At 49.6% G+C, this 71,512-nt stretch overlaps 2 protein-coding genes and 1 long non-coding RNA gene across 3 annotated transcripts in view; 2 read left to right on the top strand and 1 right to left on the bottom strand.

Moving 5' to 3' along the window:
• The window catches only part of LOC144105475 (uncharacterized), an 18,744-nt gene extending 8,014 nt beyond the window's left edge, over positions 1-10,730 (top strand). Inside the window, exon 3 of the long non-coding RNA XR_013308802.1 lies at positions 10,670-10,730. This is a non-coding gene — a long non-coding RNA (uncharacterized LOC144105475). The remainder of the gene's footprint in view (positions 1-10,669) is intronic.
• LOC144105472 (uncharacterized) overlaps positions 1-10,898 on the bottom strand; it is an 11,690-nt gene extending 792 nt beyond the window's left edge. Inside the window, exons 1-2 of the mRNA XM_077638595.1 lie at positions 10,644-10,898; positions 1-810 (exon numbers count right to left, since the gene is read on the bottom strand). The exon at positions 1-810 is cut by the window's left edge and continues 792 nt beyond it. Of these exons, the coding sequence (XP_077494721.1) occupies positions 1-810; positions 10,644-10,781 (948 nt within the window). The 5' untranslated portion in view covers positions 10,782-10,898. The remainder of the gene's footprint in view (positions 811-10,643) is intronic.
• Positions 10,899-37,782: 26,884 nt separating this feature from the next.
• LOC144103453 (putative cytochrome P450 cyp-13B1) lies at positions 37,783-44,489 on the top strand. Its single transcript, XM_077636166.1, has 5 exons — positions 37,783-38,156; positions 41,389-41,485; positions 42,089-42,141; positions 43,396-43,492; positions 44,445-44,489. Exons 1-5 carry the CDS (start codon positions 38,098-38,100, stop codon positions 44,487-44,489), a joined length of 351 nt encoding a protein of 116 aa, XP_077492292.1. The 5' UTR covers positions 37,783-38,097.
• The last annotated feature ends 27,023 nt before the right edge of the window (positions 44,490-71,512 follow it).

Raw genomic sequence — 71,512 nt, 5'->3', positions numbered from 1 at the left:
GTGTACACCTATGACAAAAAATGTGCAGTGGTCCGCGTGCAGCGCAGTCATCCGGAGCAGCTGTTTGGTCCAATGCAATATGTCCTCACTCTTTTCTTTTGATTCAGCAGCCGAGGTCCCCACGATGTCTGCGATCTGTGCCAACTTCTCAGTATTCCGCTTCGTCGGATTGACAACCTCTTCCTTCAGTGTGTTGCTTATTATGTTCATAGTGCTGGCAAGATTTTCTGTTTGATCTTCTCTGGCTATCAGACATTCTTTTATCCGCTCATTACAGGCCAATATTTCGTTCACACTTGTCGTGAAACACTTTTGATTCTCTACTATTACTTCCGGCAGTCTTCTCAAACTTTCGCTCAAAGCGCCGGTTCCTTCCCTCATTGTTCTATCTGCCAGTTCACCTCTCAAACTGTCCTTGAAAGCGGTCAGTTCTTTTCTTAGCGTTTCTTTGAAGGCGTTCATGTTGTGGCAGATTTCGTTGAGTCTGTCGTCACGTGATCGCCTGTCAGCAGGCAACTGCTCGAGAAATGCTTTCATTTCGCATGCCTGCTGTTCCAATGCTCTCCTGAAAGATGAGAAAATCGCCGTGTCGTCCCTGAAACTGGACTGCCCTTCGCACTGGGAAGCGAGTGGCGTCACCGAGGCACGACAGTCGGATTTGAGATGCGCGCAAACGTCACTGCGCGCAACACTGGCCGAACACTTGGGGCAGAAAACATGGTGGTGTTTACAGTCGCGCTGGAAATTGCGAGAGATCTCCGAAGCGGCCACAAAGTCCGCGCAGCCATTTTCTTGGTTCCAGCAGTTTACCTGAAATAAAAAAGATAAGATTAGGTTTATGAGCCGCCCCTGAGAAGTACAACTCAGGTCGTAACATCTCGATTAAATACAAAGCCTGTGAGGACAACTAGAGTTTCTTTCTTACAAAGTTGTCACGTGACCAGACTCCGAGGACTAACGCGAAGAGAAGTAATTTCGACAAATTTCTGTATTTAATTCAAATTATGTCGGAATCGAGAAATTTATAAAGAGCAAGGCATGATCATTTCAGAAACGTTTTCAGCTCAGCGCTTGCATGGTAGTTATACAGTTATATCGAAAATTCTTAATTCTGTGTTAATCGTGTTAACGTGCGGACGGACGGACAGATAGACAAGACAGAAAGACAGACAACGCCCAAATGCGGGTAATGGCCACCATATGTGCTAGCGCACTGAAACTTTCCGACGCCTTCAATTTGCACTTCAGCAGCGTGGCACTTGGGGCTTATGAGGGTGGATACCTCGACAACATTCGGTGGAATGAATTTTCTACCTTTATTAAACTTAACAATGAAACAGCTTACTTCTGTAATTAAGAAAAATCTTACGCCCAGTAATGCCGAGGTAATGAAGGAACCCGCATAAACCCAATGAAGTACGTGCCTGAATTTCTGGTGCCATGTAGTACGTATACATACATTTTACATTTTTAACCTTTGCTTTGGCAAGGTTTATTTTCCTTCTAATTGCAGGTCCACCCGCCGCGGTGGCTCAGTGGTTAGGGCGCTCGACTACTGATCCGGAGTTCCCGGGTTCGAACCCGACCGCGGCGGCTGCGTTTTTATGGAGGCAAAATGCTAAGGCGCCCGTGTGCTGTGCGATGTCAGTGCACGTTAAAGATCCCCAGGTGGTCGAAATTATTCCGGAGCCCTCCACTACGGCACCTTTCTTCCTTTCTTCTTTCACTCCCTCCCTTATCCCTTCCCTAACAGCGCGGTTCAGGTGTCCAACGATATATGAGACAGATACTGCGCCATTTCCTTTCACCAAAAAACCAATTATTAATTATTAATTGCAGGTTGCGAGTTACTCGCCGCGGTGGCTCAGTGGTTAGGGCGCTCGACTACTGATCCGGAGTTCCCGGGTTCGAACCCGACCGCGGCGGCTGCGTTTTTGTGGAGGAAAAACGCTAAGCCGCCCGTGTGCTGTGCGATGTCAGTGCACGTTAAAGATCCCCAGGTGGTCGAAATTATGCCGGAGCCCTCCACTACGGCACCTATTTCTCTTTCTTCTTTCACTCCCTCCCTCATCTCTTCCCTTACGGCGCGGTTCAGGTGTCCAACGATATATGAGACAGATACTGCGCCATTTCCTTTCCCCAGAAAACCAATTATTATTATTAGGTTGCGAGCATTACTTTCCTCCCCCATATTATAGCGCCTCATAATACGGAGAGCATATTATAGAGAGCAGTCAGCATATCTTAAATGCTGACTGCTCAGTTCGGCTCTGCCCCGCCGCGGTGGCTCAGTGGTTAGGGCGCTCGACTACTGATCCGGAGTTCCCGGGTTCGAACCCGACCGCGGCGGCTGTGTTTTTATGGAGGAAAAACGCTAAGGCGCCCGTGTGCTGTGCGATGTCAGTGCACGTTAAAGATCCCCAGGTGGTCGAAATTATCCCGGAGCCCTCCACTACGGCACCTATTCTTCCTTTCTTCTTTCACTCCCTCCTTTATCCCTTCCCTTACGGCGCGGTTCAGGTGTCCAAAGGTATATGAGACAGATACTGCGCCATTTCCTTTCCCCCCAACACCAATTATTATTATTATATTCGGCTCTGGAAAGGGGCTTGGAACGGAGCTTGCTCTTCTTGCTCCGAAGGAATTAATCCTTTACGTATTGGAAGGTCAAGCACCGGTTTTAGAACATCTGTCGATTTCATGAAAATCTTCGACTACATAAACTAGACAATTCTTAGAAAGAAAGTAGACTATTACAGTTTTCGAAACAAATCTGGTTCATAATAAAAACAGCCCAAAAGATGACGGACCAGAGAAAGGAGAACACGAGGCAAGCGCTGACTCGAAACTGGCATCTTTATTCTTTAAACCTTCTTTAAACATTTTATTCTGTGTTTTTAGGTTCTTTTGGTTTCATGCCTTTCTGTGTTCTTATATAAGAACCTTTAAGAAAATAAACCGTGACTATTACGGTTTTCAATGCAAAGCTGGTTGTATCGTACAGTCCTGTTTGCAGTACAGAATTCAAATCGGAAATATTGATAATTAATTTTTGGATCTGTTGCCAACTTCTTTCGAGGTAGCGCAGGTTAGCATTCTGAGATCTTTCCTGTTTAATATGTATGTTAACGTCTACGTCTATCGTTTCTCAAGATGTTATTGACCTTGTAACAATAGCACCCGCATTTACATTATTTATTTGCGCTGATGCCAGCATTTTTTTATTGGATAAAGTACTTGCGAATTAGTAACCGATGCCAAGAAAATGTTAAAATGACAGGATTTTCGATCGCTACAAAAGGGTTTAAAATACATGTATCTGGCACAATAGCCACGCTCTTTCGAAGAAAAAACAGAAGCCTTATTCCGGAACCATCAGCTACGTTTAAATTCACTTTTATTAAAGACGTAACGAGTTTTAGAACACTTGTTGTTACATTCCAAATAACTTTCTAGAGATGTACATATAACTGGCATGACAGCCAAGCTATCTCAAGTCATCGGTGCCATGAAATATTAACGCGACAGTGTTAAGGGCCCCGTTTCGCAGAAAAGCCGGTGTCGTCGGCACCGTTGGCCGTGAGCGAAAAATGGCGCATCTCGGTGAACTCTTGAACCGCGCCGTAAGTGAAGGGATTTTCCTTCCCTTACGGCGCGGTACGGGGGTACAGCGAGAATTGAGACACTGGCGTCATTTCCTTTCCCTACAACCAATTTTCATTTCGTTTTCCTTCCCTGACGGCCCGGTTCGGGTGTCCACCGAGATATGTAAGACAGGCGTCCTTCCCTTAAATTGTCCAACGGGCCACGCGTCGCGCCGAACGGGCGTAGATGTCCCGTTGGACTCCTTGGCAGCGCTGCAACACGCTGCCGCGTCTCACTCTTAAAGACGAAGCTTAAGCGTCCTCCAATTTTTAAGGTGCTTTTATCTCACCACTCAGCAGAGCACAAAGAATACATGCCCTAAAAGAAATACCTAGGAATGGTTGAAAATGTTCCGAACAATTCGTACACTATACATATTCCGGAAGTACAATGTGTTGCAAAATAATGCACTGCTACTACCGACAGTGCAAAGCCTTTAAGCGGGAGATAAAAAATGAAGCACTTTCTGAAGGAAGTGGGAAATTTAGAAAGTGCCACTCAAGTCTATAAAAGACGCAAAAGACGGTCAGGACAATAAGTAAAAATATATAGGACGACATACGGGCGAGAAATGCGGGTAAACAGATTACCCACATTGTTAAACTGATTTGCCTGCCACAATACTGACTAATAACATTACCTTCAAACTCTGCGCAGCTTCTTTTAACGTAATTCCATAGGAATTTAAGGAAAATTTCAGGCTAAGCACAAACTGCTTTATCCGATGTTCCAGATATCTGTGTGAACTCATTAGTTTTAATTTCGTATACTTATTTAATGAATCCGATACTGCCCTGTGCGATTGTGATGTCACGTTCAATTTGAATTGAATTGGCTGTTGTGGAAAGGAAATGGCGCAGTATCTGTCTCATATATCGTTGGACACCTGAACCGCGCCGTAAGGGAAGGGACAAAGGACGGACTGAGGGAAGAAAGGACGAAAGAGGTCTGCTGTGTAGTGCAGGGCTCCGGATTAATTTCGACCACCTGCGGATATTTAACGTGCACTGACATCGCACAGCACACGGGAGCCTTGCCATTTGCGCCCTAAAATTCGTGGTGGTCATGTTGCTATTACTTTGTGCTTCCATATGCGATTATTTGTTTAATATATGCCCGGTTTTTATATTACTTTTTATTTTTGTTCGCTTTTAATTTTTAAAGGTGCATGTAAACGCTGATGTAATGTGAACTTATGCTTCACACACATAAAATTGGTGCTTGTGCTGCACAAATAACAGGCCAGTGGCGTGAGGTTCTTTCAAGCATGCCCTTCGCGCTAGCTTCGCGGCGCCAGAATGCGGATTGGATTGGAAAACATTTAATTCGTCAGAAAAGGCAGAATGCAGACGATGCGTGCTAGGTGGCTATCAGTCCATGGCTGACAGCGACCTGGGTAGCCCATTCAATGACCCGGGTTTGAACTCCCAAGTCTGAGCTGACCAACACGGCCTCCCACTGCTCGAGAGTAGGAACCTGTATTAGAGATTTCGGGGGCGGCTCCTCTTTACAATTCCACAATAGGTGATCATAAGTGGCTAAATCACCACATAATGTACATGCAGGGTCGTATTCACCGGGGTAGAATTTTGACAACAGGTAAGGCGTCATGAAGGATCGCGTCTGGAGTCGCCTCCAAGTGGTCTCCTTCTCCTTATTAAAGGCTTTGTCTGGAGGAGGGAATATCCTCCTTTCAAGTTTAAAATGATTAGTATTATCGTGAAAAGATGATAGGCCGTCCTTCGAAAAACTCTCAGCAACGACAGCGTCCCCTGCTCGGCTGACGAATCCTCGAGCTGTTATGTGTGCCGCTTCGTTACCAGGGCTCCCCGAGTGAGCCGGGACCCATATCAATTCAATAATTCTGTCCAAGTCTTTGGTTTGATCCAATATGCTCATTGCTGCCTGAGAAATTCTGCCCCTCGCATAATTGCGTACGGCAAATTTAGAGTCGCTGAGTATGGTAGTAGCTTGTCAAGCCAGAATGCGGATTGATTGTAAAACATTTTATTCGCCGGGAACAGCTTGGCAAGAGGTCGCGTTAAGTGGTCGAGAGTACATAGCCCTCGACAACTTTGTCAGCCCACTCCACCGCCAAAACTTGCGTTCTGGGGTCAGAGCTAGCCAGTACGGTCTCCCACCGCTCGAGAGAAGGAGCTGTAACTAGATCACCCGGAGGTGGCTCTATTTTGCAGTCCCACAGGATGTGATCGTAGGTAGCACGTTGGCCACAGTGTTTGCAGTTTGGGTTGTAAAGATCTGGATAAATGTGCGCGAGGAGTGATGGGGTGCGTATCGATCTAGTCTGTAGACGACGCCACGTAACCTCTTGTTCTTTAGTAAGTCTTTTGTCTGGAGGGGGGAAAATTCTCCTCTCTAGTTTAAAATGATTGGTGAGATCATGATATGTGATCATTGAGTCCTTCGTGAAATTCAGGGAGCCAGACTCATCCACTGCCCGGTCGACGAAACCTCGGGCTTTATTGTGGGCTGCCTCGTTCCCCGGATTCCCCGAATGGGCTGGGACCCATATCAATTCGGAATAATTTGGTGAGAATTTGGTTGCGTTAAGGATTCTAATGGAGGTGTTTGTAATTCGCCCTTTAGCGAAATTATTGATACCCATTTTGGAATCGCTGAGGATGATGCTCCCTTGGGTATGTGCTAGGGCGAGGGCTATAGCCGCCTCTTCTGCCGTTTCAGAGGATTTCGTTTTGATTGTCGCCGAGACGATGTGGTCACCATTCTCGTTCACAACCACAACTGCAAAGGCATTGGTGTTTTTGTATTCAGCCGCATCTACATAAAGTGTTGCAGCGCACTGTCTGTATTCCTTATGTAAGGCTTTGGCTCGTGCTTGTCTTCTACCCTCATGGTGTAAGGGGTGCATGTTTTTGGGGAGTGGTTTGATTAGTAGGGCCGTCCTATAGGCGCGGGGTAAGGCTACTTTAGCATCGTTATTCGTAGGTTGAAAGTTAATTCCGAGCCTGGTAAGAATACTCCTGCCAGTTCTGGAATTGGCTAATCGCGCTGTTTGAGCCATTAAATGGGCTTCTTTCAGTTCATTGTAGGTGTTATGTATTCCTAACCTCATAAGCCTTTCGGTTGAGGCATTTAGTGGGAGTCCTAACGCAGCTTATAGGCCTGCCGTATCATGCTATCCAATTTGTCCTTTTCTGCTTTCGAAAATTTCAGATAAGGGGTGGCATAGAGTATCCTGCTCAGCGCAAAGGCCTGCACTAGGCGGCATAAATCTCTTTCCCTCACCCCTTGTCTGCGGTTAGCTATGCGGCGGAGTAATCGCGCCGTCGCTTCTACCGTGCGTTTTAGCTTAGTGAGTGTGTCAGTATTTTTTCCATTTGTTTGTAAATACAACCCCAATATTCTCATGGTCTGTACCTCTTTGATATCGTCCATTAACATAGACGTTTATTTGCGGGGGGGATGTCGTGGTACGCCTACCTCTTTGTTTACGACGGATCACGAAGAGTTCAGATTTTTGCTCAGAACAAGTGAGGCCGGAATCCCATGCGCATGCCTCGATGATGTCCACTGCTGCTTGGAGTGTGTCTTCTATGTAGCCTTCGCATCCTTTGGTTACCCAAAGTGTGATGTCATCTGCATAGAACGTGTGATGTAGGTCTGGTATTTGTGCCAGTTTGGGGGGAATTTTGATGAGGGAGAGGTTAAAAAGGAAAAGGGACAGGACGGAGCCCTGTGGCGTTCCTTTACTTCCTAGTTTGATTGGGGCAGACTCTATTGTTCCGACCGTTATCACTGCTGTTCTGTTAGTGAGGAAGGATCGGATGTAGTACGTCCTTTCTCCGGGGTTGATTTCTGACAAGTTTGTCAAGATGGCTTTGTGGGTGACGTTGTCGAAAGCTTTAACAAGGTCTAAACCCAATATTGCTTTCGTTCCTGTTCCCTCGTCAGCTTCAATTATGTCCTTGTTAAGCTCCAAGAGAATGTCCTGGGTAGATAGTTGGGCCCTGAATCCTAACATTGTTTCAGGTAGGAGGTTCATGTCCTCCGCATATAGTTTTGGAGCCTATTGAGGATGACATGCTCCATGAGTTTGCCTAGGCATGATGTTAATGAAATTGGGCGTAGATTCTCAGTGCTGCGTTTCTTACCCGCTTTAGGAATAAAAGTGATTTTCGCGTGTTTCCACTCTGGTGGTATGTTGCCTGCATGCCAGTATTTGTTCATGAGGTCTGTAACCGCCGCGATCGACGTTGCGTCTATGTTCCTGAGAGTCTTATTTGTTACTTTGTCTGGTCCTGCCGCAGATGTTGTCCGCAGTTTTCCAATTACGTACCACACCTCTGCGTCTGTGATGTCTGCGTCTAAATTTAGATTAGGAGTCCCCCGGTAGTCTGGTTGTGTGGTACTATCATCCGTGTTTAGATAACGTTCTGCTAGCTCTTTGATTAGGTCTTCAGTTGTACCCTCATATTTATGTATGAGTCTGTACAGTTGACTTTGTTGCACGGGACGTGTTTGTTCTGGATCGAGCAGGTGTCTTAGAAGATGCCATGTCTTCTTATTTCCGAGCTGTCCATTGACGCTTTCACACATTTGGTTCCATTGTTGTTTTTGGAGAGTAAGTGTATGTTCCTCGATTCGCCTCTCGATTTCAGCGATCTTTTTGCGTAGTCGCTTGTTGTGTTTTTGCTGCTTCCAGCGTTTTTGGAGACCTTTTTGTGCCTGCCTTCCGAAGCCTTGGCGAACCGCTTCGGGCGAGTCTCCCGCGTAGGCGTTGTAAATGACCCCTTTTACCGAGTCTTCGGGCGCCGCCACGTACGACGTTACGTTGTAGGTTTGACCTTGGAGGTTCAGTTTTTCAATATTGGCGTATGCAGTCACCCGTTGACGATCGGGCGTGCATAGCGTAAAGGTGTTGTTGGCCGTATTGACTCTGATAATGTCTTCATTCTTCACCGTATCATACGGCAGCCTGGCCACCTCGCAGGCGCAGAAGAGTAGTAGTCCGGGCGCAAAGTCCCTCAGATTCCAACCTTGTGGTCGGCAGACGATTTTGTAGTCGTCGGTCGGTAAGCGCGGGAGAAGGGCTTTCTTGCTGAGTGCAAGTAGCTTCTTCCCGTTCTTTCGCGATGGAAAATTGGAATTAGACTTGCCTTGGCCGTGCCCTTGCGCAGGCTCGTCGTCGGTTGATGCGGGCCCTTTATTCTTCAGGCCTCGTTGTCGGTCGCGGTAACGAAGAATGGTTTCCCATTTTCCGGCCTTGAGCTCCGACGGTGATATTTTCTCGCCTTCCACGGCGTACTCCATCTGTGCGGGTCCCTGGGCGCTCAGTTCCCGGCGGAGAGGTGACGAGCTAGGTCGAGCTCGATGGCTAGGCCGGCAGTCAGCCGGCAATATGCCTAGGTGTCCGTAGATTGGCAAAATCCGGCTGCAGCAGGCACTGGACAATGGCCCGGATGTCGTCCAAAATATTCGAGCCCGAAGGCTGACTCTTTCTGCCGAAAAGTGGCTTCGAGGCGGGAGCCCATGCGAGACACGTCAGCACAGCTCCGTGGCTTGGCTTGCGGAGCCCCGGAGAATGCGGAGCCCCGGGGTAGCACATAGCATTCAAACTGCGCGCGCTTAAAACCGACACTGGAGGTAGCGCCCTAGCATCCCCTCGAAATGCTTGGTGCGCTGCAGTCAACTGGGCCGCTCCTCTCTTCAGCAATATCTTTTTAAGACGAAAGCCTTTATAGGCTCATGACTCGCCAGCGGGCATGTTCGCAGAAAAGCGTCAAACTATAGCTGCCAATCAAACTGATGACGCCATCGTAACAAAGCATAATAAAGAGCAAAAAACACGTTAAAATTAATGGGAATGAAAAATGGCAGAAGAAATTAATAAATATTAAAAATTTGAATAATAAAAATTGTATTTAGAAAAATAAAAATAGAGCATAAAAATTCAAAATTTCTGAGGGCAAATCAGTGACACGAGCAGCAACGCCAAGCTAAAGACTTTCGCCTTATCGCACTTTAGGTCAACAAAGTGCCCCCCTGAATTTTTTCTTTGTTGTATTTTACCAGGAGCTCGCTGTCTCGGCCTGCTGAAGCATTGCTCTGCGTATCAAGCGGAAGGATTGATACGCCGTTGCCGGTAGCGCATTCTCGGGCGACCGCCCCTTTTGCCAGGAATGAACATGGCGATAAAAATTTATCCCCGTTAGCGGTGCACTTTTGCGCGCTCTCGCCCGTCCTGTGCACGTCAGTCTCCGACAGTTTATCAAATGGCGGCTACGAAACAAACTTGCGTTTTGACCGCACGTTTTTATACAGCGGCATACCTACTGTCGCGGCGACATAACTGCTGGCGCAGCTTGTATTGCGAACGGTTCGTGCACCATTGTATAACAACAAGTTATGTTCTACTGAAACACTTCTTCCTATCGCCTTCAACTTACATAACGCATGCCGCCGCAGTGGCTCAGTGGTTATGGCGCTCGGCTGCTGACCCGAAATACGCGGGTTCGATCCCGGTCGCGGCGGTCGAATTTCATTGGAGGCGAAATTCCAGAAGCCCGTGTACTGTGTGATGTCAGTGCACGTTAAAAAACCCCAGGTGGTCGAAATTTCCGATGCCCTTCACTACGGCGTCCCGCATAGCCCGAGTCACTTTGGGACGTTAAGCCCCATAAAACAACTCCCATAACTCACATTTACCTCTAAAAAATTAGTTTTGAGGAAAGGAAATGGCACAATATCTGTCCCACATACCGGCGGACACCTGAACCGCGCCGGAAGGGAAGGGTTAAAGGAGGGACTGAAGGAAGAAAAAGGTGCCGTAGTGGAGGGCTCCGAATAACATCGACCACCTGGGGACCTTTAACGTTCACTGCACAGCACACGGGCGCCTTTGCGTTTCGCCTCCATCGAAACGCAGCCGCCGCGGTGGGGTTCGAGCCCGGGAACTCCGGATCAGTAGCCCAGCGCGCTAACCACTGAGCCACCGCGGCGGGTCAACGCACATTTACCTCTCGTTTCAATATCTCGTCGGCAGGGGTGTCCTTCCAGTCGACGTCTCCGTCCAGGCAGCGCTTATGGTCCAAAGGGCAGGCGAGTCCGCCGTCCTCGGCGCACTGTTCGTAGCAGGACTCGCACAAGAGGTGCATGCAGGGAAGAAGGGCAATCGTCCTGCACACCACACCGCAGGCACGGCATATCCTGTTCGGCGGAATCGGTTTAACGAAGCGCAGGGGCCTCCAGTCCAGCTCCGCGTCGAAACCAACCAATGTGTACCGCAGGCCTGCCGACGACTTCGTCCGCAGCTCTCGATAGGCGCTCTGTGAAATACAAGCGGTGGCTTTTCCGCCCCCGCGAAGTCTTATAATGTCTACCTTTTTTTTTTGCGCTGGTCGCCAAGGTTACAACTGGGATGCTATCTGTTCCCTCTTTCTTGTCGCTTGTTGAATTACAGCCACAACGGAAAAAAGATTAGCACAATGACGTCAGCGGAGCGACAGAAATCGCACTGTGTGGCTGGTGCAGCTCTGTGCTTCGCGAACACGCCAGGAACTTGGGCTATCGTCATGTTCCTAACCACAGCGTGGAGCGTTGCTATCTGCCGCTGCGGTGACACGTCGAGTGCGAATCTTTTAACGCGATAACGTTAGGGGCCCCGTGTCGCAGAAAAGCCGGTGTCGTCGTAGGTGGCGTTGGCCGTGAGCGATAAACTGCAGCAGAATTAATAAAACCGAGTAGGAAATTGTTCGAGTTAGCGAATCGAACTAGGGCCTCCGGAGTGCGAGACGAGCACGCTAACCAGTCCGCCTTGTGAGCTTTTTTTATCTTTATTGCCTGTTTCGACTGTTTACACAGATCACAAACATATGTTTTGCGCCGCACTCTCTAACAACAGGAGCGGACATGTGCTTCAGTCACGTGAGAAAATAAGAACTGTTTCAAGGAACACAACTCTCCCATCAACTCGATAACTTCATCTCCAAAACATAACTCATTGTACACTTCACGCTGCTTAGGTATGGTTTCTTTGACCTAACTTCGAACCGACCGCGCATCTTCATCGCAGTGTCGTACAGCCATCCTGCTTCGCCAAATGCTGTGCAGGGTGGTGGTGGTAGTGGTTTTATTAAAAATAATAGTAAAAAGGAAGGAAAAGATTTTTGCTAGCCCCGGCATCTGCCATCGATACTGAAGCACCTGAGCTGGGGCAGCGGAAATAAAGGACAGCAGGCAGAATGGAGAAATGAAATGAAAGAGGTGAGGGGACAGGAATAGAGGACAGGGGGAGAAGTAATATGTACAAACTATTTACACAATAAGTAATGTGTCCAGGTTGTGCGCGTGATTAGTTCAGTTTAGAGGAATTAAATCACACAAGCGCACAGCACTGTGTAGGTTACAACTGGAGTGGGGCGTCCAGTTATTAATCGTTCAAGGTAGAACTCGCGGAGCGTTCGGTCACTGCGTGTAACTACCTGACGGAGAACAGACGGGACGTCAAGCCCGTGTGTTCGAGGAATGCACAGAGGCTCACCAAAGTTCGCTCACGAGTGCGCGCACTGCCCTGCGGCCACAATAGCGTCTTGATGGAGTCTTGTAGTATGCCCTGCGCCCTATAGGCCGCGAGCATATCGCGACGAGCATCGGCGAACGCGGAGCAGCGAAGGAGCAGATGTTCTAGTGTTTCCAGTGCACCGCATCCGTCACACACATCACTCATCGCGATTCCGTGCCGCACCCGTCGTTCCCCGGGCCACACGCAGCCAATGCGCGCGCGGAGGATCATTGCACGTTGCGACCGTGTAAGTGCGCGACAGCCGGTGACACTGTCGATGTGCTCACCTCCCGCGATGTGTGGGTCGGGGTGCTGCTTTCGGAGATGGTCGTGAATGGCCGCACGCACGTCCTCCAGCGCAAGGGGCAGATCGCTGGCAGGTAGTTGGTGTGCAGCGGTCGCGAGGTCGTCAGCTTCTTCGTTGCCGGCGATGCCGCAGTGACCGGGCACCCACTGTGCACGCACGGCACAACCTCTCTGCGCGAGGCGCTCGATGCACGAGCGAATTTCCCGCACTAGTGGGGTACCGCGGCCGTTAGATTGCAGGCGGCTGAGGGCGGCGCGGGAGTCGCACAGCAGAGCACTCCTGGGCCGCGGAGGGCCGAGGGTGAGCAGCAGGTCCAGCCCGAGCCGGATCCCCATCAACTCCGCCGTGGTGGAGGAGCCCAGGAAGGTTGCGTGTTGCTGGCTGTGCAGTCGCAGGGCGGGGATGGTGGCCGCCGCAGCAAGGGAGCAGCTGTCGCGGGCCACTGAGCCGTCGGTGTACACGAGGAGATGGTCCTGGAGCTCCTCGTGTATGACGGCTCTGGCCAGCTGCTGCACAGCGCAGAGGGGTGTGCTCCGCTTTCCCGCGATGCCGACGATCTCTCGCTGTACCTCCGCGGCAGCAGGCCAGGGCGCGCAGGAGCCGTAGGGGGGTGGGCCTTGGGTCAATTGCTCATACTCGAGCAGCGCCGCGCCCATTCGTGAGCGCGGGTGCGAGCGCATACGCTGCAGCAGCGAGCCGCCGCCCGGTGCGCGGTGAAGCCGGTCGTTGTGATTCAGTGCCCTGCGCGCTGCTTGGAGCTCAAGGGGCCACGCTCCTGCCTCGGCCAACGTTGCGGCGCATTGCGAGTTTTTGGGCAGGCCTAGGCACACGCGCAGGGACTTGCGGTGCTGAAGCTCGAGCTTCTTCCAGCACGGCTTGCGCACCGTGACGAGCGGCAGCGCATAGAGCACCGCCCCCAAAGCTGCGGCATTGTATAGACGCAGCGCGGCTTGCTGGGAGATGCCCTGGCCTCGAGCGGTGAGCTTGTGCACGGCGGCGGTGATCCTCTTCATCTGCAGACAGGCCTTGGTCGCCGCGGGGCGGAAGGAAAGGCGCCAGTCGATGTCCAGGCCAAGGTACCGCACCGATTTACGCCAAGGAATCGGAGTCCCGTCCAGTGACAGTGGCGCAAGGTGCGCGCGCGAGCGCGAAACGCAGGCCATGGCCACCGATTTGTCCGCGCTCAGTGACAGACCAAGGCCGCGCAATCTGGCATCGATTGCGGTCAGGGCTCCCTGAATGCACCCCCGCACGCGGAACGCCTCGCCCGGTGGTCCCCGGCACCACAGAGCTATGTCGTCTGCATATATGGACATGTACACATGGTGTCGCCCGATTGTGGGGAGGGAGGCCGGCACCACCGACATGGCCACATTAAACAGAAATGGTGATAGGACAGAGCCCTGCGGCACGCCCATGTCGACCGGGCGAGGCTTGGAGAGCTTACCCCCTACTCGTACGCGCATGGTGCGCCCGCTCAGGAAGCCATGAACGTATCGCAAAAGGCGCCCGCTCACACCGGCCCCCTCAAGCACCGCGAGAATTGGTGCGCGGTGAACGTTGTCAAAAGCGCCCGAGACGTCCAGCAGGAGCAGCAGCGCAATCTGGCCTGCAGCCCTGGCATGCTCCAGCGCTGTAACAACGTCCGATATAGAATCAGCCGTGCACCGCATCCCACGGAAACCCGTCTGCCGCTCGTCAAGCAAATCAGCCTCCGCAGCCCGCTCGTTCAGACGCTGCAACGCCATATGCTCCATGAGCTTACCTGCCGCCGATGTTAATGCCACTGGCCGGTATCCGCTCAGCTCCGTAGGTGGGCGCCCTGCCTTTCGGATGGGACAAACGACCGCGGTTCGCCAATCCTCCGGAAGCTCCCCGCGTTCCCACACCAGGTTGATCTGCTGCAGGAGGATCTGTCGTTGCTGCGCATCCAGGTTTCGCAGCATTTGGTATGTCACCCCGTCCGGTCCGGGCGCCGAGCGGCGGCGGCAGCGCTGCAGCGCATTGTTCAATTCCGCCGCGGTGAACGGCGCATCACATGGACCTTCCGAGGCGACGGGCGAGGGACTGGCGTCGCTTCTGGGGCTCTCAAGAGCAGCTATGTTAGCGGCGTTTGCGGGGCTGGGCGGCGCGAACCGATCGGCAAACCGCTCTGCCAATTCTACAAAGCTGAGCCCGCTGGAGATTGCGAGGGCGGCCAGCGGTTGACGGTTTGCCTGTGGTTCGGTGATGCGCCGCAGGGTGTCAAACAGCCTCCGCGAGCTGACATCTTCCTCCATCCTTTGGCATAGTGAAGCCCACTGCCGGCGGTATAACTTGTTGGCGTGGCGGCGCGCTGCTGCGTCCAAGCGGTTGTAGACAGTCCAGTCGGCGGCTCTGTCAGTCCGTCGCGCCCGTCGCTCTGCGCGATCTCTCTTCTCGCGCAGATTGAGCAGCTTCATATCAGGTGTGGGCTGCCCTGCCCTTACCTCAGCTCGTTGGGTGGCTGCGAGAGCGCTTCGGACTAGACTTGAAAAGAAATCTGCGCCAGTGGCCGCCGCCTCGTCGACCGCCCGCCTGAACGCACTCCAGTTGGTAATGGAGTAGGCACGTTTGAGGCGTGCTGCCATCGCAGTGGGTTCAATTAGGATGGAGTAATGATCCGAGCCCCAGAGAGATGGTGATCGGCGCCATGTCGCCTCGATGCCTCTGGATGCGAAGGCAACGTCGATGCAGGAGCCGGTTGTTCCGCGTCGTCGAAAGGTGGGCTCGCCGGTGTTCAAGGGGGTGAGTCCCAGCTGCGTTGCTGCGTCGTGCAGGTCGTCTCCCCGCGCGGAGTGGCGCGCACTGCCCCACGCACTATGGTGGGCGTTAAAATCACCACAGATGATTTGGCGCGGGGCACAGCACGAAGACACAGCACGAAAACACAGCGCGTTCCACGCGACAGCTGGACGCACATAAACACTGGCCACCGACGTGTCAACACCACCGACGCGCACTGTCACCACCACGCACTCCTGGGCATCAGATGTCGCCGCCGCCGAGCCGACGAGGGTGTGCTGGACGTCCTGCCGCACGTATATCGCGCACCTTGATTTCCCGGGGCGATGAGATGTGACACAACAGGGCACTGCGGCACAGGTGGGTTCCTCGCACGTGGTGACTGAGTGGTAGCCAATGTAGCCAGGTAGCCGCATCTGGGGCTCCCCGTCATGTGAACGTACGTACGTCTCCTGCAGCGCGATAACTTCCGGCGAATCCTGTGCGATGCGAACTCGCATTTCGGCGTACCGCGCCGCAAGTGAGCGCACGTTCCACTGCAGGATGGATGGTATGCGGGAGGGAGTCCGGCGGCTAGCCATCATGCTGGCTTATCTGTGCGGGAGCACCCGCTGCTTCTAAGCAAGCCCGGTGTCCATCGGTGCCCTCCGGGAAAAGTGCGCTGAGGGCGCGCAACGCCAGCTTTAGGCGCGCGATCTCCGCGTCCCGTGCGTCAGGGGGCTAAGAAGGAAAATTACATCGTATTTATAAAGATCCGGCCAGGAATCGTATCCCATGTAACACTTGTTGCTGGGCTAGTTGGTGCATAGTTCTATGTACAAACGTCAGCGCAAAATAAGACACATTCACAAGAAAGGTAGACAAGACAACGCGCAACTGAGAGCTGATTTTTATTGAAAGTATTGTGTTTCTTTCAATAAAAATCGTATCCCATATACGGCGTCAAGGGTAAGTCTTTATTGTACGCTGGCGCATGTCCCAAAAAAGTAGCGCATCCCAGCAATCAATAAAGACGTGTTCTATTGACTCTAGTTTGTGACATAACAAGCAGTCAGCACCCCATGGTAAAAACAATCCCTTCTCCCCCGTCCATGTTTTAACCGGCAACGTACCAGTGCGCAACTTGAAGAAAACGTCTTCACACCCGCTGGCACCACCATTTTCCATACTATTTTTAAAACGTTTCCTGCTTGGCCTCCACTATACAGAGATCGATATATTGGCTCGGGGAAGACACAGTCAAGCAAATCTTTTAGAAATTTCTTACGCGCGACATTTGAAAGGTATTCCAAACTGAACCGAGCATTGAGAAACCGGAAAGCAAAGACCACTTTAAAAAATCTACTTGCACTGTATCGCATCCAGTCTACAGTAGAAATAACAGTTTGGCGATTTGGCGAAACCGAAGAAAGCCTCACTTGAAAAAAATTTCGCAGGAAATGGTCGCGTTGATCTCGAAGAAACATAAATCTTGACACCACCTGTCTCAGGTACAAGTGTGGCAAAGAAGGACCCCCTTTTCTCACACGCATAACTAAATTATCACAATTAGTCCTCTTCCATGAGGACTGCCAAGCAAAAACGGCGAAGAGACGATGAAACTTTTGAATTTTAAGTCGAGAGCACGAAAGGACCTGCAAAAAATAGCACAGTTTTGAAACCAGGTATACGCTACATATGTTTGCGGGCGCGAATATAGACAGCTTCTTTTCCGACCAATTCTGTGTACGCGTGGACAGTTGAATTTTCTCCTTCCAAAAGTCATCGTTGTCTCGATACTTGTAAACAGTAACACCTAGGTACTTGTAAGGGACATGTGACCATTTTACACTTGCATGAAACAAAGGCGCTGATGTACAGTTCCCATAACAAAGGCCCGCACATTTGTCCAGATTAACAACGCTATTGGTTACATCACAAAACCTGCGAGCAACCGACATCGCATGTTCTATGCTGCTGTGATCGCTACGAAAAATTGCCAAACCATCGGCATAAGCCAAGACTTTCATTTCACATGCTTCTACTTCAAAGCCACGAATAGAGCTGCAATTCACTACATTCCGGCAAAGTGGCTCTAGGTACAGAGCGAAGAGTAACGGTGACAAAGGGCAGACTTGCCGCAAGGATGCTCTCACAGCAATAATGTCAGTGAGCTCTGGGTTAACAACCAAATTCGTGGAACAGTTACTTCAAGCCATTTTAACCCCTTTTAAATTTAGTTCAACACAGACGTGTTCGATGATTTTAAAAAAGAATGTCATGACATACACGGTGAAAGGCCTTCTATATATCAATTTGCAACATTGCGACTCGCTTAAATTCAGCCCCACAGCATTCCAGTATGCTCCGAGTGATATGAACATTCGTGAAGATGGTCCGCGCTTGAATTCCACACGTCTGGTGGGGGGCAACCAAGATGTTCCTAACTGACTGTAAACTTTAGGCTAATGTTTTCATAAGAATTTTATAATTAACATTACTAAGCATTATCGGCCGATAAGCAGTAACTTGCTTAAGCTTAGCAGGATTGTCAGTTTTCGGTAGAAGTACCGTATGCGCACGGGAAACGACGGTGGTAAAACGCCCATTCTAAATGACTCTTCATAAACACGTTGTAAAATGATAGAAGTTTCGCGTTTGAACGCCTTCTAAAATTCTGCTGTTATCCCATCAGTACCTGGCGATGTCCCCAAGTGGAGCTCATCAATGGCGTATTCAAATTGCGCTGCTGATAAGTCGGCAGATAGGCTGTCAGAGTCATCACCGGTGAGTCGGGGTAATACTTAAAAATTCAGCCTGAAAGGCCTGCACATCCGCCGATTTGGAAGCGAACAAATCACGGTAGTACTGACTGAAAAGACTCCCTTATCACCTTCGGATCGGCCGTCAGAGAAACTTTGTTTTAATATTCTACGGTATCTTTCCTTCTAGCGTATCTTTTTTCTGTCGTCAAATTCCGCCTACTGGGCATATCATCTGCCAGCAAGCGATCGGCTCGTGCACAGATTGCAGCTCTTGAAACCCTGTCACATCGATAGCCTCAAGCTTGGCTTTAACTTCGCTGATAAGATCAGGGTATACTCCCGGAGCTTTATTTTCCTCTATAATTCTTTCAACATCTGTCGTAGGTCCTTTGGTTAGCTTTTTCAGCATGTTTGATTTCTACGGACCTTTCAATAGCCCACATTTTGACATCAACTTTAAAATTCCTCCCATTTTACTGCCCAACTTTTCTCATAACTTGAACAAACTTTTTCTAACACGTTATTTCTTTCTAAAAGAAACGTATCGTTCTTTAATAATTTTGCATTGAGCTTTCACAAGTCCCAGCTGAATTTCGCTTGAGGTGTCGGGTTCCTTCCCATGGTGAATATGACACAACAGTGATCGTTAAATGTAACCGGTTCGACGATGTAGTTATCGCAAATCGCTGCTAGCTCAAGGGAAACGTAAGCTCTATCAAGCCTAGCATGACTACGCCCTTGGAAATGTGCATAATGACGTCTTATTCCTCCATTTGCGAACTGGGCAACGTCTTGAAGTGAATACTTTTTAATGTTTTCTTTCAAGAAAATAGCACTTTTGCTTTCGGTAACCGCTGAGCCTGATCGGTCATCTGCACTGAGAACACATTTTAAATCCCCCAAAACAATGACAGGCCTATTGCATTCGATGTACACACATAGATCTTGGAAGAGCAAAAGACGTTCACGCGGTTTTGTAGGAGCATACACACAGATTACTCTCAAATTTTCCTCCCCGTACAACAAATCACCGAGCTCAAACCTTCCCCTCCAGCAACACACCACTGCTTGCTCCTAGATAGCAAGACAGGTCTTAAGAGAACACAGCCCAATGACGTCCCCACTGCATGACTAGCACGCACGTTATAACGCGACTTGAACTGCGCAACGATAGCGTCTGTCGCGCTCTCACTCTCTATCTTTGTTTCTTGTAATGCAAGAATGTCAAGGTCTTTCTCATTAAACAGACGCCTTAGCTGACATTGTCTGCGCCTAGCTGCTAGTCCGCGCACGTTTAACGTGCCACATGTTAAATTTGATAGAAGACAAGCCATGCTGAGAATCCTGCACGAACAAGATCCAGGTAGCTTACCAGGCTTGCGCCTTATCCCATAAAAAGGGGCGATTAATCAGCGCGCCTAGCGCTGCGTACAGAAGACGCGGACGAAGACCGAGACTGAGGTGGTGGTGGTAGTGGTTTTATTAAAAATAATAGTAAAAAGGAAGGAAAAGATTTTTGCTAGCCCCGGCATCTGCCATTGATACTGAAGCACCTGAGCTGGGGCAGCGGAAATAAAGGACAGCAGGCAGAATGGAGAAATGAAATTAAAGAGGTGAGGGGACAGGAAGAGAGGATAGGGGGAGAAGTAATATGTACAAACTATTTACACAATAAGAAATGTGTCCAGGTTGTGCGCGTGATTAGTTCATTTTAGAGGTATTAAATCACACACGCGCACAGCACTGTGTTGGTTACAACTGGAGTGGGGCGTCCAGTTATCAATCGTTCAAGGTAGAACTCGCGGAGCGTTCGGTCACTGCGTGTAACTACCTGACGGAGAACAGACGGGACGTCAAGCCCGTGTGTTCGAGGAATGCAGAGAGGCTCACCAAAGTTCGCTCACGAGTGCGCGCACTGCCCTGCGGCCACAATAGCGTCTTGATGGAGTCTGGTAGTATGCCCTGCGCCCTATAGGCCGCGAGCATATCGCGACGAGCATCGGCGAACGCGGAGCAGCGAAGGAGCAGGTGTTCTAGAGTTTCTACTGCACCGCATCCGTCACACATATCACTCGTCGCGATTCCGTGACGCACCCGTCGTTCCCCGGGCCACACGCAGCCAATGCGCGCGCGGAGGATCATTGCACGTTGTGACCGTGTAAGTGCGCGACAGCCGGTGACACTGTCGATGCGCTCACCTCCCGCGATGCGTGGGTCGGGGTGCTGCTTTCGGAGATGGTCTTGGATGGCCGCACGCACGTCCTCCAGCGCAAGGGGCAGATCGCTGGCAGGTAGTTGGTGTGCAGCGGTCGCGAGGTCGTCAGCTTCTTCGTTGCCGGCGATGCCGCAGTGACCGGGCACCCACTGTGCACGCACGGCACAACCTCGCTGCGCGAGGCGCTCGATGCGCGAGCGAATCTCCCGCACTAGTGGGGTACCGTGGCCGTTAGATTGCAGGCGGCTGAGGGCGGCGCGGGAGTCGCACAGCAGAGCACTCCTGGGCGGCGGAGGGCCGAGGGAGAGCAGCAGGTCCAGCCCGAGCCGGATCCCCATCAACTCCGCCGTGGTGGAGGAGCCCAGGAAGGTTGCGTGTTGCTGGCTGTGCAGTCGCAGGGCGGGGATGGTGGCCGCCGCAGCAAGGGAGCAGCTGTCGCGGGCCACTGAGCCGTCGGTGTACACGAGGAGATGGTCCTGGAGCTCCTCGTGTATGACGGCTCTGGCCAGCTGCTGCACAGCACAGAGGGGTGTGCTCCGCTTTCCCGCGATGCCGACGATCTCTCGCTGTACCTCCGAGGCAGCAGGCCAGGGCGCGCAGGAGCCGTAGGGGGGTGGGCCTTGGGTCAATTGCTCATACTCGAGCAGCGCCGCGCCCATTCGTGAGCGCGGGTGCGAGCGCATACGCTGCAGCAGCCAACCGCCGTCCGGTGCGCGGCGAAGCCGGTCGATGTGATTCAGTGCCCTGCGCGCTGCTTGGAGCTCAAGGGGCCACGCTCCTGCCTCGGCCAACGTTGCGGCGCACTGCGAGTTTTTGGGCAGGCCTAGGCACACGCGCAGGGACTTGCGGTGCTGAAGCTCGAGCTTCTTCCAGCACGGCTTGCGCACCGTGACGAGCGGCAGCGCATAGAGCACCGCCCCCAAAGCTGCGGCATTGTATAGACGCAGCGCGGCTTGCTGGGAGATGCCCTGGCCTCGAGCGGTGAGCTTGTGCACGGCGGCGGTGATCCTCTTCATCTGCAGACAAGCCTTGGTCGCCGCGGGGCGGAAGGAAAGGCGCCAGTCGATGTCCAGGCCAAGGTACCGCACCGATTTACGCCAATGAATCGGAGTCCCGTCCAGTGACAAGGGCGCAAGGTGCGCGCGCGAGCGCGAAACGCAGGCCATAGCCACCGATTTGTCCGCGCTCAGCGACAGACCAAGGCCGCGCAAGCTGGCATCGACTGCGGTCAGGGCTCCCTGAAGGCACCCCCACACGCGGAACGCCTCGCCCGGTGGTCCCCGGCACCACAGAGCTATGTCGTCTGCATATATGGACATGTACACATGGTGTCGCCCGCTCGTGGGGAGGGAGGCCGGTACCACCGACATGGCCACATTAAACAGAAATGGTGATAGGACAGAGCCCTGCGGCACGCCCATGTCGACCGGGCGAGGCTTGGAGAGCTTACCCCCTACTCGTACGCGCATGGTGCGCCCGCTCAGGAAGCCATGAACGAATCGCAAAAGGCGCCCGCTCACACCAGCCCCCTCAAGCACCGCGAGAATTGGTGCACGGTGAACGTTGTGTTATCGCCTGAGACGTCCAGTAGCAGCAGCAGCGCAACCTGGCCTGCTGCCCTGGCATGCTCCAGCGCTGTAACAACGTCCGATATAGAATCAGCCGTGCACCGCATCCCACGGAAACCCGTCTGCCGCTCGTCAAACAAATCAGCCTCCGCAGCCCGCTCGTTCAGACGCTGCAACGCCATATGATCCATGAGCTTACCTGCCGCCGATGTTAATGCCACTGGCCGGTATCCGCTCAGCTCCGTAGGTGGGCGCCCTGCCTTTCGGATGGGACAAACGACCGCGGTTCGCCAATCCTCCGTTAGCTCCCCGCGTTCCCACACCAGGTTGATCTGCTGCAGGAGGATCTGTCGTTGCTGCGCATCCAGGTTTCGCAGCATCTGGTATGTCACCCCGTCCGGTCCGGGCGCCGAGCGGCGGCGGCAGCGCTGCAGCGCATTGTTCAATTCCGCCGTGGTGAACGGCGCATCACATGGACCTTCCGAGGCGACGTGCGAGGGACTGGCACGTACTTCTCTTTGCCTCGGTGACTCTGAGCCACTGGCGCTCGAGGCGTTGCAACCTGACCACGGTGGAAGGTTGTGAAGGGGGTGGCAACACTTTCTTGGCACGCTTAGCCAGGCCGAAGGTGCCATCTTGTGATGCCCTGTCGTCCTGGACTGGGTCCGCTTCGCCGTTCATTGCAGACACCTGGTCGCTCTTCGGCGGCGTTTCAGTCGGGCTGCTGACAGCATCTTGCTCGTTCGGCATCTCGCTCGATGTTTTCATGTTTCCCTCACAGACGCTTCCTTGATCACGAGACACACTCTTCTTCCAACGGTCATCAGGGGCCGTCGTTTCAGCTTCCTCGATGTCCATGTCCTCTTTATCGTCACAGTCCTCTGAGGCCGCCCTATCACATTGGCGTACGTAGTACGTATGCAGTCCTCACGGACATGAGCAAAGGCGCGGCACTTAGTGCAGCGAGGCGTCTGGTAGTCGCGGCGGATATGACCGCGTCGGCGACACCGGGGACAAGGAGGTGCCCTACCAGGCACAAGCACAAGGACGGAGCCCCCGTAGAACTTGAAAAGATGCGGCACCTCCTCCGCCGTGACCCCCTCTTTAAGCACCATTCTAGCGACACGTGTTGTCGACTCCGCTGAATAAATCCTGGAACATTCCATTCCTCATGCCGAATTTACATCACTTCTCCGATCTCGCTCAGAGCCTTCCAAAGGGTCTCATTGGGTATGTGAAATGGCACCCAGTGAATCTTCACCTTGATCTCCTTTCGACAAAGGTCAATAATGGCACAGTAGCCGCCATTCACACTCAGGCCCCCGGTCGCAAGCACAGCGTCCTTTGCCTCCTGGGTACGAAACCTCACGAGACGGATGGTGGCTCATCTGGCAAGCACCAATGCCGCCGATATCCTTAAGGACGCCGGCATCTTCTAATGGTTGACGAAAGTCCCCTATTCGATACGGACGCTTCGAAGTATCACCGTGCAAGAAAACACACAGACGCATACATTCGTCAGGAGGTGGCCCATAAAGGGATTCATCCCGGCCAACAAAGGCCGTTGCGGCACCTCGCTCGGAGCGAACCATTTCTGCGTCCGTCTAGCAGGGCAGCCAGAAGCTCGATGGTTTGGAATAAACAAAGGCGCGTCTAATGGATACGGTGTTGTCTTAGAAGGGGTCTTTAGAGACATGTGCTGTGATGTATATTAGTTATTATGAGCATGGAAATTACAGAAGTCGCAGTTAAGCGATATCAACGTACGTTTCCGTTACTTTTTCCTCTTCGCCTGGCGCGCACGTGCGCCATCACGCGGCGCCTACTAAAACCACTCCATCCTCCTCCTCGCAATGTACGCCACTGTACAGACGGGCGGACGGACGGATGGACAAGGCTGTACCTTTTAAATCGGGCGGCGGGTCAACCACCTAGCCATGGCTTGTGAAATTTTAGTCTTCTCTTGATTTTAGCCACCAATCAGATAACCATCGCGTAGTTACTTCTACCCGCTTAATATCTACTTTTCCTTCACTGTCCGCTGCTTTCCACTGTAGGGTGAAATCTTTACAGAAAAACATCCTGTTCACCGTTCCCTCCTCCTCTCCGCAAGCATCGCACAACGTGCCTATCTTGTGGTACCTGACTGTATATGTCTTATTCCGCAAAACTCCCGTCCTGTCCGCACAGAACAAAAGAGCTTCCCCTAGTTATCATAGGTATGCTCTTTAGAAATTTCCTACTTAAAGATCCTGTATGTTTGCAGTGCCGATTTCGTCAGCATCTGTTTTCCACAGATTTCTCTCTGTTAATTTCTTTCTTAGCTGATAATTGTTGATTTGCCCCCGTACTGCTGTCCATATAATTGCATGTCAAATAAGATAGCGCGCTATGACAGCGCCTCCTAGTGTACCTGTATAGCGCCTCCCGCTCGTCTCGTTCGGGCGCAGTGGGGCCGTGCGGGCACGCAGGAATCACGCGGTGAGCGGTGAACAACGCAGCAGACATCGAAGGCGCGTTCACCACGAAGATTGCGGCTTGCTGCCCGTTCGTTCGGCGCGGAAGCTATGTGCCGACGAACTATGACTATAACTTGAGTCCCCCGCGTTTCGGCAGTATGAGGACTCCCAGGGATATATGAATGCAGAGAATGACCTGCATATATGGGAATTAACCCATTAGGCTATCGCGCCATACCCTCAAGGCGCAGCTTGAGTATCCCCTTCAATTATTTTAAAGCGAAAGCTTTACTGGCTGCAGGTTGAACAGTTTCGCGCGATTCCTGGAGAGCCGTGCTGCGTAAGCGTGAAGAGCAGTGATGACACACGGGGCATTTCTCTCTCTCACTCCCTAGTCACAACTGCGCATGCGCCACTAGTAGCACCGAGCCACAGGTGTTCTACCGCAGCGCAGCGCCACGCCTTTCCTCAAAATGCAACTTTCAATTTTCACTTTTCTATTCTTCCCCTCCCTCATTTATCACTTTCAGGGCGCGGTTCGGTTGCCCACCGAGATATGCGAGACGTTTAATATGCTCTGCGCGCTCTCCGTGCCATCTAGCATGACCTCACGCCGCGCGGCTCGCCGCCGCCGCCGTTTGGTATGACGTCACACCTTGACGTTGCACTCGCCTCCGCTTGCTTCACCAGCTGCGTCGCATGCCTGATAACATGGAGGATTGAAAAGGAGAGCCCGCGTGCACCGCAACCACAGTTGCGTCGTCTTTAATGCGATAACAACATAGCTAGAGAACCAGGCTAACCTGGACTTGCAATCAAGATTAACCAAGGCTAATCATGCTATGCCTTAGCTTTCGGTATACGTATATCTTGGCATAGCCGAGCTAAGCCGCTGCCATGAGAAAGCTTAACTATGCTGCCTCGTAACGATTTCGAGGTGCTTGCGGTTGGTTTTGACCCTCAAGTGGGCCAAAGGTGAAACCCCTTACGGCGCGGTTCGGGTGTCCACCGATATATGGGAGACACTACGGTATTTCCTTTCCTGAAAACCGGCTCGGGTGTCCACCGATATATGTGAGACAGTTACTGGGCCATTTCCTTTTTTCAAATTCAATTTTCTTCGAAAGCTAAGGAAAGACAAATATTTAGCCCTCTGGGACGGTGGACACTTCAGTCGCGCTTTAAGCTACGTGGCGGTAGTGACATATGTGCGTTGCATGCGTAGGCATTAAAACGTTGTAGCAGAAACGCGGCACTGAAGCTACAAACCGCCGCCCTTCTTTGTGCTCATTGGCGTTAGCGTTGGCAGCGTTCTAGACTCCAGTGATTTTGAGGAAAGGAAGGCGCATAACTGGCTCCCTGATTCAATGGATGCTTCAATAGCGCTTTGAGGTATGTGGACCCGCTGCGGTGGCTAAGTGGTTAGAGCGCTCGGCTACTGATCCGGAGTTCCCTGGTTCGAACCCGGCCGCGGCGGCTGCGTTTCAATTGAGGCCAAACGCTAAGGCACCCGTGTGCTGTGCGATGTCAGTGCACGTTAAAGATCCCCAGGTGGTCGAAATTATTTCGGAGCCCTCCACTACGGCGCCTCTTTCTTCCTTTCTTTTTTCACTCCCTCCTCTGTCCCTTCCCTTACGACGCGGTTCAGGTGTCCAACGATGGTGTCCAACGATATGTGACAGATACTGCGCCATTTCCTTTCCCCAGAAAACAAATATAATTGTCAACTATGTGGCGATGGGGAGAGAGAGAGAGATGTGGGCTACATGCATTAGCGCTGACAACGTTGTGGTGGCAGACACGCTTCACTGCAACATTGAGCCGCAGCGTTCATTGGGTGACCAGCCCCTTGACAATGTGTGTCCCCTATCCACTGTGTGGAACGCACTCAACGTTACAGGCCAAACCGCGTCTGCTTACCCGATACACCACAGCTTTCACTATTTAACTAGGTTCAGCAGTAGTTGAACCGCAGCTAATTTTTAAAGCGAAAGCTTTATTGGCCGCAAACTCGCGATTTCGCCGTGGTGGTACTCCATGGAGGCACGTGACGTCACAACGCGCGACTCGCCGCGGAAGGTTACTGCGATTCGCGCGCTCGCCGCGCCATCTGGCATGACGTCGCACCGCGCCGCTCGCTGCCGTTTGGTAGGACGTGACACCGCGTTCCTCGTCGTTGCCCTCGCCTCCTCTCTCTTCGATAGCTGCGTTGCATGCGTGATAAGATGTCACAGGATTGATAAGGAGAGCTCGCGTGCGCCGCAGCCACAGTTGAGGCGAAAGTATGGACGGCGACAATTCTGATAAGCTGAAGGAGGCTTGGAATCGACAGCGGAACGAGATGAAGAGGAAACGAATAGCCCAGGAAACAGACGAGCAGCGCGCCGAACGACTGGCTAAACGCCGCCGTGAATATGCCGCCGCGAGACAGGCACGTTTAACGTCCGGTGTCACGACCGCTAGCAGCAGCGACAGCAGCCGGAGGAGAGACCTGAGTCCTGCTTCACTGGAGACGTCCCGTGATGAACGATGGAATGCGACCAAGAGACAGCGGCGGGCTCAAGAAACCGAAAAACAACTTGTCGTTATCCTAGAGAATAGGCGTAAGAGTGACGCGACCCCTTCAATTCTTGGATAGCCTCGGTGCTGAAATCAAACGTGGACCTGCAGGTCATCCTGAACGTTTATGCCTGTGCTTCGTACATTGTAGAATATGTGAACAAGGCGGGGAGTTTCACACTTTCTTTCGCTACATATATCCTGGCATAGCAGAGCTAAAGCCACTGCCATTTTTTTGTATAATAAAGTTAATTCCATCCATCAGTCCAACAAATCTCTATAGATACCTTCCAAACATATCAGTACTCTCGCTGTTTAGCGAGCACTGTCCGCAGTTCGTTTCATCTGACAGCTGCCGTAAGCCAGCTTCGCAACCACAGAGATCTCATTGTTATCTTTGAGAACCCGCTGAGGTGTACTAGGATAGTGGAAAACTGGTATAAATAATACTGCTCTTCACTTTCTAGAGGCTAATTTGACCAAAGAATGCATTCCTACTCATCATATAGCACAAGCTTCTTACCAAAAGGTAACTGTAAAGCGGGTTCGAAAGCGAAAATGACCTTCGACGAGACTAGAGTCACTGACGAGACATACTTGCAGCGCCCTGAGCTTTCCAAGTTCTTTTTTCGTGACGTCTGTACGTGCATCCACTGAGAGAGAGAGAGAGAGAAATTAATTTGCTCCCGTCAAAAATGACGGCGGGAAAGGCTATAGCCTAAACCCCCATTCATTCCCCTAACCGTTGGCCGGATTCCCTTGGGACTGGACGGCGGTCAGGGCGGGACCGATGACTTTGCGTTGTTCGGCTTAGGGGTTAAGCAATAAGGTTTCCCAGGATTGTACATTTCTATTCGGTTCGTTATAGAAGGGGCAGGTCCAGACCATGTGGACTAGATCTGCAATCCTATTGCAGTGCGTACATCTAGGATTAAAGACTTCTGGATGCCATTTACTGTACAGTTGAGGGTTTGGAAACACCTCCGTTTGCGGTTTCCTCCTCACGCTTTCCTCTTTCCTAATGAGCTGTTAGGCACCTACTGGATAGGTCTTACGACCGAGCTTATGATGAGGAATTATTTCATGGAATCACCTTGTGAGTTCGTCACCAGATGGGAGGTGTTCCTCGCGTGGAGTTTAAGCGTCAGCGGTGATCGAGCGGAGAGTGAGCCCTCGGGCGTTCGCGTGCGCATTCTTGTTCCCCCACAGGCCCTGATGAGCCGGGGACCGCATCAATGAGATTAGCGCTGATGGTACTTGCGTGCATTACCTGAGAAAGAGGATCATTGCTTGCGCCGAGCTCCGGTTCGAGGCGCACTCGTTCAGTTGAAGGGAGGACGCGGGTCTCAAGCGCTCAAAAATGCGAAAATTTTGATTTTTCAAAAGTGGCATATTCATGATTAATACACTATTAAGAAGACATCCCTACAAAGTTTCAAGGTTTAACTCGACCTCCGACTACTAAAATAAAAAAATTTGGAGGACGATTAAGCTTCGCCTTTAAGAGTGAGACGCGACGGCTTGTTGCAGCGTGGCCAAGGAGTCCACGGAGCGGCATCATACGTACGGCGCGACGCGCGGCCCATTGCACCATTTAAGGAAAGGACGCCTGTCTCACATATATCGCTGGACACCCGTACCACGCCGTAAGGAACGGAAACCCCCTTTCCATTCGGCACGGTTCAGGTGTTCACCGAGATGTGAAATACGGCGCCATTTTTCGCTCACAGACAACGCCACCGACGCCGACGACATCGGCTTTTCTACGACACGCGGCCCTTAACGCTATCGCGTTAAAAAAAAATTAGCTCAGCTCAGGATATCCACCCGCCGCGGTGGCTCAGTAGTTAGGGCTCTCGGCTACTGTTCCGGAGTTCCCGGGTTCGAACCCGACCGCGGCGGCTGCGTTTTTATGGAGGAAAAACGCTAAGGCGCCCGTGTGCTGTGCGATGTCAGTGCACGTTAAAGATCCCCAGGTGGTCGAAATTGTTCCGGAGCCATCCACTACGGCACCTCTCTCTTCCTTTCTTCTTTCACTCCCTCCTTTATCCCTTCCCTTACGGCGCGGTCCAGGTGTCCAACGATATGAGACAGATACTGCGCCATTTCCTTTCCCCAAAAACCAATTATGGTTATTAATGCCGTCAAGGCAGCAATTGCGTTGTTATCTGTTCCTTCACCTGTCGCTTGGCGCAGTGGGTGTACCCGGTCACCTACTGCTTTGTGGCGGTGGCTTATTAATGCGAAAGCATTTCTAGGCTATGTCGGCGGGGTTGCGTCACCAACACGTGTCACAAAATCGTGTCAGGAGCGATTGTGACGTTTTCAGATGTGATAGCATCAAACGAATGGTTGTGATCGATAGAGGACGATGGGACGATGATGCACAAAAAATCGATATTAATAGGATGATTAGTTAATTAATTAGAGCCAATAATGTAAATAACGCCCAAACAGCACGAACATCGATATAGTAAGTGGAGCGGAAAACAGCCTTGGACGGCGAAATGGTGGGAAAATAGGCAAAGAAGTGAAAATAAAGTTTGAAATAGATTTAAATGTGTTCGATGAGGGAAAATTAGGTTTAGGTTTATGGGGGTTTAACGTCCCAAAGGGATTCAGGCTATGAGAGACGGCGTAGTGAAGGGCTCCGGAAATTTCGACCACTTGGGGTTCTTTAACACGCACTGACATCGCACAATACACGGGCCTATAGAATTTGGCCTCGGTCGAAAGTCGACCGCCGCGGCCGGGATCGAACCCGTGTCTTTCGGGCCAGCAGCCGAGCGCCATAACCACTCAGCCACCGCGGCGACTCCATGAGTGAAAATTAATCTAACAAACACTTTGATTGGCATAGATTAATTAGTTAATTGAATAGAAACGAAATTCAATAGATGGTTGAATAGCCTGGTTGGGTACATAGCAAGTGACGGGAAAGCAACCATGGCGCCAAATTTGAAAGCCCAAAATGAGTGAGATGAAAAGAGGCTTTAATCAGAGTAAAAATGGTTAAGTAATTACGGAAATGGAAAAAATGAATTAAGTGGACGGAAAAGCAACCATGGCGTCAAATTTGAAAAGCGATGAGTTTCGAGAAGGCTTTCGCATTGACGCCTCCTTTTCGCATTGACGCACGTAGCCGCAGTGATCTCAAATTTTTTTCTGAACGCCGATAAAAAATAAATGTTTATGTCGTGGCAGCATTTGAGAAGAAATCTCAAAGCCTAGGGTAGAAAACGGATGGGCAGAGAAAAAGTTCCAATCGGCAGTTGTTGCTGGAGCTATTTGTTGCCTTTTTATTCCTGCACATTTCAATATCTATGACATATGGTGCACAGCGAGCTCCAGACAAAAGCAGGCCGTGAAGCGGAGCCGGATTTGTGTGGTACGCCAGGAGGCCGCACTAGGTGGCGCTCACTGTGCTTGTGTAAGCAAGCGAAGGTTATCTGACGGGTGGCTAAAATCAAGACAAGAGTAAATTTCACAAGTCATGGCTAGGTGGCATGAACCACCGCCCGATTTAAAGAGTTCAGCCTCCATCCATCCATCCATCCATCCATCCGTCCGCCCATCCGTTCGTCCGCCCATCCATCCATCCATCCATCCATCCATCCATCCATCCATCCATCCATCCATCCATCCATCCATCCATCCATCCATCCATCCATCCATCCATCCATCCATCCATCCATACCGTGTCTAGTAATGCATCCTTGTTTCTGCGCTCAACGCAGCCTGTGGCATTGCCACACAATTCGGCGCATAATCGGAAAACCGGCGCAGCGCAGAAGCGCTGTTGCCAGCGTGCATCGTAGTTTTAGAACAGTCAAGAACCCCGGAGAGCGCCTAACCTTGTGTGTGTCGCTGCCCTTTCCACTACGCTCACCGGCGCGACGCCAAAGGAAACATGTCCGCGCCCGCCGTCGAACAATCGAGAAGGTTAGAGTAAATGCTACTCTTTGCCGACGGAGAGGGCGTAGACTTGAGCGTGACGTAACGGGTGATGCCCTCTCCACATCGTTCGCGCGCCGGCGGCGGCGCATCCGTAGAACGAAGTGGAACTTTCAGGGAAACGGTCTCCACGCCTGACCAATGGGGGCGCGCGCCCGGCGCGAGAATGATGAGGAAATTGTGCAGTTTGTGCTGTGCGCATGCGCGCGCCTGCCTTGGCGCGAAGAACGGACGCGGCGTGCGCCCACACTATATACTCCCGGGTCAACACCACTCGCCCAGCCACGGACCAGCGAAGTTCGGTAGTGGCGCTAAATATATACAGCACTCCTGATACAATGTTGCTTTTTATTCACCAGACTGCTGCAAAGTAGTGTTCTTAAGCAAAAAGTGCTCTCAAAGCGTTCAGAGACAGGCTTCCGTAGCGAAAAGCGCAGCGCACCTACGCAGCCTCGGCAGCGAACGCGGCGTGGTGGCACCTTAGCGAATGGCAGTGCCGCCACGCGGTGGCCGCAGGAAGGCATCACCGCAGCGGCCACGCGAGCGCGCTCCGTCGGCACACTAGCATGTATATTCTAGGCACTATACTGACACATGCGTGCGCACAGTTGTTTGCAGCCCGAATTATTTTCCGCCGTCTCGCGGTAAAATGGGCAGAACGCGAAACAGAAACCGATTTCGCGGTCGTATCTTTACCGTTCGTGCTCCTGCCGTGCGTAGCTTGATCTGGTATACAAGACCACAGAGGGCAATTGGTTTATATGCTTAAATTCTCCCCTCGTGCTTTAAAAACCGTATTGTTTTCGACGACACAAAATCGAAACCTTACTTATTTGTCCATACGTACTGCACCTCCCATCAAATGGTATGTGGCACACTTTTCGAACAATAATTAAAAAGTTGGATAGCATAAAGCCTTTTTTGTGTGTGTGTTTAGAAAACTGGTAGGGGCGATATCAGCCTGTAATCGGCTCTGAAGCACCAGATATATTAACACCGCCAATTCATCGTCGTCGTTCTACTAGAACCACGAGAGCGCGGAATGCGCGCGCGAGCTGGCCTTAGAAAAAGAAGCCGAAGTGCCTGGCTGCGAATGCTCCGCTTTTGGGACTGCTACTGACGTCCGCTGCAGTCACCTACTCCAACCGAGCTGTACCATCCGTGACATCTGGTGGAGGGCGCTGGGTAACGCATTCTATGCCTCGGACTCCCCCAGCAAGCAGGGATTCAAGTGCTCGAGGGTCATCTGCCATCGAGGTGACGCCTGTACACCACGGCAGCCGCCGGCTCCAAGGCCTTCAACCCGAGTTTGGGCTTCTAGAGTCTCGCTCAACCCAAGCGGTTCGTTCAGCGCCATCGTCGACGACCGTCCAGCCCGAAATAGGCATGCAGACGACGATTAGTTCACCTTCTGTTGTGCTGCAGCAGCCTCGGGAGCCACCGATCTTCCAAGGTTCTCCAGGCGAAGACCCGGAAGACTGGCTGGAGAAATTTGAACGCGTGGCCCGGTACAACAGATGGGCGGAAGACTCCAAGCTTCAACACGTGTTCTTTTCGCTGGAGGGCGCAGCTCGTACGTGGTTCGAGAACCGGGAGTCGTCCATAACGACGTGAAACGTATTTAAAGACCAGTTCCTGAAGGATTTCACCACGGTGATTCGAAGAGAACGGGCCGATCTGCTCCTTCAGTCCCGAACCCAGCTACCAAATGAAAACATACTGGTATACTTCGAAGAGATGGCAAAGTTATTTCGTCGAGCTGACCCGGACATGACAGAGCAGAAGAAACTCCGGTACCTTATGCGAGGTGTCAAGGAGCAAATCTTTGCCGGACTGGTTCGCAATCCACCGAGCACGGTCGCAGAGTTTCTGTCGGAGGCAACCACCATGGAAAAGACACTCGATATGCGGTTGCGGCAATACGAGCGTCAACCTTTGGCCATGACTGCGGCAACCACGGACATCAGTAACACCCACATGCTTCGCGAAACCGTACGAGCTATCGTTCGCGAGGAGCTCCAGAAGCTGTTCCCGGCTACGCCGCCTGCGCCAACGGTTACTGCTCTATCCGAGGTTATTCGGGAAGAGCTGCAACAGGCGCTTACAACACCAGCTCCCTTTCAGCCGTCCACAGCCCCACCACACATGACATACGCCGCTGTTGCTCGTCGCGCACAACCGCCGCCGACTCGTCTTCAGGAAACCCCGGCCTCTTTTCGGCCGCCACCACCTGCTCGTCCTGCTCCATCGTATCCCCGTAAAAGTGACATCTGGCGCACTCCCAACTACCGTCCTCTCTGCTATCACTGCGGTGAGCCGGGCCACCTGTACCGCAACTGCAGGTATCGTCAGATGGGCCTGCCGGGGTTCCCTGCAGATGCACCACGTCCGCAGCCTGGGCAGCGACCCAGAGAAATCAACGATTATCTGGCCGAATCTGCCGGTGGGACCCGCAGGTCGCCATCCCCACGTCGTCGGTCTTACGGTGACTTTCCTCGGGGAAGGTCGCCAAGCCCCCGCCAGGAAAACTAAAAGCAGCAACCTTTGAGGGGGAGGTTGCTCACCGACGAAATGTAACAGACCCTCCTACGCCGCAACTAGGTGGCCACCCGATGCCACGACCGAATGCCGTCCAACACCGTGAAACGCCGACTCGACGGGAATGCCACCTGACGTATCGAAATGAACCCGCGCCGCACCGCAGCCGTGACCGAACACCGCGCCGTACCGCTCACACGCCGTCTACGACAGCAAACCTGAGCATTTCCCTCGACGGAACAGACGTCACTGCACTCGTCGACACAGGGGCGGATTACTCTATCCTCAGTGGAAATTTCGCCGCCACTTTGAAAAAGGTCACCACTCCGTGGATGGGCCCGCAGATTCGTACAGCCGGGGGTCACTTAGTTACACCGACCGGGACTTGCACATCAAGAGTAGCAGTTCAAGGCGCAACCTACCTGGCAACGTTCGTTATACTCGAACATTGTTCACGTGACGTCATTCTCGGGATGGATTTCTTGACCGAGAATGGAGCGGTCATCGACCTCCAGTCAAAGGCCGTGTGTTTCTCCACAGAGAACGCAATACACAGAGATCCAGACCATCCGACCGCACTTTGCATCCTGGATGACCACGTCACCATCCCACCTCGTTCGAGTATTATGGTTTCTGTCGGCTCCAAGACTGTGCGGAATTTCGAAGGCGTCACGGAAGGCAACCAGATCTTGCTTTTTGCCAGGAGCCTTGCTGTCGCCAGAGGAGTCGTTAATCTCGTCGACGGAGAAACAGAAGTGCTGATAACCAATTTCGGTGGTGCACACCAACATCTGAACGTGGGAACCGTTGTGGCTCACGTTGATGCCATCGCCCATGTCAGCAGCACACCCAGTATTTCCACAATGTCGTTGTCGCAAGAGCAGAGCCCAGTCACTGGTTTCACGTTCGACGTCAATCCAGCACTCTTCCCGACGCAGCAACAACAAGTTAAAGATCTTCTTCTGCGCTACGGCGACATCTTCTCGGTATCATCGCGTGTTGGACGAACTCACCTAGCGAAGCATCGCATTATTACGGACGATAACGTGCACCCTCTCCGACAGTCCCCCTACCGAGTGTCTCCCGCTGAACGCGACGCTATTGGCCGCCAAGTCAAGGAAATGCTCCGCGACGACGTAATTCGTCCTTCCCGGAGTCCCTGGGCAGCGCCAGTCGTCCTTGTGAAGAAGAAAGACGGAACATTGCGGTTCTGTGTAGACTACCGTCGCTTAAACAAAATCACCAAAAAGGATGTCTATCCTCTCCCCCGGATCGACGACACTCTGGATCGCCTTTGTAGCGCTAAATACTTTTCTTCGATGGACCTCAAGTCAGGTTATTGGCAAATTGAGGTCGATGAGCGGGACCGTGAAAAAACAGCTTTTATTACTCCAGATGGCCTGTATGAATTTACGGCCATGCCCTTTGGACTGTGCTCTGCACCGGCAACTTTCCAACGCCTCATGGATACCGTCCTTGCCGATTTAAAATGGCAGACGTGTCTCGTCTATCTTCACGATGTTGTCGTCTTCGCCCCGACTTTCCAGGAGCATCTTCACCGCCTCGAATTGGTCCTACAAGCAATAAGGTCTTCTGGACTCACGCTCAAAAATGAGAAATGCCACTTTGCGTATACAGAGCTGAAGTTCTTAGGGCACGTTGTGAATCAAGCTGGTGTTCAGCCTGATCCTGAAAAAACAACAGCTATTGCACATTTTCCGCCGCCGCAAGACCTGAAAGCTGTCCGCCGTTTTCTTGGATTGTGCGCGTATTACCGTCGCTTCGTGAAAGATTTTGCTCGCATTGCCGAGCCGCTGATGCGCCGAACAAGGTCGGACACACCTTTCACATGGGAAGCAGCGCAAGAAAATGCATTCCGCAGCCTTCAAAGTTTCCTGCAGGCGCCTCCCGTTCTGGCTCACTTCGACGTAAACGCCGACACGGAGCTCCATACTGATGCCAGCAACATCGGCTTAGGTGCTGTCCTGGTCCAGATCCAAGCAGGTCAAGAACGGGTCATCGCTTACGCAAGTCGATGTTTGTCACCAGCCGAATCAAACTATTCCGCTACCGAGAAAGAATGCCTTGCCATTGTATGGGCCACTTCGAAATTCCGACCGTACCTTTACGGCAAAAATTTCAAGGTGGTGACCGATCATCATGCCTTATGCTGGCTCGCAAGCCTTAAAGACCCGTCCGCTCGCCTCGTCCGATGGAGTCTGCGGCTCCAGGAATACGACATGACTGTCGTGTACAAATCCGGGCGCAAGCACACTGACGCCGATTGTCTGTCCCGCGCCCCAGTCGATCCTTCTACCGACGCCTGTAATGATGACGACATCTTACTGACTGCTCTCAGCGCCTCCTGCCTCGCTGACCAACAATGCGCCGACCTCGAACTTCGAGACGTAATGGAATTTCTCAACGGCAGCAACACGACCGCCCCACGCGCTTTCAGGCGCGTGTTGCCATCTTTATGCATCCGCAATGGTCTTCTGGTCAAGAAAAATTTCGCTCCAAACAATACGCAATACCTAATCGTCGTACCGCCTAGCCTGCGCAATGAAATCCTCCAAGCCTCCCATGACGAACCCACTTCTGGACATTTGGGCATAGCCCGTACGCTAGCCCGAATCCAAGAGAATTACTACTGGCCTCGTCTCCGTGCTGATGTCACTCACTACGTCAGAACGTGCCGAGCCTGTCAGCGTCGCAAGGTACCGTCAACCAAACAAGCTGGGTTCTTGATGCCCATTAGACCACCCACAAGGCCCTTCCAACGAATAGGAATGGACATGCTGGGTCCCTTCCCACGTTCGAACTCTGGCAACAAATGGATAATTGTCGCGACGGACTACCTTACCCGCTATGCAGAAACGTCAGCTCTACCCAGCGGCACCGCTTTAGAAGTCGCTAAGTTCTTCGTGCATCAGATCGTACTCCGCCATGGGGCACCTGAAGTGCTGATCACTGACAGAGGCCCTGCGTTCATGGCTGAGCTGCTGCAGGAAATCTTGGTTTACAGTCATACCGACCACCGCCGAACAACGTCGTACCACCCTCAAACGAACGGGTTGACTGAAAGACTGAACCGAACCCTTTCTGACATGATTTCCATGTACGTCGATATTGAACACAAAACGTGGGACGAAGTGCTTCCTTATGTCACCTTCGCCTACAATACGGCCATGCAAGAAACAACGCAGATGTCTCCATTCCAACTCGTCTACGGCCGTGCAGTGACGACGATGCTCGACGCAATGTTACCACATCTGGACGACTCTAGCCTTCACACTGATACCTACACGTTCCTGGAACGCGCCGAAGCTGCTCGCCAACTGGCCAAAGTTCGAATTCAGGACCAACAACTTCGAGATGCAGATCGCTACAATCGGCGCCGTCACGACGTCCATTATGCGCCTGGCGACCGTGTGTGGGTGTGGTTCCCCATTCGGCGACGAGGACTGAGCGAAAAACTCCTCCATCGCTACTTCGGACCATACCGCGTGGTCAGGTCATTGGGCGACCTCAACTACGAGGTCATTCCCGATGGATTTCAGAAGTCCCGACGGTCCCCGTGCCCTGAAGTGGTTCACGTGTTCCGCCTGAAGCCTTATCACGATCGGTAGCCTCGGCCACTAACCCCGTTCAGTCCTTCCGACCTCTCCACTCACTCCCAGCATCGGGACGATGCTTCTTTTTGCCGGGGAGTAATGACACCGCCAATTCATCGTCGTCGTTCTACTAGAACCACGAGAGCGCGGAATGCGCGCGCGAGCTGGCCTTAAAAAAAGAAGCCGAAGTGTCTGGCTGCGAATGCTCCGCTTTTGGGACTGCTACTGACGTCCGCTGCAGTCACCTACTCCAACCGAGCTGTACCATCCGTGACAATATATATATATATATATATATATATATATATATATATATATATATATATATATATATATATATATATATATATATATATATATATATATATATATATATATATAGGGAGGGGGGAGTAAAAAAATACAGGCTTTGTGAGTGTTGCGTCGCAGCTTTTTTCCATGTGTATGCGGACGGCTAAGGTATAAACGGCATGTGCTAATGGCTCAGAGAACCATGCTCTTTCAGACCCTTTCAACGGTGTGTGTAGAAGCGTTTGTCCCGATTTCTTGGTCTTGCTTTGCACGGCTCAAGATATACTATGGGGTTGAATGCTTATGTTGCTACGCGCTCCTTGAAATGCAAGCTCATCACAGCTATTTACAGGTGAGACTAAGCTATAGAATGTGCATTGCCTGTAGATATGTAAAGCGCACGTTCGTAGACATGCGTATACACACCTTTGTACAGCGTCCAAGCTGCGGCGCACTGCGGGAAAGCAAGTAGTGGTATTTCCGCCGTTTGAGAGATAAGCCAGCCACATCAAGGTATGTACAAGCCTCACAGGCGAGTCCTGCATTTGCATTAGGACTCCATGTTCATTGCCCTCCAGCCTTGAGTGTGCGTGTTTTTACAACCTTGCCAGCACCAAGTGGGTCAGTAACCTTCACGTAATTGAACTTGCACGCCCTTGATCCTATTCCAGTCCCGTACTCTACAAAAAAGAAAAAAATTAGAAAGGTGAAAACAGTGAGCGTATAGGCAAAAGGCCACAGAACAAGCCTTTCCCACTTTCCTGCTCTTTCAACCTGCACCGTTTAGCCGCAGCTGCAACGCTGCGACGCTGCCACACAGCCACACTGCAGCTTGTGCTCTTAAACTCGACCGCACACCTTGTTGCCACAAACGCATTCGTCGGCCTGCTATACTGCGATGCTTTTGCTTGTCGGCACCCTTACTGTGGTCGCCGTTCTTGCAGCCACTTTGTTCAGGTGAGGTGCTACTCTCGATTGAATTGAATTGAATTGAAGTTTATTTCGGATCATTTATGCAACGCATATTTGAAACAGCATCCGGATCCCTAGCTAAAAGCTAGTTGGTACCCATGCAAAAGATATCAAGTGTTACTAAGTGCAGGCATGAGAACAAACTATTTACATTACGCATGATGAAGGCCCTTGCAAAGTTGACGGTGAGTGCCTCGCCGTTCAGGTGAGGTCTTCCACTCTAAGTAAGTGTTTCTCGGTTATTCTTGCACACTAAATGAGTCTTTCGAAGAAGCACAAAGAGCCAGGCGTGAAGGTCTATGGCGTTTCTTTGATCGCCTTTTGAAGCGAAAGCTTCACTACGCTAGGTAAAGCCGATTTCGCCATGCATTGCCGGTTGACCTTCAAGTGAGTCAGATGTCAAGTGTGGCTATAGGCCCAACCATATATGTAGTCCACTATGGTGTCGCACCACTTGACCTTGGACCTGTCGATTCGCCGGTAGAGGGCTGTAGAATAGGCCGCAGCTTTCAATGGGCGACCAACCTCTCGCGATGAACCATTAATTTGACTGCCACCTGGTAGGGTAGGAGCGCTGCCTATCCAGTGGGCGGAACGCGCTCAACGTTACAGACGTCAAGCCGCGTATACTTTCCCGATGCAGCACAGCTCCCGCTGTTTAACTAGGTTCAGCAGAAGTCAAACCGCAGCGAATTTTTTTTTATTTGTTAGCATTTAAACGGCCATGCTCGCAAAAAAAAATGGACGGGTGATCGATGGACCGATCCGATGGAAATACGCAGCATTAGACTTTGATTCCCCTTTTCGATGGAGGCAAAATTCCAGAGGCCCACGTACTGTGCGATGTCAGTGCACGTTAAAGAACCCCCGGAGGTCGAAATTTCCGGAGCCCTCCACTACGGCGTCCCTCGTAGCATGAGTCGCTTTGGGTCACTAAAACCCCATCAAACCCAATCTAAACATTGTGGGTTTCTCAGTAGGCACAGGCCACTACCCACCGCGGGTTCGAGCTTCGCGCGAGCCAAGGGCCCCGATCATCCGTCACCACACGCACCCTGGGGCACCGCTGCGGCGGCTTTCAACCTCTGCAGAGAGGAGAGCGGCTCGCTGCAAGAAGCAGGCCTCCAAGTTCACAAAGGAGACGTTTATTGACGGCGTCCTCCAGCGGTACACACACACACTCAACAGTTATTGACGCCGTCCTCCAGCGGTACACACACACACACTCAACAGTCACCCCGTCCCGGGGCGCGCATAGAGCAAGGCTCCGGTGCGCGCTCGGGGCAACAAGAGAAATGCGCGCCGCTAGCACGCCGCTGCAGGAGATTGTCCCCGCGGCAGTGCTGTGATCTCTCTCGTGTCGGCCGTTGGGCTGTTTGCGAGAGAGAGTGGGCAGTCAACGCAAGGTGCGCCTGTCAGAGGTGGTTGGACCCCTGGACAGGCTCGAGCCGCGGCGGATCGAGGACCCACGCTGGCGAGCTTGAGTATCAACTGGTCCGAACGGCAGAGGCCGGCCCGGACGAACAGCAACGTACGCACCTTACGCTGTCTCGGAGGGGGGTCTCTCTCTCTCTGGGCCCCGCTCGGACGGTCGCGCGCCGCGAGACCACCCAAAACGGGTCCTGAATTCCCGCCAAAAGTCACCAATGGCAAAGGCCCTTGGGAAGCCGGGGGCGGAGCTGCGGCCGAATGACAGCGATTAGCCACCAGCCGTCTCTCCGCCGCCCGAGGCGGGAGAAAGGGAAAGAGAGCGACGCGGGGTGCCGCGCAGACGCCACGGCGGGAATCTAGCAGGCTTCCCACAACATAGATTATCCTGTAGGGATGTAAAAGGACAATAAACGGTTCTGTGACGCACTCCCTAATGATGCAGGGTATGTAGCGCAAGGTCTGAGGCAGATTTTCATCTCTAAAGATACGAAATACATACGGCTGGCAACGGATACAGATTCCCTCTGCAAAACATGCGCAGTTCTTGCAGTTGCCAGGTTTTAACCAAGGCCTCAAACTCCTCTAACTCCTAACCTCAACGCCTGCAGTGCCGCGGTTAAAAGACCCCTTCCTACTCTAATTTTCTCAAGTTGCAGTCCTTTCAGTTAGTAATATGATTCTGGTGCCAACAGTATCCTGTCCGTGTATTTAGTCATCTACATCTATCCCGAAGAGAGCGATCGAACTGGTTGGTGCAAGTAACGCGATTTCATTCATCTGTTGAGAGATTACAGTCACTAAGCCCTTACAAGAATGGTCTCTAGACAGTCTATAGACTACTTATAGACTCTATTGCCTTCCTATAGACATTTATTTTTTGTCTATTCATAGTCTATAGACTGTCTATAGACATAAGTCTGCTAAAAGTGCATGGCCATAAGTCTATATGTTCTCTATAGACTGTCAAACGAATCTGTATTGCTTATAGACTGTTCTCAAGGGTTTGTCTATAGAGACTCTATAAACTTTGTAGACAGAAGTCTACTGACAGTCTATAGGCTGTCTAAAGAGACTTTCGTAACGAAGGATGCATAACAAGGCATACAGCAGGCCTCACAAGCAAACCTCTTGGGCCGTATACCTCTGACGGGAGGTGCGCGTCATTTCGGAAGAGGTACAAATTTTAAAACGCAGAAATGGAGGCGGACAGAGATGAGCGTCTCCTTGTGCCCATGTCAAATTTTTCCACTCCTCCTAAATGACCCACCACGGTGCTTGGGCAGCATAACCTGCCTCTAAAGCAAGTGCTCTAGAGTGCGCTTACTCCTTTTTTTACTCCCTTACATGGTGATATGTGTTTACGGATCAGAGTTACCGAGCACCGGTTATGCGGTCTAGCTGCTTGCCACAGCTCTGCGTGTGTGCACAGCTTTGTGCGCATTTGTTCTGGGCTTGCTCTTTAGCAGGGTGCTTATTAGCAGCGTGCTTGTTCCACATTTCGTGCCGGGACATAATTTCAGCCTATTATATCTGTTCTGCCTCTTTGCCATGCACTGCAATTAGTGAAACAGCTGGTTCATCATATCAGTGTCATAAGAATCGATTCGAAGGGTCCATGATGCCACTTTTTTTACTCATTCACTGCACATACGAGATAAAAAGCTATAAAAGAATTAAAAGAAAACTGGGCACTTAAGCGTGCCCACCAGGACTGAGCAGACGGCTTGGCAGCCGGACCTCTCCTTCCGATATACCCTCTGATTATGCTTCTCTCTTCCGTTTCCAGATGGCGACAGAAGCAGTTCTCCTATTTCAAAACCATCGGAATACCCGGCCCCGAGCCGAGTTTTCTGTGGGGGAACATCCGCGAGTATGTCGAAACGGTGAGATCACGGGGAAGATGCAACTTCAAAATAATATATTTGTTGATAAGGAACAATTTCACAGCTAAAATAACACGTGACAAAAGGGTAATGTGTCATTATGTTAGCGATCTATAGCTGCCAAAATTACGTCAACACACTGTAACAACAGTAGCAAGGGCCAAATGTCTAAATAGCAAATTGAACTTCTTTTGCATTTCTGTGTATGAAAACTGGTCCCGAAATATGCACGTTGCAAGAAAAGCAGCAATCAATACTGTTTTTCCTGCCAACCTTTACAGCCTACAATGTGCATTGTTCGTTAAAGACAAATGTACAGAACCCACATGTGTAAAGATTGGAAGAAAAATTATTTGATGGAACAACAAACAGCAACACAAGACCACGTAATTTATGACGGCAGCGCTCTCAAAAGGCGGCTTGGAGCGCGCAGAAACAATTTATACGATGGGCTCGGAGCTCGAATCATATGCGTTATATTACTGGCGGTGGTTCAATTTGTTGTTGTTTCCGTCTCTTGTTATTCGGCGTTCACCGAAGAATGAAATATCAAAATATATATGTATTACACCGCGTAATTATTACTTTCAATACTACTCACAGGACCGCATCAAGGTTATTGACAGATGGCTGGAAAAGTACGGCGACACATTTGGGTAAGGTCTACACGAAAGCATTGATTCGAGATTTCCTTTTTAGTTAATTGTTAACTTGGGGACAGAAATCTCACGTCACCTTCCTTAAAGGGCCACAGAAAGGGGTGTTTGAGCTTGGCTTCAAAATGCTTGCACTATGTATAGCACAGGCCACCGAGCGTCCATGCCGCGTACGAGACTTCAAAAGCGAGCGGGAAATTTACAATACATTTTTAAAAATACCCGTTTTCGCACCTCGCGGCGACGCGCGGTGCCGGGCTTTCGCAGGAAAACCTGGCAGACGACGTCACGTCTTGCTAATGACGCCAGCAGCCGGGCGTAATCATTGGTTCGCAGAGCCAGATCCTGGCAGACGTCACGCGCTACCGCGGCCGAGGCCACTCCGCGCGCGCAAAAGTCGGCGGAGGGGGGAGGCGAGTGAGTGGGGCCAGCGGAGGAGCGCCGCCGTTTTGGCGTGCGAGAGGAGAGGGAAAGGCGCTAAGGCGCGGAATTCAAATTTTGTCTGCATATAACTCAGCTTCCACAAAACGCATTAAAATAATTCTTGCTGGGGTATAATTGTGAACCGTCATTTTTTAACATCCCAGACATATCGGACCTTTATTGAGACACCCTTTCTGGGTCCCTTTATTGCATGTGACCACCGGGGCGGAGCAAGCGTTTGGGTACTGATACAGACAGACCAGTTCTAATGAGTTCTTTTTCTTCTGACAACAACAGCACTATGCGCTGCTCTAAGAGGTTTCCTGCTTCTAACTGAAAATTTGTCAACAAATAATATACGTCATTCGTGAGCTAAGCGGCAGCCTTTCGGGTTCTGACTGGACTTCATGAGGCTGTCTTCGACGTACCTACCTGTCCAGCATACTCACTAACCCGCTTCTGAACAGGGATGTTCAGTCCATTTAAAAATCTGTACTGATTACTTTGGCACTGTGGGTCCTCTTCCTACCTTGCATTGCAAAATTCACAGCTAAAGCACTCATTCGAAATAACGACAGTTTCGGGCACGAAATACCACTAAATGTTTGGTCATGTCGTAACGAGAGGTCTTTTTGCAGTATTACGAAGTTGTCTGTTCTCAAGGCATGACTAGTTCTGTTACTACCATAAAGAAACTGCAAAATACTACCGAAAAGTCTGTTTTTTACTATAAAAGCATGGACAAGTATGCTCCAAAAATCTATTACGGCGCTAGAAAAGTTCCTATTGTGTTATTAAAGAGGGCAAACACCTACATGTTGCGCTTTTCAGATTCTACAACGGAGACGTGCCATTCATTGTAACAAAAGACTTGGACTTCTTGGAATTTTTTTCGATTCACAACTTTCAGAACTTCACGGATCGCGGTGTAAGTATTATGTTATCAATTGTTTTTTTTGGCCAAGAACGGTCATTACTGAACGGTATAACTTTTAATTGGCGCCCTCTAATGAACCCGAGTGTTTTCTTTTTCGTTATATTTCAAGTTTGCCATTAGCTTTTTCAGGGCTCAAAAATACTACCGTTAACGTGCAGGTTTTTCAGATCGCTCTCATTTAGCGCATGCCAGTTGCTAATGAACGCTCACGTGTTCGTCTAGGCATGCGTCGTCGGGGCTGTGAACCTGATGATGATGACGATGACGATGATGATGATGATGATGATGATGAATTCTATCGCACTGCCAACGCATTATGAAAGAAAAATTCACAATGCCACCAAATTGAAACTTGGTTTAAGGAAATGAAAAGCGCAGTAACTGACTCGCATCTGGGTGGACACCTCAATCGCTCCGCGGGGAAAGGAAGGAAGGCGGGAGTGAAAGAAGAAAGCAAGAAAGAGGTGCCACAGTGGAGGTTTCCGGTTTATTGACGACAACCCGGGGATCTTTAACATGCACTGTGATCGACGGCACAAACGCAAAATGTGCCCGTGTACACGACTTCAGCTGTGAAAGAAGAAAGCAAGAAAGAGGTGCCATAGTGGAGGGTTCCGGTATATTGACGACAACCTGGGTATCTTTAACATGCACTGAGATCGACGGCACAAATGCAAAATGTGCCCGTGTGACTTCAACTGAACTTAATTACAGAATGACAAGAATTTATGCATCGCGAATATTTGCAAAAAAAAAAAACCGGCACACAAAGCTCGAGCTAGCAGCGCTAACGCTGAACGTATCCTAATTTCCGCCATAAACCGATATATATACTTATTAGGAAATCTACTTCATTTTGCAGAACCACAACTGATGGGCGACTAACGCAGGTATCTCCAGAATTATGCATGTAAAATACTTCCGTGATTTTCTTGGCCAGCAGGTCTTTATGCCTAGCAAGTCCAGCTTTCTCGGGAAAAAACTTTGAAAATTGGAAAATCTTAAGGCACTGTTCTGGAAATACTGAAGGTAATGGTCCATTGTTCCGATATGTAGCAAAATCTTTATTTCAAACTGTTTGCAGCGGTCGCATAGAACAGTTAAGACGGCCATAGAAAACCAATGGGAACGCTTTTGACGATAGTAAAAACGTGAATAGAAAAAAAATACAAGACCTCCGTCGGGTGATCTGCGGATATATTGATTGTTGTAGTGAAATCTTACATTATGTGAAAAAATTGCGTTCATAAACGGTTTTCCGCTCAAAAATGTTTTTGTCCAAAATTGCTGGGTATGAAAGAGCTGCTGTACTAGAAAAAATGGCTGTGGCTTAGCTCTGGTTAAACATGCGGTGACGCGATATCTACAGCTGGCAGAGAGAAACTCGCTCAGTCGAATTGCAAAGTCAGTCTTTGGCCGCTTCTTTCGCTAGGCGTTCCTTCTATATCTTTGTCCTTGGAGGTGGATTCACTCTCTCCCCCCACCCCCCCCCCTCGGTTTGCCTTTGCGCCGTGGACCGCCGTCGGCTTCTGGTGAATGTTTCCAAGCAGGACGAAACTAACACCTGACAGTGTCACAGGTAAGTACGTGCGTTCACTGTATAATTTCACAAGCTAAATAGGATATATTTAATTTAGTTTATAATCGGATACCGCTCGTTCTGGACTCTGCCGGGCGACTTCGTCCGCCGTATACGCACGACACACCGCGACTGCCATGTGCGTCGTGTGCGCACCGGTGTTTGGCCGTGATCGTAAGACGATCTGTGCACAGCAGGCCTAAAAACCAACTTCGATGGCCATTTTGCGCACTAAATCTAGCGTGATTACAGCAACGTATATGTACAGAAGTACACTGATAATGAGCGAGCGTTTGCTACATTGCGATTTATGAACGCGGCTGTCTAGTGCGTTCATGAGTGGCTACTCTTCCCAACTTATTTACGACTGTTTTCTTATGCTGCAAAGATTTGCTGCCTGTGTAAAAAAAAAAGGCAGGAACGCCCGCTTTTGACGCAGCACTTTGTTTTTCTAAGTTACATGGGTGATGTATAAAATTCTTGTGGTTTTAGAGCGGTTTATGCAACATGCCCTGCATTTGAATTGTATGTGGCCACATAGTGACAGAGTGAAACTAAAGCTACTGGGTGTTCTGTTGGTTTGTATTTCTTGTTATGGATCAAGCACAACATCATTTGGGTATGCACCGTAGCATATCAACATAAAACATAAGTATGATGACTTCAGTTCATTGTGTGTGCTCGGCTTACAAGCTCAAAATTTGAAGCATGTGTTGTGAATATCACCTGGCCGTCGGTTTCAAGCTCAAAATGCGTATGTATACATGAGCAAAGGATAAGTGGAAAAGAGGAAGTATTATGGGCCTCGTATTGACCATATTTTAAGAAAGGTCTGCAATGTGTCAGATTCTGAAATCTTGTGTGTAGGTGACCAAAGGAAAATAAATGAAAAGATGAGTTACTTGAATATTATATGCTTGCAGTGTTTGGTAATATTTTCTTGAATGTTATTTGTATAGGTCAGTTTCATTTGTAATAAAGATACAGGTACAAATTACACATTAAATGAAAGCAAGGCAGTAAACAATATGAACGCTTTTTGCGCGGTAAGCGATAGCCACCTTGCATCCATTTATTGATACCATATATAACATATACATTGCTTTCATTTTGCCGACCGCAAGCCTACAGCTTTAGTAATGAACAAAGTGGAACTTTGGGCTAGTTGACAGTACTTTTTAGAGAGAGACTTGCCGAAGAAACAGAGGGCGGAGAAAGAAGGATTGGAGAAGTGAAAACACCCAAAGAAGCTTTAATTGCAGAGACATACTCAATGAGACCAACATGTCGGTGCTCACTGCTGTTGCAGAAAGCCTGTTTCAGAAATTGTGCAGAGAATATAGATGACCCACTGTCCTCAGTGCCACAAAGGAACAGCAGAAAAAAAAATTCAGATTTTGCCCTGCTTCCACCCTATCTCTGTTCTGAAATGGCAGCAGAACAGTTCAACACAGACGTAGTGTTCGTTGGCTCCCACTCCCCTCACAAGTAGTCAAGCCTTTATACACTTTTCAGCTTAATTATGGTGAAGAAACTAGTTTGAAATAGGAAGTATGCCACAAAGCTTGTTGAATGTGCAGCAGCTGTGGTTTGCAAGATAGCTGTAGGTCTGTTTATATAGGCAGACTGGTCGTTTACTAAACAACTGACCAAGAGAATATGGTGCTTTACTTAATAAAATAATGCTCAATATCTGCATATACACTGTAAACCCTGTAGTTTTTATCTGCTGTACAGAAGCACAGAAGTCTTAGGACAATTAAAAGACAAGTTAGCTAGGGGGATTCTTGAGGCACCTCTCATTGATAGGTTGGGAAGGGACGCATGTCAATGATAGATCTGGTGTTGATTTTCTTCAAAGAGCACTTAGGTTGCTTAATTCTAGATAATATAGTTTTTTTGTCATAAGGTGAGTCTTTATTCTTGTTTTTAATTTCGCTACAGGTATGAAGCTTTCACCTTCTTTGCTTTTGATAGTTTTTGCTGTGATACAAATTTTTTCCCGTAATCACAAAGCTTTCACCATTCCTGTTTAAGTGTTGTGGCTAGACACATTGCTTTCCTTAATGGGGTTATCAAATAGAGCTCATCCCGTTCTTCCTTTATCATCCTGTGTTTCTGAGTAAAGCCTCTCCTTCAAATGTGATCATGAAGTAGGCACACCCTGCAAACTTCAAAAATGGGTCGACTAAGACACTTTGTCACCTGTAACAAAGTGCACGTAAATGAGTGACAGTGCCTTTTTTCTCTTTATGGCACATAAGCCAAACGTGCTTATGCTGAAGAAACTTGGAAGTGGAGGTACACCTGAAGTAGAAATTAAGAATGGCTTAGTTTTGCTCCTTCCGACTAGCAAACTGCCTGTAACATCCATCATGTACGGAAGCTACAAGTTCTGAAGCCTAATGAATTTTATGATTTCTTTTCTCGGATTTATAAAGACAGCTTTAACTAAGCTTCAATGCATGTGTTGCTTGGAACGTATCACGATCTGTAATTACTGTGCTAGCAAACTAGTTTCAGTTGCAGCGCCAATCATCACAATGGCAGTGAGGTAAACCGAATGCCCCTGCTGTTGCGCCCTTGGGTTAAGTGGAGTAATTACTGACTAAAGAATAAAGAGTAGTAATAGTGGAAGCAACTGCATTTCTTTCATACATTAAATTTTGATGGCACTGCAGAGGATGCTTTGCTATCTGTGAAAAGCTTTCAAAAAGCCCATGGGATCAGCAGATACAGTTTGAGCTATGAAATTGTCTGCCTTGTCATAAACAAACTACTCTGCATTACTTTGCAGCTGAATGGCACCGACAGAGACATATTCAGCCAACGGAGGTCCTCATCTGTCACCACTGGGAAGGCACAGCATTACACAAGAAAGGAACCCTCTTACAACTCACAACAGCAGGCGCTGGTGACTGGTGCCAGGACCTTCCCCGCAAGCCTTGTTTCTTAGAAAATATGCCGGTGAGCCAGTTCCTCTTCATCCGCATGTTCCAAGCAAACACTCATTCCAAAAGTATACATCACTGACCTCACCTCCAGAAGCAAACAAGTTTGCTTCACCTACGGAACACACTGGAGGTTAACACCACCAGTGTAAATAAACAAAGTAGAAGCACTGCAAACAGCACACGCAAGACTAGAAACACATATCACCCCTGCAGTCATCTTGAACAGCAAGTGGAGTTTGCTGTACAACATAACAATAACAGCTACCTAGTACTGAAAACACAATTTAAAAGTACCAACTCTCAAACAGCAACACCCTTGGTGCATACGAACAAAAATAAAATTTTGTACATATGACAATGAAACTGCAAGAGCATGAGCACCAGAAAACACCGATTGCGCAGTACCTCCTCAAAACCACAGCAAAGTCTGATTTCATCCTTCTGCAGAATACAGAAAATAGTTTTTGAAGCTACAAAGCCTTAAATACAAGCCATAATAAGCAGAGTGAGCCAGTACTCTCATCCTAAGCACGGACCAGAACAGCTTCTCAAATACACTTAACATTTTGCCGAGATGACAGTATATAAAGCATCATCTACCACACAAATATGAATGTGTGCTTACAACCCACCTAAACAATGCAATCCAAGAACATTTCAAATGCATCAAACTGCTTGAATAAATTTGAAAAATTCTATGCTATGCGTACAGCTACTATACAAAAAAAAATAACAGCAACAATGAACAGCACTAACTGGGTTCAGCTCACAAAACTCCTGCAGGCATTTTTTCCCACATAGTGCAGCAAATTAAGCATTAGTGGAATGGCTAACAAAGACTAGACACAGAGGCACAGTCATTCAATATCTGTGCCTTCCGACTCCCTTAACAAAGACTTGGTCAGGTTTAAAAAAAAAACCAGAACCAGCTTGCAGTGATGAGCCACGAGTCAGAAATTAATAAATAAATATTGCAAACTGGAATAATTTCTTCTTTGCCTGACCCTGGAGGCTGAACTCAGCATGGAACATCATATGTGACCAAATTCAAAACACATTTCACACCAGACACACATGGCCATTGTTGTTAGAGGACTATAAACACCTAACTTTATTGCGTGTTTTCTTCTGTCAAACGATGCGTTAGACATTAGAATACATGGGTTCGTGGGTGGTATTTGCCTACAACTGCTAAATAATTTATAATTAAATTTCTGCTGTCATGTTGTTTTGCTTTCATTGACCAATTGCGCCTGTCATTTCAAGTTGTTTTGGTCACGTGATCCATTAAAAATTAATATAATCGCTGATGTGTAGTTTCAATTCACTACAAAATTTAATCCAGCCTCTTTCAAGACCTGCAATGACAAAAAATGACCTGTCAGGAATTATATCAGTTTTTCTAGTGGATCAAGTGACCATCAACTTGACGTCACAGTCGTCGGTTGGTGAAACTGGAACAGCATCAAGAAGAAATTCAATTATAAATTATTTAGCATTTGTACACGAATACCACAGGCTGCTCCATGTATACGAATGTCTAACGCATCGTTTGAAACAAGAAAACATGCAGGCAAAGATGTGGTGTCTATAGACCTTTAAGGGTACTAAAGACAGTGGCAAGCCCATATTACAAAAACACGTCATCCTTTTCAGCCTGAGACATACAAAACGTAGAATAATGGTACCCACTGTCGATTCTTGCACAGTGCAACAACGTACTGATATGGACACAGAATTTATGCTTGAAGAGCTAGACCATTCTGAAAGTTACAGCTCACTTTACAGTTGAAACAGCTGCACGCATGCCAACACTTTTTGATCCGCAATTAGAGTTCTGTGCTGCTTTCCTTTGCAGCATTTCATTTTTTGCACGCAGTGCAAAGCGCAGCCTACACAACAAAAATTCACGCACAACTTTGTCTGCAACATTGTGACATACAGGAAAAACAGTGAACGTGGGCTCCACGGCTGCAATGAGGGTTCTGACTTGATCAATGTTGGCTTTTCCCATGACAAGAGACTCTTCATTCTCCCTGAAGTATGTCTCCACACACTCTATGCGGTGCATAACATTTTCAGATGGTGTGCAAAGAGATTGCTTGTCTGGAACGTAGTTCTTGAGTGCCAAAAACCTGTTTTCATTCTTTGCCGGCTGAGCCAATAAAGCTCTGCAGCTCTCACAGAGCTTGTGCTTTTTCATAATGTTGCGTGCTACATAACCAGCGACATACTCTAGAGACTGCTGTTCTTCAGGCTCAAGGTCTCCTACTTCCTCTGGCATATTTATATTCCCTAGTTCTTCAGCAAAGTCAGGTCGGGAGGAAAGAAAATCTGTTAGCTGAACAGAGTCATCAATGTCGTAAGAGCCATGCCTGCTTGGCTTGAAAAATTGTGCCAGGACAATGACTCTCAAAGTATACTTGAATTCCCGTGCCCTGGGCACGGGCGACTTAACTCTTATCGTGCTAAATAGGTTCTCGAGTGCGTCTTGGCAGAGGCGTTTCAATAGCAGAAATTTCAAATTCTTGCTTTGCACATACAGTTCACGTAAGTTCAGTGCAGTTGTAGTTGTTATTATTATGCCGGCCTGGATAGGCTTCCATGTTGCATTCGTCTTTGCTTTGTCAATGATGCGGAGGTTCCTGAAGACCTCCATGAAGTCATTCAGGAAGGTCACAGCTTCCTTTCCCTTTTGAGAGCAGAGGTCACTCAACGCCATAGTTGGCGTTCGAGATGTCATGAGGGAAAACGACTTGAACACCTGGTCCACAAACCATGCTGTCGTTAGGGCCTCTTCGTCTATTTTGCCCTGCTCGACCAGAAGCCGTAGGGCAGATGCTACATGGTTAAATACAGCATATGCTGTGCCTACATTCATTTTTTCATAATGACTTGGATTTAAATGTTTTAACTTCAGGCGTGGAGCAAGCTTCAGGCTATGCTTCTCGTCAATCTCGCATAGCTGCTCTAGGTACTTGATGGAGACCTGCAGAAGAAGTAAATGATCATTGTCGATTTACATGTGTAGGCTAATGTAGCATTTTGTATGTTTGCAGGTGCTTGCCTCTCATGTAATGCCCTCACAAAGGGACTCTTAAGTTATCTGAATAAATAAATAAAACTGTAAAACCATATTTGTATTTATTTGAGCTGAATCCTATACATGCATCACATTGAAGTATGCATCACACTTCATTGCAGATGCAAAAGTCGCAACATTTTTCAAATAATTAAAATCCATTGTGCACGCTGTGTGGTGAACAGCAATAAAAGACGGTGTGAGACTTATACAGCAACTTACCTCATTGGATGGCAACTTGTTCTTCCGCACCGTGTCGTCGTCTAGAAGAATTTTTTGTTGGAGAACCAGGTGCCCGCGCAAGTTCTTCAGCAGGTGGGGTGCGTCCGCAAGGAAATGGAGGCTTCGGTTGTTTCCACATGGATGGGGGCAGGTGGTCCTTGGACGACCATACTTAATGGCCATGATTCCACGTAGCCTCCAGATGGCTTGATTTCCTCCACTCATATCTGACGTAATGCAGTCCACCGATAGGCCGATGCTTTCACAGCGCCTGATGATTTCAAATAGCAAGTCCAGTACTTTGGCTGCATCAAAGGATTCAGCTGAAATGAAAATAAAATGCTGAAACCTTTCATTTATTTTTTGCACATTTTACTCATAGGGATATGCATACTGATGCTGCATTTATTGCATTATGCTGCTATTAGTGGTGCCTCTCACCCGCTCCACACTTGGCTGGCACACAGGCAACATGGCAGGGCACAAGGCCAAGTCGATAACCACTTTCTTGAAGCCTTGCTTCATTTTTTCATGCTATCTTCGTTCACTCATCAGCCGCTTAGGAGGTTTAGCAAGCAAGTAAACTAAGTACCAGCGATGACATGTCACCAGTAGTCGTGCCAAGGATGCTGCTTTAGTTGTGCGAGACATTACTTCGTATACCTATGTAACAGTCTATACAGTACGGACAACTCATTTCGGCTTTATTTTGTGGGTTGTCATTGCCTGCGACACTAGGTGGTCTTAACCAACATCAACTGCACTTTCTGTAAACCTGCCCTGTGCATTAACTCGCTACCATCCAAGAAAAAGTAGGCAGTTCAGTAAAGATTCTAGGAGGAACGTTGCCACTCCATGTTACACATCACCGGCATGCAACTCTTTAGGAATTGGCCAAACAGTCCCTGCAGTTATGCACATATGAAAAGTGAAAACATTGTGTTGTTCCCAACTTTACATAAAAATTCACTTAACACTTTAACTTCCAACTGCTACTTACCTGTGAAATGATACGCGACAGTCTGCTTCCATCTTGATGCAATTCCACCAAGCATGAAAACCAATGCATGTGTGGCCAGTACAGGTTCTGCACTTGGGTCCGAGGAAGGAAGAGTGGGGCGGCCTGAAGAATATTTCAAGAATGCTTATTTGGGGCATAGCAGTGCAGAGCTGTCCAGCATACATTATAAAGTAAGCATGCAGTGTGTTTTATTAGCACAGGAAAGCACCAAAAATAGAATCAAAACAAGTATTGCTGAGTTGGGTTTAGTAGCACATAAGCATCTAAGCCTGTCATGCAGCAAGCTTAAGCAAATTAAGTTGGACACCGCTTTGATAGCTTTGTTTATCAGGTATAACAGGTTTCATCTAAAACTACACAAATATAAGGTATTCCAGGGATGCTTGAACGGCTTTCTGTGTGTACCTATACACACACATTTAGTCATTAACCCTTAGATATTGAAATTAGTGCAGTAAAAAAATTAGTTGCATTTCATTTTTGTTTCCACACTGCTAAATTAAGTATCACATGCCAGTGCTCATTACTGCATTGGTTTTAGCTGCAAGAGAACTACACTGCCTGATATGTAAACAACAGGCCGCATTTGTTTTTGATGAAGCCTTACCTATGACGGAGCGTGTTGTAATATCATAGTCCAAACCAGGTGTCAGTTGGATTTCGTCCAGCATTAGAACCGCATAACGCTCATCATTGTGGAATGTTGCCACTTTTGATGCCAAAGCTGGAAACACTTCTTCAAGAATACCTAGAATGGCAAGAAAAGAGCCTTTTATTATGTTTGATAGCTTTAACATTAGTTCAAGGGTATTGTAGAGAGCATAATTACAGTGTATCTTTGCTGAAAAACATGCATGCTGGAATGATCACTGCTAGTTTTCTTTGAAATTCAAAATTACAAGCTTCAGCCCAGTGTTTCAAACAACCTCCCTTGTCACTATCAGAGCATTTATAAAATCTTTTCTAAAACGATGAGTGCAAGCCTTCTGCTGCCGCCTAATATTTGTAGCTGTACTTGCTATGTGATCATCGGTGAAGTCAATAGCTAGTCCTGAGTTGCACCTGCAATTTGGAAAATGTTATTATAGAGCTGCAAACATTGCTGCATACCTGTGGTAAACTTGATGTCTTCAATATGCTTCTGAAGTGTGCGTTCAGCAGGGAGCGGCCAGACATTACCTCTCAGGTACTCATAACCTCTTCCCCCACAGGCAAGTCTGACCTTCAGAGACTCCTGAATTGTCTTCTGAGTCCATGATGACCCTCTCATTGTTCCCTTTTGCAGGACACGGAGCTGGTCTTCTGCAAGAAGTCCATTAAAAGAACTTCTCAGGGCGTCACACTCCATTTCCGCCCTTGCACGCTTTCTTCTTTCCAAGTTAAGTTGGCGTTTCAGTACGTCAACTTCACTGAACATGTTGGGAGGTGCATCCTCTTGAATATCAGAGGTTATGGGCACTTCTGTTGCCACATCAGCAGATTCATCATGATCATGTGGCTCTTTTGAAGACTTGAGTCCATCTGTTATGCTGTCAGCAGCTGCAAAAGTTTTCATAGCAATTGTTTGGTTTCCAACACTTTTTGTACCAACATATCCAACTGCATTACTTGTAGTGCTACACTTAAAAGGGCAGTGTTAATGAAATAATTGATGTTCCTCTGTTTGGTCACCGTATCAAGCCATGATTCAGATCGTAAAAAAGTTAGAAGATCAATACCAGTTACATTCAAGTACGAAATTGTCCATTTTGCATTACATGTGGCTACATGATAACTGACCGACAAAGCACTGCTGCAGTGTATGTATGAAAAACACATTTTGATTAGGGGGAAAATTACCTATTAGCAAGTTTTCCTCTTCAGGTTCAGCCTGTTCTTCAGCCAAGTTGTTTGCTGGTGAATTAGGAAGGCGGGCGAATGGTGGATTTCTGATTTTTTTTGGTACGCGGTGAGAAAAAATACTTGGCACAGCTTTGTGCTTTAGCCTCTTCTTCCCATCCACTCTAGCCTTCTCAAAGTCTTCTGCACAAAAGTGGTCCTGCAAATGTTGTATGGTTAGAAGTGTGATGCTGGTCACCCAAACGCTGGGCTGCCCAAGGAGGCTCCCAGGGCTTTCTGAATGACTCTATTTTGAATGAAGCTTTGTTTCAGACATGTGAAACAAGAAAAACATGGAAGATAGCTGCAATAACAAGTTTAAAGACCAACTCAAGAGACAAAGAATACGTTAAAAAGGTTTAGAAGTTTACGCAACTAAAATAGCTCATTTGGGTGCAAACGCGCACGTGGCCGCAAACACGCAGCTTTAAGGATTGCTAACATTTAACTCATTTCTATTTTTCTACCCATGCCAACACAACTGCACAGAAAGCGGCCGTTATGCGGACGCATGACATGCACTGACGATGTTTTTATTGACTGTGATCGTCACGGTCTGCGAAAAACAATTAGGTGCCATGGATCGAGTGACTCGAGGCGAGAGCGCGCTCACGTGCGCGGAGAAATCATGCGAGTACGTGGTGCACTTGAGGACGCGGAATTCTCGCGTGGCAAGTGGACTCTAGACAAGTGTTCCTTCGCGTGCCACGAGCACGGAATAATCGCGTGCGATGAGCAACAAACGCGAGCACGTGTACCCGCGTCAAGAGTGCGAGGCGCTAACGATCCCTGCAATGAACTCCTATTTTCGTAGCATGGCTAACACCGCGTGCACTTCGCTTAAATATCTTCTAAAACAGTGCCGAAAAGCACAAACAAGGTGTACTTACCTCGCACACGCGGGTGTTTTTCGTAGGCTTGAAGTTCTCCCGGCCGATTCTGTGTAGCCACGCAGAACGACGCTCTCGGTCATTTTTCCCGGTCGGAATCGAGAAAAACGTCTTTCCAGACTCGGTTCGGTTGCTGCATCCGAAGGCGCAGCAGCCAGGCATGATTCCTTGCAGTCAAACACTAGTGCGACAATCAGAAAACAAGAATCGTAGGGGACCTGCGATGTCTGCGCTCTAACTCAGCCGGCCCGCCCGGCGCTTGGAAGGTATATGGCAGCCCAAGGTCACGTGGTACGGTTGGGCCAATGAACGCGTCGGCGGCGAGGGGCAAACGAATGCGGTACTCTGAAGTTTTTCCAGTGACTCTACGCATATGGTCTATTGCAGTCGACCTTTGTAGCACTGCAGCAGAGGCTAGGCAGGAAATTAGCCCTTGTTCCGGTGCTCCTAGTGTTGAACTACCGATTACTTAACTTTCTAAATATTTTCTACTGAACAGCACCATCGCTCCAACTACCTAAATTCGTCCACCCTCCCTCCTCTCCCGCCCGCACGCCTAGCCAAAACCAGGAACAACCCACTCCCCACAGCAGTGTGACAAAGGATGCCTGCCTATACACTGCCGCAGGCAGAATGCGACCATCAAGAGTTTTCATTCAGTCGAAGAATGCGAATGTGTCGTCTGGGTTCGAGACCTTAAGGTTGGAAAACAAGCCTTGCAGAAAAAACAACTTACACGTTTCCACAAATTGTCCACTGAGCAAACTAATTCAAAGCAATTGATCTCTGACAGAGAAACAGCACTTCAGCACCTTACTTGTCTCGACCGAAGTTCTCGGTTAAAGCCTAGGTATTGTTCAAGTATGCGCTAAGGACGAATCCTGTAACTAGACTTATGTCCAATGCTTTCGCGCCCTATTTTAAGGTTATACAAATAAACAAGTCAGGGCGGTTATGTTCCGAAACCCGTCCTAGACTTCGCTTAACCAATGAAGTTTTAACACAAAGTAGCCACAGCCCTTGAAGGTTGGTCACAACCTAGAACCCAGAGCTTCGCTAAACAGAGAAAAAAACAAAGAAAACTACAGTGTTGTGAAGAAAACATTCAGGACACCATCACCCAGCTGGAGTCCTTTCACTCTATGTGTGATGCCCTCTCCCTTTCCCCTTTGCAAGTTCAACCTCGTGCCCGGCATGTAGCTGCCACACCCGCGTGCCAATTCTTGAAGTACGACGTGCCCTTTTCGCTAATTGACAGGGCGAGTGATTTCATGGCTAGTAGCGCAAGTGTCGAATGGCGGCACGTAAGGCAGTGTACGAGCCCCGCGAAGCTTAGGGGCTGGCTTGATTGCCTGCAGACGAAAGGGTCCCTCTCAAAACTCTTCGCATGCCCGCATGTTTCCGTGCAAGTAGCAGTGGGAACGCCAGACCGTATGGTGCCTCGATAGGCCAGCATCCAGGCACCCTACCAGACCGGATCAAGCAGCGCCGCTTGTCGACTGTTGCCCTCTGTACGCGCCACGCGTGCTTTCTTGGCGCCCCGGTGGATTCCCGCGGTCAACTATGCTACGAGTCCTCGGCCGTCGTAGTGAAGCTGTTAAGCCGAAAATGACTTCCGCGGTTTTGTGCGCGTTTGCGGGGGGTCATGTTGGTGGGGAGCTCCGAGAACTCTCCGCGTTGACCGGAGCCGTACAGTGACCTCAAGTAGAGTTATTGAACAGCTCTTAGTGAAGCGTGGATTTAAAGGCGCCTTGAATAATTTGGAGCCACCTGAACGCACTTGATAACGTATACACAGGGCGAGGACGACCCGGGTAACTTATTGAAAAAAAAACGGTCGTTCAATCTCTTTAGGAAGGGTTAAAAGAAACAACTAAACGCTGTGATGAGTCTAATGACGCCAATGTTAGGTGACTTTATGCAAGGAGACACCGAGGGGGATTTTCACTCTGGCATAGGCCAGTTAGATTGGGAAAAGTGGAGGAGGTCTTTGTCCACGAAGCAGGGCGTTTCGTCGAGTGGCCAGCACTGGTCGAAAGTCTTGCGTGTGATGTTATGTCAGCCATTTGGGCAGACTGCGATGTTTTCAGGGGCAGAACAAAAGTCGTCGTCCGGCTGAAGGCAGATTACAGCGCAGCTGCTGGGAAACAAGACGCATGCTGTCTGTGGCGAATAGACGATTGTGTCTAACAACAAGCAAATGATTGGCACTTCTGCATGCAGTTATTTTTGGTGCTTAATCACAATGCTTCTCAGTATTTTGACCTTGCTATCCAGCGAACAATGGTAAGTATATACCAGGTGTTTCATTGAAGACTCACAAATTTTCTAAATCAGACTTTTCGAGGAAAAATATGGCTTTTGCGCCATAGTATTAACAGTTTTGGCGGACACAGGAAAGCCGGGGAATGGACCACATGAAATATTGCAGGCAAGCTAACTTGTAGGAATTTCTTCTCCAACCAAAAACCTTCGTTCACATTTTTCACTTCCTCTTCTGCTGGAGGAATTAGCGCGAGGGGTGATGAGCCGGTCGCCCTTCACTGTATTCTCTTTCGTAAAGGTAAGGGGTGGGGGGGGGGGGGGGCAGTCTGCCAGGGCCTGAGGCCCCAATGGTCATAACTATCTTGGGAGAGCGTAAAGAGAAATTCCCGAAAGTTTACAATGATACATTCTCTTCACGAGTACCTGTCTTGATCCGCTCCTTGTGTTCGCACCCCTGCTATATTGCGTCCTTTCAACAAGTTCCCACTCATACAGATAAAGGGATATCTCCCTTCACCCTTTTCGAAGAATGCGAGATTGCCCTCTGGGAAGGAGGGCGTTTGGTTGGAAAACTGTAGTGGCGCTCGATATTCTGCTTATTTCCATATTGTGTATATGTACATAGCGTTTAATACAACCTACCCTGTCCTTTCAACATCGCCCCCTCCTTTCTTTTCCTCTCCCGGTCCTTTTATTTCCGCTAGGCACAGCTCAGGTGCTTCAGGTTTCGATGGCAGATGCCGCGGCTAGCAACATCCCTTCCTTCCATTCTTATTTTATTAATAAATAGCCATTATCAACAACAACCACATATTCTTCGTGTCGTCAATTGTCTGAAGTAGTAAGTTTGTTAACTGTTTTCTAATTAACTTTTTAACTGTCACAGCTGGGCAACTCGTTGCGAATAATATTTTTAGCGGGTCTTCAGTAATAGTCATTCCTGGGTTTCGAATTTCAGAAACGCTATTATTCTCGGCGCTGTGGCTCAACAAAATTTGGCTACATCAAGCCAAATTGCGAGAATTTTCTGAAAGTTCGCAGGCAACGCTACCTTTCTAGTGCACCTGGTACCTGATACCCAATTTAATATCTGCTGCTCGTCCTTGGACCTTGGATGTTAAACTTGTTTTTGGAATATGGCGGAGTGCTAGACGCACTCTGGCACGGGTCGGCCCGGTATTGCACTGCCTCCGGGACCGGCCCGGTGCCTATGGGCCTATTAGAGCGCGGCGTCTTTTCTTTCTATCTTCCCTCTCCTATCTTTTAACTCTCCTACTTTCAGCACGCGGCAGAGAGCCTGGCTCGCCTTGAGCCATTAGGCAGGCCCGTGCACTTTCCTTTGCGTTCTTCCTTTCAGCAACAGCAACAGCAGCTTTCCAGTGGATGTAACTTGTCAAAAAAGCTACACTTTGGCGAGCCACAGCACCAAGAGTATTCCCGTTTCCGAAAATCTACAAACTAATTTGACTATTACCAATGCCCGCGGATACAAATCTACGATTGTAACTAGGTGCTTTAACTCTGATAGTTAAAAAATTATTAAGAATTAGTTCACGAGTTTCAACATAAGACGTTTCACTGGCTTTCCTGTGTCCACCAACAATGGTAATACTACACCGAAAAAGCCACATTATTTCTCCAAATAGGTTATTTTTGAAACTTTTTCAGCCTTCCCTGAACAACATCGTAATATCGCAAACGTACAGCATCCTCGACACTTGCGGCGGCTGTCGTGACGCACTCAGTTCACCAGAAGCTCTCGGAAGTCGAACTTGACCGAAATAAACGGTAAGTTTAAATCGCTTCATTTATGATAGGTGCTCTGGTCGTGTCCACGAGAGATCGAACACGCATATTCGGTCAACCTGTTTTATTTGAAAGAAAAAAAATAAACAGTGTTGCAAGTGCAGCCAAAAAAGCAAATTTCAGTTTGTTTTTCTGAAAAAAAAGAGTTTTCCGCTTCGCCCCCCCCCCCCCTCCTCCCAAAGAAATACCTACTTGGGGCTCGTTCCAGTTTTCTAGATTATGCAAAATTTTAAGTTCCGAGCGCTGTAAAATGGAACAATTATATTGTTACGTGGTGGCAAGCCAAATAAAGCACGACATGATGATAGAATGAAGATGATGATTTAATGGCTGAGGGCCTAGCGCGAGCGCTCCGTCCCGCGCCACTGCCCTCTTCTTCGTCTTCATAACATGACCCCGGTCCTCCAAGCGATCGTCCCGATCGATTGCTTGAGTTACAGGGAGGTGACGATGAGCATGGCCAGAAAGGGTAGAAGATGAAAGGCTTGCCACCAAGATGAAGATGATGATCTGGTGGACGGTTGCCCCCGGAGCTTCAGGTCCAGCGGTCGGTCACCCACTGCCGAAGGTCAAGGGTTGAGGGATCGCCGCACAGCCTGGGCGGCGGTGCCGTCTTGGTTCGGGTCGTAGTAGGGTCATCGTACGTCAGGTCCTGGTCGTCGTGTCTTGTGTTCGGGGCTGGGGACGGGGCGGGGGAAAGCGGCTAGTCGGTTCTGGTCAGTTCGAGCTGGGGTTGAGCCGGGCGGCGGAGCCCAGGTCCCCTCGGCCGACGACGAAGGCGAGCAGAAGGCGGCGATGCTCCGGGGACTAGGATGACGATGAGAACCCAGCACCTCACACCAAATGTTACGTGGTGGCAAGCCAAAGAAAGCACGACATGATGACAGAATGAAGATATGATTTAATGGCTGAGGGCCTAGCGCGAGCGCTCCGTCCCGCGCCACTGCCATCTTCTTCGTCTTCATAGCAATATACTTAGCGGTTCAGATATTTTCCTAATGACACTCCGTATAGAACCTAATGAAATGATGGCGATACTTTTTTTGTAAGAAACACCACATTGCAAATAAATGTAAACACTACGCATTTCAACTGTTTTTAAAAATAATGCCTTATAGTTATGCAACTGTACACATTCCCGAGGTAATTATATACGGGACATGTACTGTACATGAGGTGGTTTTGGGGAATCTTGAAAGGGGCAACTTTTCTACTAGGAGTAGAGCAGATGAAATTCGGTAGACTTGCCTTTGATGCACATGGGTATATAACTTATGAAGCGGCTCAAGGTGGTATGGCGCGATCAGCGTTTGAACGGCGGGGGGAGAAAGTGATTGTATTTTCAAAGTAGCATGAAAAGTACGCCTCATAATGAAGACTGGTTGAGTCAAATGTAAGAATGTAGGAGAAGTGATGAGGGAGTCGGGGGAGGGGGGGGCGGAGCATGCTACATGAGGAGAACTTGACAGCTCAGGAAAAAATTCAAATACTTAAGCGGATGAAAACATAGTAAGCTAACCGATATATGAGAGCTAAAAGGCGAAGGCAAATACTTACTGTAAAGAGAAATGGTGGACAAGGCGACATTGGAACCTCGCCGCAAATAAAATAAAAAGAACATTTTCAATAATTCAAGAGGGAGCGCTTTACTTTTCGAGGCTAGGACAGGATGCTTGAAGACGAGGTGTTACCGTCGAAGTATTAACACCGCGGACGACATTTCCTGTCTGTGCATTCAAGACAGAAAACCGAAAAAAAACATTTCGTCACGTAGCGGTGACGGCAGTCGAAGCAGCCATGAAGACAGACAAAAGGTCTTCTAAAGAAAACTGTTTACTGGGCCGACTTGCACCCAAAATGGACTGGATCACTCCACGGCGGCGAAGCGACAAGCGTGCTCGGCGGTCGTCGAACAGAATGCCCGCCGCTGCCGGCCGCTGCCGGCCGCGCTCAATTTAAAACTGATAGCGAACTTTCGAGATAAAGAGTGCAAAGTTACTAGAACATTCCGGAACAACGTAGAATCAGCTCTGCCTGGCTGCGATCAATCGAGATAAATCTAGTCGCGTCTTGCGCCGCAAACAAAGCGATAAAGTTGTGTGGCGGCAGATTTGAAGAATGAACAAACACTGCAAATGTTCGCGGCATTACTCCCCTCTAAAAGAAGCATCGACCCGATGCATTAAAACGAATAATGTGACTAGTAAGAGATAAAACGGATCTTGCGAAAATAGAGTATGGAAATGCAGCGTCCTTGCGCATAATACGGCTTCAGACGGACTACATGGAAAACTTCTGGTCGTACGCGGCGGCGCTGGGATGCAGTCATTGCGTCAGGGATGACTTCCTAATCTAGTTCACCTAGCCGACGAAGAACCTTGTATGGGCCGAAATAGCGGCGCAAAAGCGTTTCACTCAATCCACGGCGAATGGACGTCCAAACCCAGACTTGGTCTCCTGGCTTGTATTCCGCGTTGCCTCTTCGTAGGTTGTAGCGTCTGGCGTCGGAGCGCTGCTGATCTTTGATCCGTAATCGGGCAAGCCTTCGAGCTTCTGCGCGTTGAAGGTAGGCGGCAACGCCGACTTTCTCTTCTTCTGTAACGTCTAGCAGCATGGCGTCTAGTGTGGTCGTGGTCTCCATGCCATGGACGAGACTAAAAGGCGTCAACTGAGTTGTCTCCTGCACTGCGGTGTTGTAGGTGAAGACGACGTAAGGCAAGATGACATCCCAGGTTTTGTGTTCAGCATCGACATACATGGCGAGCATATCGTCGATGGTTTTGTTCAAGCGCTCGGTCAGTCCGGTTGGTCTGCGGATGGTATGCAGTTGTCCTCCGGTGGCTGGTTTGGCTGTAACGCAGGATGGCTTGCGTTAGTTCCGCCGTGAATGCTGTTCCTCTGTCCGTGATGAGCACTGGGGGGGCGCCGTGTAGAAGAAGAATGCACTCCACAAAAGATTGGGCGACTTCTGCTGCTGTTTCATTCGGTAGGGCTTTCGCCTCGGGGTAGCGGGTCAGGTAGTCCGTCGCTATGATGATCTACTTAATACCAGACGTTGACTTTGGAAAAAGGCCCAGCAAGTCCATGCCAATCTGCTGAAAGGGCCTTGAGGGAGGTTCAATGGGGTTCAGAAATCCTGCTGGTCGCGTGGAAGGGGTCTTTCGTCGCTGACAATCTCGGCAGGTTTTCACATAATGTGCGACATCGGCAGAAAGTCGGGGCCAGTAATACTTGTCTTGAATGCGACGAGAGTGCGAGTAAACCCGAGATATCCAGCGGTCGGCTCGTCGTGTGAAGTGTGTAGAACTTCTTCGCGGAGACAAGCAGGTACAACAAGGAGGTAGGCTGTTTTGCTCGCTGCGAAGTTCTTCTTCACAAGGACCTCATTCTGCACACAGAAGGAAGACAGTCCTCTCTTGAATGAAGCGGTGGGTGAAGAAACCTTGCCTTTCAGGTACTCGATGAGGTGTTTTAGGTCGGGCTCCGAGCGTTGCTGCTGAGCAAAAGAGCTGGGGCGGATGGGTCCCAGGAAGGTGTCCTCATCGTCGTCCGGCGGCGGCGTATCTACAGGGGCTCGTGAGAGGCAGTCGGCGTCAGAGTTCTTGCGTCCGGACTTGTAAACGACGGTGACGTCAAACTCCTGGAGACGCAGACTTCATCGAGCGAGTTGGCCAGTGGGGTCCTTCAAATTGGCAAGCCAGCACTGCGCGTTGTGATCGCTGACCATCTTGAACAGTCGTTCGTACAGGTAGGGGCGGAATTTTGACGTAGCCCAGATGATGGCAAAGCACTCCTTCTCAGTTGTCTAATAGTTAGCCTCGGCCTTGGAAAGGGGACGGCTAGCGTATGCGATGACTTTCTCCAGCCCGTCGCTTTTTTGAACGAGAACGGCCCCTAGGCCCACGCTGCTTGCGTCGGTATGAACTTCAGTATCGGCGTTTTCATCAAAATGCGCGAGGATTGGTGGGGACTGTAAACGACACTGAAGTTCCTTGAACGATTCTGCATGCGGCGCTTCCCATTTAAACTGCACGTCTGCTTTCGTCAGTTGGATCAGGGGCTCGTCGATGTGCGAAATTTTTTTCACAAATCGTCGGTAATATGCGCAGAGTCCGAGAAATCTGCGCATGCCTTCTTATCGGCCGGCGGTGGAAGCAGTTCAATAGCAGCTGTTTTCTGCGGGTCCGGGCGTACTCCCTCCTTGCTAACGATGTGGCCTAGAAACAGCAGCTTTTCGTAGGCAAAGTGGCACTTCTCTGCCTTCAAGGTTAGGCCAGGCAACTTGATGGCGTCTAGTACTGTTCGAAGCCTTTTGAGGTGCTCTTCTAAGTTCGAGGCGAAGACAACGACGTCATCTAATTATACCAGACAAATCTGCCACTTCAGGCCTACCAGCCTGTATCCATTACTCGCTGAAACGTCGCTGGTGCGAAACAGAGGCCAAATGGCATCACCTTGAATTCAGACAGCCCATACGTAGTGATGAATGCTGTCTTCTCGCGATCACTTTCGTCGACCTCAATTTGCCAGTAGCCGCTCTTGAGGTCCATCGACGAGAAATATTTGGCGTTGCAGAGGCGGTCCAGTGTGTCGTCGATGCGGGGGAGGGGGTAGACGTCCTTCTTTGTTATGTTGTTCAAGCGGCGGTAATCAACGCAGAATCGAAGTGCGCCGTCTTTCTTTCTGACTAGAACAACCAGTGCCGCTCATGAGCTGTTTGAAGGCTGGATGACATCGTCGCGAAGCGTATCTTCGACTTGGTCCCGGATGGCTTGTCGTTCTCTCGGTGACACACGGTACGGGCTTTGACGGAGAGGTCGGACGTGTTGGTCCGTTATAATGCGATGCTTGGCAATTGGCTTATGGCGGACCTTCGGCGATGTCGAAAAACACTCACTGTAGCTTCGAAGCAGATTACGGATCTGGTCTTGTCTGTTCCGGGGCAAGGCTAGGTTGATGTCGAAAGTGGGCGAGTTCTCTTGGTCAGGCGAATCTTCTGCGGAGGGGTCGGAAAGGGCGAAGGAGTCTCGTACGTAAATATTTCGTCGACGAAAGCAGTCATCGTTCCACTGTTAATGTGCCGGTATTCTTCGCTGAATTTAGTCGGCAGTACTTCGGCCTGGCCATTGCGGAAACGTGCGATGCCTCTTGCGATGCTGATTCCTCGGTCTAGAAGACACTGCATGGTGCCCTCGATGATGGCTTCAGCATTAATGGCTTCTCGTGGCGCCTACGGTCACGATAACGCTAGACCGGGGTGGGATGCTCACTTCTTCCTCCAGGACACTCAGGGCAACGTGATTTTCCCAAGTTTTCATCGAAGCGATGGCTTCGTACATCGAAAGTGGGATCAACTTGGATCGCAGGTTGATGATCGCCTGATGCTCATTAAGGAAATCCATACCCAAGATCACTTCGCGGCAGCACTGCGGTAGCACAACAAAGGTCGCAGGATAGGTAAGTCCTTTGACAGTCACTCGCGCTGTGCATCCTCCTGATGGCGTAATGAGGTGGCCCCCTGCAGTGCGAATATGTGGGCCGTCCCAAGCCGTTGTGACTTTTCTCAGATGCGCAGCGAATGTTCCATTCATCACCGAGTAATCGGCTCCTGTGTCGACTAGAGCGGTAACTTTCCGGACGTCGATAGTCGAAAGTCGGAGGTCCGGGCTCTTGCATTGCATGTCGCTCTCGGCGTCGCGTCGCGGCTTCGTCGCGTATGCGAGTCGCGGGTGGGGCGTGTGGTCGAAGCGTTTCTGGGTGGCAGCGTCGTTTTGAAGGCAGTTTGCGTCGTGGTCGGGTTTGTCATTGTGTGCGGCGTCGGTACAGCGAGTGCCGGTTCTTCAAGCGGCGTCGCGGGTGCAGCGTCATCATGGGACGTGGTCGGTGGAGGATCTTCGGCGTTTCGCTCGTAAGCAACCTCACCTCCAGAGGCTGCTGTCTTTAGTTTCCCCTACGGGGGCTGGGAGACCTTCCTCGTACCACGGATGCGTAGTTGCGGCGTGGCGATGCAAAGCGCGAGGTTGACGGCGATGGTGAGTGCGAAAACCGGTTCGGTGCGTGCTGCTCTCGACGCAGGTACTCGTCGATTTCCTGCGGACGTTGGCCGAAGCGTGGTCGTGGGGCGTTAACGGCAAATCCTCGAAGACCGATACGTCGGTACGGGCAGCGACGAAGACTATGGCCGGCCTCACCACAATGGAAGCACAACGGCCGGTTGTCGGAAGTCCTCCAGGCGTCGCGTTTTTGGGGGATTGAGCGTCGATCGTAGGCTGGGCGGGCGGGGGCAGGGAGGTGGCGTTCGGGAACAAGTGGTTCATGTCGGACAGGATACAGGGGTTGTCGTTGGGGCTGAGGATTCCTTACTGCAGCAGCGTAGGTCATAGCCTGGGGTTCTGTGGCCGTCTGGGTGCCAAGTGCCTGTTGCACTTCTTCCCGCACCACATCCATTAGAGTTGATGCTTGTGTCTGTAGGGAGGATGGCCCGTGTGCTGTGCGATGTCAGTGCACGTTAAAGAACCCCAGGTGGTCGAAATTTCCGGAGCCCTTCACTACAGCGTCTCTCATAGCCTGAGTCGCTTTGGGATGTTAAACCCCCATAAACCAACCAAACCTTCCCGCAAGCTGTCGCTGGTGGTGGCCGTCGTGTCCGAACGGATTGCACAAGCATAGGAAGGGCGATTGTACTGCCGAGCTCGGACGTCGAGGGTCTTCTCAATCGTGCAGGCTTCTTGCATGAATTCCTCGACTGTTTTTGGCGGCTGGCGGACGAGGCTGCCAAAGAGTTGTTGTTGTTGTTGCTGACCTCACACAATGGCACATACCCACAAGGGGGATTGGCCATAACCAGGCGGTGACTATTTAAATGACCAGTTGCATGTGGCAAGCATGGGATGACCTACCAAAATTTGGATCGCACAGTTTTCGTAGCCGAGGAGGTTGCAGGAGGTTAGGGGGGCATACAAACTAAAATTTAGGCAAAGAAGGGGTAGGGATTACTATAAGTGGTTGTAAAAACCGAAATACAGAAGCTGATAATGGGAGGGGCAGGACAAAAGATCATGAAGGTAGACGTTTTGATTCCAGTAGATAATTTTGAACGGCAGAGCAAACATTCCCATTGGTATGGCCAAGCATAGAAGCGCCAAGAGACAGAACAACCACAGAAGACAGGCGCAAACTGAGATTCTGTATTGGAACTTCTAATAGTCGCCTCCTAATCGATGAGTAACGACGGCAAAAAAGAAGAAAGTGCTCTATTGTTTCCGGCTCCGTACAATACGGACACAATGGGGAGATCGCCAGACCAGGCCTGTATAGGTAAAAATTTAGTTGCGGTACTCGGCAGCGAAGCCTCGTGAAGGAAACTTCAAGATTGCGCGATCGCCAGACTGAGCTTCTCCATGGGAACAGTAGGTGCTGGAAGTCGTCCAAGGAAGTAAGCGCTGATGCACCCAGTTCGTTCATTACAGTGTACCGTCGGAAGCGTGCCGCCGTGATCTAAGCAGTTTTTGGAAGCGGGTCAACAATCGGTCCACTCAGGGCTGCCTTCGCTAAAGCATCAGCTGATTCATTTAATAGAAGACCCCCGTGCCCAGGAACCCAAAGAAATCGAATTAATGTGATGTGTGGAGGGATCAGGAATTTTAGAATGCGAAAGAGCTGCGATTCAGTGGACGCCGAGAGGGAAGTGCAGAAAGATAACGAGTCCGTAATTATTATTACTGCTGATAAAGAAATTGGTACCTTTCGCAAAGCGAGAACCACTGCTAGAAACTCAGCCAGATAGATAGGAGTGAAATCTTGGAGACGGAGAGAAAAAGACCAGTCAAGGGACTGGGAGTAAATACCTACACCTCCCTTTTCTGCACACACCGAGCCATCAGTCGTAATTGCAACATGTGAGCTGAAGGTCGACAAATAATCCTGCAACATACCATTTAACCATGAGAAAGGCAGTAATTTTGCATTACGTGGATAAATATCATCGTAGATGATAGACACATTTGCAGGGATGGACCGCACCGGAACAATTTCAGGTATTCGCACATTCAGTGGGCCCAGCAAAGATTCAACGAAACAGATTTGGGGAGTTTGAAGGCGAGACCATCCGACACCCAAGAACTCCGCTCGCTGCCTTAGGAAGATCAACGCGGATGCATGCTGGTCCGAGTCGCAAAACTTTAAAAACGTTTGTACTGTCAAAAGGCGAAACCTTGCAGTAAGAGACGGCACCCGCGCTTCCAGATACAAAACATTGTTTGCCATGTATTTAGGGAGGCCCAAACACAGGGGCAGAGCTTCTCGCTCTAAGAGCAGAAGTGGGCGCATTTTGTATGCAGCTGCTCCAGAGTTCTTCTTTTACGCCGCGCATTAAAAACTGAACTTTCTTTTCCTCGGTCATCTCGGGGTCGGCGCGGCGAAATACGCGCTTCATCTCCTCGACATAACCGCGGACGGGCTCATTCGGAAGCTGGATCCTGTACTCGAGGAGTCGTTCGGCTCTTTGTTTCCTCACGACACTGGTGAATACCTTCAACAGCTCTCTCTTGAATAGCTCTCATGTCGTAAGGGACGACTCGTAGTTTTTGTACCACGTGCGTGCGGAGGCATCCAATGAGAAAAGCACGTGTCCAATTTTCGCTGCATCACCCCACTTGTTGAATGACGCCACGCGCTCAAATTGATCCAACCATTCTTCAGGGTCTTCGCCTAGGGTTCCATTGAAATTTGGCGGCACCCGCGGTTGCTGCAGTATGATCGGTGTCGACACCTTTGGCGAGGTTGCGGTGCTCGTAGCAGCGTCTTTTCGCTGTCTGGTGCGGTCCGGCAGGGTCCCGAACTCAGGTTCCTCTTTCTGGAGATGTCGGCTGGCTCGCTGAGCTGCTGGCTCGTCCTCGGGGGCGAAGCGCAGAGGGCTGGCTTCACGACTTGAAGGGGGCGTCCGGAACATGGAAGGCCACCCCGCACCTCCACCAGATGTCACGTAGTGGTGACGGCAGTCGAAGGAGCGATGAAGACGAACAAAAGTTCTTCTAAAAGAAAACTTTATTGGGCTGACTTGCACCCAAAATGGACTGAATCACTCGGCGGCAGCGAAGCGACAAGCGTGCTCGGCGGTGGTTGAATAGAATGCCCGCCGCTGTCGGCCGTGCTCAATTTAAAGCTGATAGCGAACTTTCGTGATAAAGCGTGCGAAGTTACTGGGCCATTCCGGAACAACGTAGAATCAGCCCTGCCTGGCTGCGATCAATCGAGATAAATGTAGTCGCGTCTTGCGTCGCAAACAAAGCGATAATGTTGTGTGGCGGCAGATTTGAAGAATGAACAAACACTGCAAGTGTTCGCGCCAATGTTGTAATGGGACCGATGGGCAGGAGTTGATGTAGGGCAGCAAAAAGGTAGACGAAGTGCAGCTGGGATTTCGAGTGACGCCTGTGCCTGTGTCCGTCGTGTCGCCGTTCGACCAACGCCAACGGACCTGCGCTTCCAATAAACACATTTACACTTGGCGGAGGTGTCTCGGTTCCCGTCCCGGTCCTCATCCTGGAACTTCGAAGCCCCCGCCACCATGCCGAAAGGTCCGAGCGAACCATCGAAGCCCATCCCTACCACCGTCCTCTGTTCAGGAGTGCAGCGGCAGCGTGACCCTACTCTATTTAGTGGCACTGACGACCAGGACGTCGAGATTGGCTGGCCTCCTATGAGCGCGTCAGCACTTATAATCGGTGGGACGATTCTGTTAAACTAAGCAACGTACTCTTCTACCTCACAGACGTTGCCAACTCTGGTTTCGCACCCATGAGGCTGATCTTCCAACCTTGTGCTCCTTTAAGGCGAACTTCGCTGACGTTTTCGGCCGTTCCGCCGTGCGGAAACTTCGCGCCGAGCAACGTATTCGTGTTCGAGCACAGCTTCCTGCCGAGACATTCACAAGTTATACCGAAGATATCGTTGACTTGTGCAATGGTTTTGTCTGCAAACTTTGTTCCTGCAAATGCTAACCACGGTGGCCGCCGTTTCTAGACAATGACCCTGTGTTGCGCACTGATACGACCAATAGTAACGCGAGTAGTAGAGCCAACGGTCTAAAACAAACGCACTGAAGAGGCTGTCAGAGTATTAGTGGAGAAGGGCAACGGTGTAGTTCAGACTGGCAAAGGAAATTTGCACCCAATGCGAAGAAATTGAACACGCTAGGAAATAATGACTGAATGACAGCACCGTCCCAATGCAAAGCCGCTGCTAGTAAATAACTATCTTTATGGAGTTCATGCTTTTGATAACACCGCCTGCCTTAAATACCGTTCCTGCGCTCGCCACGCTAAACACATGACGGCGCGTCGCGTGTTGATGTCGATGGCCACAGCAGCAGCAATCCTGGGCTGAGCCTTGGGCGGCGTAAGCTATGAAAAGAGCGTCATTCATTTCGTTTCGGCGTCTTTCAGCTAGTCCTTTCATCAGCTAAACCGAGCAAACCAGCAAAACGGATGGACTCGCCTCGTTCGTTGTTGAGGAGGGGTCGTGCCGTGGCTGCGGTAGTGGTGTGCGCTGCTTCTTGGTCGCGAGCGCATAATACTGGCGTTTTTTTGCCAAATCCATGTACGCTGACTCGCGCGTGTGTTGGTGAGTGTGTTCTTACGGATGTGTGATCGCGTCATGTCTAGACAACGTGACAAGCGCCACATCTTGCCAGCTCAATTCGCCATGTGCACTTTACTTCAGATTGCCAACATCTAGCTAAAAATGTGCGATATGCATTTGCAGGCAAATTGTTTAACGCACCTAAGGGTCGGGTGCACGCTCAAACCGATCCGATAAGCTTGGAAAATGGACAGCCAGAGTGTCTCGCTTAAAGCCATGCCGAAGATCACCAGCATGCACTTGAATCCCAATTCTTTTGAGAAAACGGGAGTTGCTCCAGCATTCCAGCTATTTGGTCACGATATAATTAGAGCTCTTTTTATTTATAGCACCCCGTTAGGACGCTTTTATGATTTCGTGGAAGGCACTAAATCTTTTGCAAAAGAATAAATAAGCTTATCAGTATAATGAGTGCGCGTGTGCCAAAAGCAGCGTTATACCCGCAGTCAAGAAACTTTTTTATATTAAATCAGTTCCTTGAACACCTCACAAAGTGGGAAATTCATGCAAAGGCCACAATCGGCGAGTTTTTGAGCAACAGCATAGCAGAGGGACTTCGTGTTTCAATTCAGAGCACACTTAGTTTCGTTGCAGTTTTCAGAACACATCGTTTTAAGTATGTGATTACTGCAAACTTGAGCCAAGAGAGACTTGAAAGCGTATTTAGCATTGTTCGGCAATCATCAGGATCTATGACCATCAGAATGCCGCTCAGTTTTTTGGTTACTGTTAATGTACTCACATTCTACAATCTTGCGAAACTACCACCATCGGGAAACTGTGCTCCAGAAGTGGTACTTCTTCAGTTTCGGTGGCTAAGAAACAGCCGTGCAGCCTGAATATGCTGCCAATACTCGACAGACTAATTGATAAAGGAGCGCTCATGATGTAAAACTGCATTGGTCTCTTGTGCTTCACGTACAATTTTCACCTCTGACGACAGTGCCCGTGTGACAGGAAAAAGACACCAGATGTTAATTTATTCTATCTCGGGATAAAAAAGCACTGAAAGAAAGCCAGTGCATAGACTGTGCGTCAGCCTTGACGACATAAAATCAGTGGCTATACAGAAGATGATGGGGTTGCAGCTTTCACTGCAAAATCTCATAATGGTGGCTTACTGTATCCGTCTGGACCCTTGAATAACATAATTGTCACCGTCCTTGAAGACAGCTTCACGACTTATTTTAGTCTGAACAATTTGCACGAGAAGAGGATAGTTGACTTCACTGATTTTTTAACACATGTACATTTTCCGCATCTGAGCTGTGTGAAACATGGACGTGAAATTGCTAACGGCGTAATCAAATTCTATATTCTGCTTCGCCTGCGCTTCTACATGAAGTCAATCAATGTTGAGAGGGCTGATAAGAGCAGCCGAAGCTGTTAAAGATGAGAAGATGCCAGTAGGTGGTGCAAACAAAATATGGGCAGCCTGAGCGCAAAGTGACGGAAATAAAGGTGTTTAACAATGATTTTTATTTTGTGCAATACATTACTGATCCTTGGGTATCTTTTCTCTAACAGGTCATGCGACCTACATAGCATGGGATAATAATGCTATTTTACCAAGCACGGGATTCTAAGAAGTGCTTAGAATGCATGCTTGTGTTCATTACTTCTTTAACTCGGTTGCCTAAGCACATAAGGAATGCGTTCCTACAGTTTGCCTA

The sequence above is a fragment of the Amblyomma americanum genome, chromosome 9 (genome assembly GCF_052857255.1).
Source record: "Amblyomma americanum isolate KBUSLIRL-KWMA chromosome 9, ASM5285725v1, whole genome shotgun sequence".
In the NCBI taxonomy this organism is placed as follows: domain Eukaryota; kingdom Metazoa; phylum Arthropoda; class Arachnida; order Ixodida; family Ixodidae; genus Amblyomma; species Amblyomma americanum.
The sequence above is the reverse complement of the archived record's forward strand: the minus strand, read 5'-3'. Positions and strand labels throughout refer to the sequence as shown.

Excerpts from the sequence above, each read along its gene's own strand:
- LOC144103453 (XM_077636166.1), top strand. The coding sequence starts at position 38,098 with ATGCTTTTGCTTGTCGGCACCCTTACTGTGGTCGCCGTTCTTGCAGCC. Across the intron at positions 41,486-42,088 it reads TCCGCGAGTATGTCGAAACG|GACCGCATCAAGGTTATTGA; the intron begins GTGAGATCACGG and ends TACTACTCACAG. Across the intron at positions 42,142-43,395 it reads AAGTACGGCGACACATTTGG|ATTCTACAACGGAGACGTGC; the intron begins GTAAGGTCTACA and ends TGCGCTTTTCAG.